General features: G+C 38.4%; 1 protein-coding gene across 2 annotated transcripts; it reads left to right on the top strand.

Moving 5' to 3' along the window:
• Positions 1 to 32,361: 32,361 nt before the first annotated feature.
• On the top strand, positions 32,362 to 61,051 carry SPTSSB (serine palmitoyltransferase small subunit B). 2 transcript variants are annotated; one of them, XM_047785813.1, is made up of 3 exons: positions 32,363 to 33,261; positions 42,701 to 42,794; positions 59,509 to 61,051. In XM_047785813.1, the coding sequence occupies exon 3, from the start codon at positions 59,540 to 59,542 to the stop codon at positions 59,768 to 59,770; it is 231 nt and encodes a 76-aa protein (XP_047641769.1). In that variant the 5' UTR covers positions 32,363 to 33,261; positions 42,701 to 42,794; positions 59,509 to 59,539; the 3' UTR covers positions 59,771 to 61,051. The 2 variants fall into 2 exon arrangements, with proteins under 2 accessions (XP_047641777.1, XP_047641769.1); XM_047785821.1 differs by lacking the exon at positions 42,701 to 42,794 and having other exon boundaries at positions 32,362 to 33,261.
• The last annotated feature ends 11,038 nt before the right edge of the window (positions 61,052 to 72,089 follow it).

The following is a 72,089-nucleotide window of genomic DNA, read 5'->3' as shown; positions in this document are numbered from 1 at the left end:
CAAATCATTAAACCTTGCAGAACCTCACTGGCAGTTTTCTCACTTGTCAAACCACAATAAAATCACTTTGCTTTGTTGTAAAAATCAGCAAGGATGTTTGAAAAGTGTCAGGAGTAGGATACATTCTCAGTACACAGAAATTAAAATGCTTATAGACAACATTATTGCTGTTATTTCTGCAAAGATTAAAATTCTTTGAGCAAAAACAGAAGATATGCTTCTTGATTTTAAAACTTTCACTTTTACCATCTTATTAAAGATTTCATCACGTTTACTTTAACTGCCAGTTACTTATTTTAATCTGCGAGAACAGCCATAGAAAATAGCAAGCAGTTTAAAGTTCAGGGTCAAATGTAGGTCTGATAATCACCTGACTATTAAATTTTACCTACTTCTCACATCAGCTTCTGACAAATATTTTGTGTACATATTTATCTGTAAGAATACACTTACATCAGCTGGCATATGCAAAATCTAACAGCTCTTGAGAGTTTAATAATATGACTGTAAAAGAGGGATGTTCTCACCAGCACCACATATGCAGCCTTCCCTTCAGAAACAATAGAAATGCCCCACTGATGCTCTGCATCCTTTGCCTCTTTGCCTCCTAATCACTCCAGTGATTCTCCCCCCTCTCTCCTGAATTTTCAGTTGCTCTCTCACTACTAGACTATTCCCTTGAGCCTGAAACGTATTTTTAAAAAAATAACAGTCACCTATTTTTTAAAAAAAATCTCTGCATGGACTTTATGTCCCCATTCAGCTTTTACCCCATCCCTCAGCTTCTCTTTACAGCAAAACTCCAAGCCTCACTTTCCATTCTCTCACCAACCACTCTAATCATCTTCTGTCCCCACTGAGCCCATGAAACAACTGTTAGCAAGAACTTCAGCCACGTCACACCCAATGGTCAGATCTTTGTCCTCATCTAACTGCATTTTGACTCAGCTGTCCATTCCCATCTTTCCAAGTCACTTCCTTCTCTTGGCATCCGTGGCTCCTTATGCATAGGTCTCCCTTTCCACCTCACTTTTTCTTCTTCTATTCCCCGCTGCTAACTAGAGAGGCCCAGGACTGTCTTCACTCCCCCTCCCCCCCAACTTCCCCTCCCCCCTCACTCCCCACTGCAACATAGATCTGGTCTAGACTCAAGATTTTAAATGTCACTTATTCACTAAAGACAACCACATTTTCATCTCCTGCCCTGACTTCTCCCCTAAACTCTGGCTATTATTTAACCAGCATTCACATGTGGGTGTGTAATTGGCATCTCAGAGCTAACATTTCCAAGCAGGATTCCAAATTTTCCCTTAACAATCTCCACTTCTTGATTATGTTCATGGTGGGGAAAAAAGATCTAAGGATACCAGTTCTGTTGCAAAAGTCCCTTTAAAGATGTTTGGGTTCTGTAAATCATTCAACAAATGTTATAGGCAGTGAGCTGAATGCTGAAGATATCCAAAGGAACTCCTGCCATGAAGAAGTTCAATATAAAGCCATCAATAAATGCTCTGGGAGTTCCCGTCGTGGCGCAGTGGTTAACAAATCCGACTAGGAACCATGAGGTTGCGGGTTCGGTCCCTGCCCTTGCTCAGTGGGTTAAGGATCCGGCGTTGCCGTGAGCTGTGGTGTAGGTTGCAGACGCTGCTCAGATCCCAGCGTTGCTGTGGCTCTGGCGTAGGCCGGGGGCTACAGCTCCAATTCAACCCCTAGCCTGGGAACCTCCATATGCCGCGGGAGCGGCCCAAGAAATAGCAGAAAAACAAAAAAAATTAAAAAATAAAAAAAATAAATGCTCTGGCTTTGACACCTGCTCAATTAAAATTAAAATTGCCTAAACTTGGCAACTTGCCTTCTTGCCTTTGGTTTCTTCACCTCTAACATGATAAAAAAAATAATAATAATTATAATTTTCTTATGTGATTATCGTAAGAATCAAATAGAGCAATGCATTAAAAGTGATTATTTCTGTGCCTGGCACATAAAAAAAGCACTCAATAAATGTTACCTTTTAAATAAGTGGCTAAAATGGTGCATCCTATAATCACCTGAAATTCGAAGTCTTTTCTTTATGCCTAGAGGGGAGGCAGTTATATAAATAAATATGGTAATTATGGAACACACTTGAAAGTAACACATAAAATAATGTAAATTCTGAAAGAAAATGTTCTCCCACAAAAAGCCCAAACCAAACAATGGCCACATCAACATCCACTGCATGTCTTTTTTTCTACCCATGTTTACACCTTTTACCTAATTTCATCTTTGTCCTATGGTTATCTCTTTCCTCTCAAGTATTCTTCACTAAAAAAAGCACCCCACTTCTTGAGACATATTCATTCTTTCTTCCTCCTACACACAAGGATCTGTAACATAAAGCTGAGCCAGCAGAATGACTGTTTAAATGCCAATTATGGAAAGCCATAAATGAAGCATATCATTCAGTTTCCTGCATAAATATTTTGCAAGTGCTCTGATTTTTGCATTGTTAGGATTGGTTTACTTCCTCAAGTATAAGCACCAAGTCTTTAGAAGGGTGTTCTTTCCTTGGGAACATGGAGGGAAACATTAAAGTTAAGCACTGGGAAGCAAGGCTTGTCTATAGAGAAGCAAGTCCTCATTGAATCACTTGAGATTGGTTTTTTTCAATCTTGGTTGGAAACAAGTTCAGTAATGTCATAAACTGTGAAATTCCTTTCAGAGGCTCTTACTAACCAAACTATCTAACCCTAGGTTCTTCTAAGACTTTTCCCAATTTTTTTTTCTTTTCTTTTTTTTTTTTTTGTCTTTTTGCCTTTTCTAGGGCCGCTTCCTGAGGCATATGGAGGTTCCCAGGCTAGGGGTCCAATCAGAGCCACAGCTACCAGCCTACACCAGAGCCACAGCAACTCAGGATCCCAGCCGCGTCTGAAACCCACAACACAGCTCACAGCAACGCCAGATCCTCAACCCACTGAGGAAGGGCAAGGATCAAACCCAGGACCTCATGGTTCCCAGTCGGATTCGTTAACCACTGCGCCACGACGAAAACTCCCACTTTTCCCAATTTTATGTCCAGAGTTTAATGAATCCTACTGTGAAGTCATCACATAACAAATCTTCTCAATTATTGTAAGCTTTGTTGGATGACACACTTAGCCTCCAATTACGTAGCATACAGATTTTTTTTTTTAATGAAAATCTGCCTCCAAGTAAAGTATTAGAAAACCAAACACATTAAAGGTCACAGCAGTCCTGAGGTGTGTGACAGAGTTCTAGTTAAGGGTCCCAGGTGGTGGAGTTCCCGTCGTGGTGCAGTGGAAACAAATCCAACTAGGAACCATGAGGTTGCAGGTCCCTGGCCTCGATCAGTGGGTTAAGGATCGGCCGTTGCGGTGAGCTGTGGTGTAGTTTGCAGATGTGGCTCAGATCTGGCTTTCTGTGGCTCTGGTGTAGGCCAGTGGCTACAGCTCTGATTGGACCCCTAACCTGGGAACCTCCATATGCCAAGGGTGCAAACCTAAAAGGACAATAGACAAAAAATGGGGGGTCCCAGGTGGAGAGACTGAGCCCCAGAGACATTACTGAACCCATAGCAGGACTGGAATCAGTGATGGAACCTGATGGTAGAATATAGTCTCCTTTTGCTTTTCCTATAGGCATTCTTTATTCATGAAGCCTAGTGAGCATTTGGAGAAGGGGCATCCTTCTGAAGAGATCCACATTCTTCTTGAGTAGGGATGAGAAAAGAATGCCTTCAGAGAACATATTTAGCTGGAATCATTTCCCCAGCAATCTGAAAGCAAACGAAGCCTTTTGTGCCCCTCCCTTGCTTTGTTTTCTGTGAGGACTTTATTGACAAGCAAGCTTTCCTGTCTCTATTCAGTCTATAAATTACAAATTAGTCTCTTTGGAAACAAAGGGAAGGATTCGTTCTCCCATCCAGTGCAAACCCCACAGCAAGTGCAACAGCACATTGTAATGCTCACTTAAGCCCACCCTTAATACAGCACAGAAGGAGCAGGCTCTGTGTTCCAAACTTCCTCACTGGGAATCAAGAGGGAAGCACTAAAGGGCCTCTTTCCAGATGGAGAAACAGACTTGGAGAAACTTTACAGATGGAGTTGCCTGAGCTCCCGCAGCTGTTGTATGGCAGAGCTGGGATTTAACAGCAGTCTGTCCTACCCCATGCCCATCTTTTTTCTCTTTTGGACTCTGCAAGCCAAATTTTCCATCCTCTAGAGCATCTTTAGAATATCTGAACAGATCTGATGATGTCCAATCTGACCAATGCCATCCAGATCCCCTGCTCTGGTCCAACTCTTAGGCCAGCCTCAGAATCCATTTGTTCCACCTGAGAAACTAGGGCTTTGCTAAGGGCTACCTCAGAAAAGGGCTGAATCCCTACATTTTGATATTCTGAGTCTTTTTTAAGGATGAGGGAGAGTCAGATAGAATCCTGGAGTCAGATAGGGAAGAATTCCTGGTAAAGGCTAGGAAAAAAATGGCCTTGGAAAATGAAAGGAAAACAGAGACCCTAGAACCAGAAGACCAGATTCTCCTCCTGGATCATGGATCCATCACTTGCCAGCAGTGGGACCTTGTATTGCCTCATTTCTCTGAGTCCCAGCTTCCTACTCTGGAAAATGCAGATTTTAGGACCTTCTGCTTATTCAGTATCCTTACACTGATGATGAAAAGAAGTAGTGGAAGCAGCCTTAGTGTTCCTCAACAGGAAAATGGATAATCACACAATAGATTATTACTCAGTAACAAAAAAGAACAAATTATTGATTCAGGCAATAGCACACATGACTCTCAAAAACATTATACTAAGGGGAAAAAAACACAGACATAAAAGACTGCTTGATTCAATTTATGTGAAAATTTATCAGGAAGAAAAGCTAACCAATAATGATAGAACTTAGGATAGTGGTTGCATAGGGAATTGACACATAAGGAAATTTTTTGGGTGATGGAAATGTTCTATACCTTGATATAAGCATATGCATTTGTCAAGAATGATTGCACACTTAAGATCTACACCTTTCACCATATGTAAATTGTACCTCAATAGAAAGGATGATACAATTCTAAAACCTTGTAAATAGGTTGTACAAATGTACATTGTACAAATGTAAAATGTCACAATTGCTTACTAAAATATTTGTCTTTTTCAAGTCACTGCTTGGTCAGACAACCTCATGTGAGTGACTTGCGTTGGCTCCAAAAAATGCACTAAACTGAGGTTACTTTCTTTTATTATCCAAAGTTTATGATTAGATCTGAACATAGGGATTTCTGAGAAGAGCAAATAGCATACAAATAAAGCAACACTATGTTTAGAAATAATGAGTCATATTCTAATAGCAAAGCGGCATATGGGCCATTCCACAGCATATACACATTTCTTCTAAATCAGACTCTCTAGATTTCCATAGGAAAGGGAAGTTGCTATTTAAAATTTAGTTTGAGAAAAGCAAGCAGCAATAAAAAGAGTAATACCATTTGTATTGAGTACACCAGCCTCTTCCAAAATGTTCTTGTTTCTGTTCACAACTGCCCTGCAAAGCAGAAAGCAGGATCTCCATTTCCCAGATAAGAGAATCAAGGCTCAAGGGTGGCTACATTTCTTGCCAGAGGATGTATCCCAAGAAATCAAACTCTGTGATTGAATTTGACTGAATCTATAGCTTAGCTTCTTTATCCTGACAGATTTTATGTATACCTCCTTGTCTCATGAACTGTTCTAATTAGTTATCTTAGGTAATTTCTCATTACACAACAATCATAATGGTAATATCTAATGTTTAGTGGGTATTTATCAAGTATCAGGAATTTAACATGAATTAACTCATTAAATGCTCAAAACTAGGAGTTTCCATTGTAGTTTATAAGGTTAAGAATCCAACTAGTATCTATGAAGACCCAGGTTCGATCCCTGGCCTTGCTTAGTGGATTAAGGATCTGATGTTGCTGCAAGCTATGGTGCAGGTTGAAGATGTGCCTCAGATCCAGTGTTGCTGTGGCTGTGGTGTAGGCCTGCAGCTGCAGCTCTGATTCGACCCCTAGCCTGGGAACTTCTGTATGCTGCAGGTACTGCCCTAAAAAGAAAAAAAATGCTCAAAACTTAATAAAAGGTAGACATTATTACTAGCCTGACTTACAAATGAAGAAAATGACCAAAAGGAGTAAAAGGACTTTCCCAAGGTCACACATGGAACAAGTAACAGAGCCATCATTTATGGCCAGGCAGCCTGGATTCAAAGGCCACGTGATCATCCCAACCATTGTACTTTTTTCTCAATGCCAGTCAGTGGGTGGTTTACCTTTGAGAAACCCAAAGTTCAAGGCATTACACAATAGGACCAAAACCTTTATTTCAGAAAAGAGTAGAGCATTTTCAACTTGGACTAGAAGCTAGTCCAAGACTATAAAACAATGTACATCTTTTCCTATTTCTGTCTAACTCACAGTAGCAGTTGGGGTTATCTGCTATATCTATAGTAAATGCAAAGGTTACAGAAATTTAAAAATCCTAAAAAGACCACAAGGTCAGGACATGACTCCATAATGACTGACCATCTCCTAGAAAATTTCATTTATCTAGAACTATGATTCATCCTAATACCTCCAAGGATGTGTCAGATTCAGAGTAACAGCTCACTGTGCAGCAACAGGAGTAGAAGGGACAAAGGAAGAGAGACCGTGAGTTTGAGAAGAAAAGAAACCCAAGTGCCTCTGACACTCTCCTTGTGCTTCTTCCTCCTACAGAATGACTGACATAGGCTTATATTCCTATTACAGGTTCTCAAATGTTAGCCTTCATCAGAACTACTGGGAGCAGTGGGAATGTCTAACAAGTCACCAGGTGAGGCTAATGCTCCTGGTCTAAAGTCCACTTTGCAAACCACTGACCTATAATATTAATCCCTCCCAAGCCTCTGCTGAAATATCTCCAACCACAAAAGACACCAAAGTGAAATGAACACTGCCCACTCAATAAAGCAGGAAGTTACACCTTTACTCACTGTCCATGAGGAGATGCTGCCAAACGTTAAGTAGAAAAACACTTTGTAATAATAAATTCTAAACCTATTTATTTCTTAAATACAAACAAATGTTACTATATTTCACTAAAAAAAAGAGTCATACTTTATTTTATTTTAAATAATTACCAGAAAGCCCAGGTCAAAACTGTCCATGTGCCATATTTTTGCCTGGTCAGAAGAAAACCCCTGCATACCCAGAGGCTAATGCACAAATTCTGCATAAACGTTGACAGCCAGAGTCTCAGTTGAGCTCATTTATTTTAACAAGTCTCTAGTTCCAATTCACACTGAGAAGCAGAGATCAATAAAACCTTCATAATGCTTTTCCGTTAGTCTCCAGACTTTCTTTGCTCAAGAGGATAAAGGATGAGCAAGGGTCAATAGTGTGATAGACATAAACCTAGAGCTGGCCACTCATTAGAGCTCACTGCACACAGAATTAGCTGACACTTTTTTACAGGTTTCTATATTTGTCTGGGGTCATTTTGGAGAAATCCCTCTTTCTTGGTTGATCACCAGTCACCAAATCCTAGGCTGAAACGGGCCTTAGAAATCTTTTGGTTTGACTTCTCGACAGCCTATATGGTAAAAATTTTGCCTACAGTACTGTTAGGAGATACAAGTGTGACAGTCCTCAAAAAGGTGAAGACAGATCTTCAAGACTTGTCTCTTTCAGAGCAACTTTACCTGGCTTCAGTGATAAGATTATTGTTTAAAATAAATCCTTCAAAACTACAGTATCTAAAACAGGCTTGGAAGGGAGTCAAAACTGCTCAACTAAAGAATTTACCATCACAAAAATAAAACTCCGTGAAGGGAGGAAATCAGCCTGTGTTTTTCACCACTCTATGCTAGAGTGGGCACAGCTGGGCATAAGTGCCCAATAAATATTAACTGGATAAATTAGGGAGTGAGTGAAACCATCCTGGTATTCATGGCTGTCATAACATTTAGTAACTTTCCAGAATTACCCTAAATGACTTGGTCTATTGCTAAGGATCCCACCAACCTCACTGGGCTTCAGATCGGAAGGGACTGTGTTTTACATCCAAAACACTTGCTAGTGATACTAAAGGGACATTTTAAAATAGTCAGAAGAGATTTCAAGTGTGTTAAGCCTTGGATGCAAATATGAAACATTAAATTAAATTACCGTGGTTAAATTTGAGCTTTTAGTTTTAGTTGGATTCTAACAAGGCTCTCTGTATATTTGAACATGGAATCTATTCAGAAAGAAAAGTGGAGCCTTAATTAACCCATCTAATTTTAGACTGTAATCTTGCCACTTTAAAAAAAAATTTTTAAACTTTCCTTATGAGCTTCTCTGTTAAGGAAGAAAAGAAATAACCACCAAGCACCTGCTCTATACAAGGCAATGGGAAAGACTCTTTCACAAGCATCATCTTACTCACCAAATTATTAGGGACTAACTCTCAGATAGCCAGGTAATCTAGACATCCAGATATCTATTGAAACCAACAGTAAGCCAATCAGGAAACTTATGTGTTAAATTTAAATTAAATGATCCAACAGCTAAGTTGAAAAGTAAAAAAAAAAAAAAAAAAAATTTGCTTCTCAAGGACATGTTACTTTATTTTATTTTAACTCAATGAATTTTATTACATCTATAGTTGTACAATGATCATCACAACCCAATTTTATAGCATTTCCATTCCAAACCCCCAGCCCATGCCCCCCTCCATGCCCCCAACTGGTCTCCTTTGGAAACCATAAAATTTTCAGTCTGTCAGTCTGTTTCTGTTCTGCAAATAAGTTCATTGTATCCTTTTTTTAGATTCCACATATAAGTGATAGCATATGACGTTGGTGTCTCACTGTCTAACTTCACTTAGCATGATAATTTCTAGGTCCATCCATGTTGCTACAAATGCCATTATTTCTTTCCTTTTTATGGCTGAGTAATATTCCATTGTGTCTATGTACCACATCTTCTTTATTCACTCCTCTGTCAAAGGACAATTAGGCTGCTTCCATGTCTTGGCTATTACATATAGTGCTGCAATTAACATTGGAGTACATATATCTTTTGGAGTCATGGTTTTCTCTGGATAGATGCCCAGGAGTGGGATTGCTGGATCAAATGCTAATTCCATTTTTAGTTTTTTGAGGAATCTCCATACTGTTTTCCACAGTGGTTGCACCAATTTACATTCCCGCCAACAGTATAATATGGTTCCCTTTTCTCCACACCCTCTCCAGCATTTATTGTTTGCAGATTTTTTAATGATAGCCATTCTGGCTGGTGTAAGGTGCTACCTCATGGTGGTTTTGATTTGCTTTTCTCTAATAATGAGTGATGTTGAGCATCTTATCTTTTTTTTTCTTTTTCTTTTTTGCTTTTTATGACTACACCTGTGGCAAATGGAAGTTCCCAGGCTATGGGGTCTAATTGGAGCTACAAATGCCAGCCTGCACCACAGTCACAGCAACTTAGGATCTGATCTGCATCTGAGACCTACACCACAGCTCATGGCAATGCTGGATCCTTAACCCACTGAGTGAGGCCAGGGATCAAACCCACAACCTCATGGTTATTAGTTGGGTTTGTTTCCACTGAGCCACAACAGGAACTCCTGCCCTTTTTTGATGAGGTAGTTTGGTTTTTTTGCTATTCAGCTATAGGCGGTGTTTATAAATTTTGAGGATTAATCCCTTGTCAGTTGATTCATTTGTAAATATTTTCTCCCATTCTGTGGGTTGTCTTTTCATTTTGTTTATGGTTTCCATTGCAGTGCAGAAACTTTTAAGTTTAATTAGGTTCCATTTGTTTATTTTTGTTTTTATTGTCATTACTCTAAGAGGTGGATCTGAGAAGATACTGCTATGGTTTATGTCAGAGAGCATTTGGCCTATGTTTTCCTCTAAGAGTTTTATAGTATCCAGTCTTATATTTAGCTCTTTAATCCATTTGGAGTTTATTTTTGTGTTTGATGTTAGGAAGTGTTCTAGTTTCATATTTTTGCATGTAGCTGTCCAGTTTTCCCAGCACTACTTATTGAAGGAACTATCTTTTCTCCTTTTCTCTGTTGTATATTCTTGCCCCCTTGTCACAGATTAGTTGACTGTAGGTGTATGGGTTTAATTCTGGGCTTTCTATCCTGTTCCATTGGCCTATGTTTCTTTTTTTATGCCAGTACCATACAGCTTTGATGACTGTAGCTTTGAAGTATAGTCTGAAGTCCGGGAGCCTGATTCCTCCAGCTCCATTTTTCTTTTTCAGGATGGCTTTGGATATTCTGGATATTTGGTGCTTCCAAACAAATTTTAAAATATTTTTTCAAGTTCTGTGAAAAATGTCCTTGGTAATTGGATAGGGATTGCATTGAATTTGTAGATTGCCTTGGGTAGTATAGTCATTTTGATAATATTGATTCTTCCAATCCAAGAGCATGGTATGTCTTTCCATCTGTTTGTGTCATCTTTGACTTCTTTCATCAGTGTCTTACAATTTTCAGAGTACAGGTCTTTTGTCTCTTTAGGTAGGTTAACTCCTGGGTATTTTATTCTTTTGGATGTGATGGTAAACGGGATTGCTTTCCTAATTTCGCTTTCTGATTTTTTCATTGGTAACATATAGAAATGCAGTCAATTCCTGTGTATTAATTTTGTATCCTGCGACTTTGCCAAATTCATTGATGAGCTCTAACAGTTTTCTGGTAGCATCTCTAGGATTTTCTAGGTATAGTATCATGTCATCTGCAAATAGTGATAGTTTTACTTCTTCCTTTCCAATTTGGATTCCTTTTATTTCTTTTTCTTCTCTGATTGATGTGGCTAGGACTTCCAAAACTATGTTGAATAGCAGTAGCAAGAGCAGACATCCTTGTCTTATTCCTGATCTCAGTGGGAATACTTTCAGCTTTTCACCGTTGAGAATGATGTTATCTGTGGGTCTGTCATATATGGCCTTTATGATGTTGAGGTAGGTTCCCTCTATGCCCACTTTCTGAAGCAGTTTTATCAGAAATGGGTGTTGGATTTTGTCAAAGGCTTTTTCTGCATCCGTTGAGAGGATCATATGGTTTTTATTCTTCAGTTTGTTAATGTGGTGTATCACACTGATTAATTTGTGGATATTGAAGAATACTTGAATCCCTGGGATAAATCCCACTTGATCATGATGTACAATCCTTTTAATGTATTGTTGGATGTTATTTGCTAGTATTTTGTTGAGGATTTTTGCATCTATGTTCATCAGTGATATTGGCCTGTAGTTTTCCTTCTTTTTTTGTGGTATTTTTGTCTGGTTTTGTTATCAGGGTGATGGTGCCCTCGTAGAATGAGTTTGGGAGTGTTCATTCCTCTGCAATTTTTTGGGATAGTTTCAGAAGGAGAGGTGTTAGCTCTTCTCTAAATGTTTGATAGAATTTGCCTGTGACATCATCTGGCCCTGGACTTTTGCTTGTTGGAAGTTTTTTAATCACATTTTCAGTTTCAGTACTCGTGATTGGTCCATTCATCTTTTCTATTTCCTCTTGGTTTAGTCTTGGAAGATTGTACTTTTCTAAGAATCTGTGCATTTCTTCTAGGTGGTCCATTTTATTGGCATATAGTTACTTGTAGTCATCTCTTATGATCCTTTGTATTTCTGTGATGTCTGCTGTAACTTCTCCTTTTTCATTTCTAATTTTATTGATTTGAGTCTTCTCTTTTTCTTGATGAGTCTGACTAAGGGTTCATCAAGTTTATTGATCTTTTCAAAGCACCAGCTTTTAGTTTCACTGATCTTTTCTATGGTTTTCTTCATTTCTATTTCATATATTTCTGCTCTTTATGATTTCTTTCCTTCTGCTAACTTTAGATTTTGTCTGTTCTCTCTCTAGTTGCTTTAGGTGTAAAGATGTGAGCTTTTTCTTGTTTCTTGATGTAGGCTTGTATTCCTATAAACTTTTCTGTTAGAACAGCTTTTGCTGCATCCCATAGGTTTTGGAGTGTTGTGTCTTTGTTGTCATTTGCTTCTAGGTATTTTTTAATTTCCTCTTTGATTTCTTCAGTGATCCATTGGTTGTTTAGTAACATGTTGTTTAGTCTCCATGTGTTTGTGTTTTTTGCAATTTTTATGTTGTTGTTGATTTTCAGTTGTATAATGTTGTGGTCAGAAAAGAGGCTTGATATGATTTCAATTTTCTTAAAGTTACCAAAGCTTGATCTGTAGTCTAGAATGTGATCAATCCTAAAGAATGTTTCGTATGTACTTGAGAAGAATGTGTATTCTGTTGCTTTTGGATGGAATGTTCTATAAATGTCTATTAAGTCCATCTGGTCTAATGCATCACTTAAGTCCTGTGTTTCCTCATTGATTTTCTATCTGGATGATATGTCTATTGCTGTAAGTGGGGTATTAAAGTCCCCCACTATTAATATGTTATTGCCAGTTTTTCCTTTTAAGGTTGTTAGCAGTTGCCGTATATATTGAGCTGATCCTATGTTGGGTGCATAGATATTTAAAATTGTTATATCTTCTTCTTGGATTGATTCTTTGATCATTAGGTAATGTCCTTCTTTGTCTCTTAAAATATTCTTTATTTTAAGGTCTATTTTGTCTAATATGAGTATTGCTACTCCAGCTTTATTTTGATTCTGGTTTGCATGGAATATTTTCTTCCATCCTCTCACTTTCAATTTGTATGTGTCTCTAGAACTGAAGTGGGTCTCTTGAAGACAGCACATATATGGCTCTTGTTTTTGTATCCAATCATCCAGTCTATGTCTTTTGGTTGGGGCATTTAGTCCATTTACATTTAAGGCAATTATTGATATGTATGTTCTTAAGGCCATTTTATTAACTGTTTTTGATTTGTTTTTGTTGGTCTTTTTTCTTCCCTTATCTTATTCTCTTCTCTTGTGGTTTCATTACTGTCTTTAGCATTGTATTTGGATTGCTTTTTTCTTATTTGTGTGTATATCTATCATAGATTTTTGGTTTGCAGTTACCCTGAAGTTTTGATATAGGAGTCTATATATATATGAGATGGTTTTAAGTTGTTGGTCTCTTAATTCCAAGTGCATCTCCAGGGTCCTTCATTTGTACCCTCCTCGTCTCACAATTTCTGGTTTGGGTAGCATATTTGTATGCAGAGGATTTCCTAGCTTTACTATATGTATGCCTATATTGGTGAGCCTTGTCATTTGCAATATTTTTGCTTCTAGTTGCAGCCTTTTCTTTTCGTCTAGAGAAGTTACCTTAGTATTTGTTGTAAAGCTGGTTTAGTGTTGTTGAATTCTCTTAGCATTTGCATATCTGTAAAGCTTTTGTTTTCTCCTTCAAATCTGAATGAGAGCCTTGCTGGGTAGAGTAATCTTGGTTGGAGGTTTTTTTCCTTTCATCTCTTTAAGTATATCATTCATTCCCTTTTGGCCTGCAGGAGTTTTGCTGAAAAATATGCTGATAACCTTATCAGGGTTCCCTTGTATGTTATTTGTTTCTTTTCCCTAGCTGCTTTCAATATTTTCTCTTTGTCTTTAATTTTGGTCAGTTTGATTAATATGTGTCTTGGGATATTCCTCCTTGGATTTATTTTACATGGTACTCATGCTTCCTGGATTTGATTGAGTGATCCCTTCCCATATTAGGGAAGTTTTCAGCTCTTATCTCTTCAATTTTTTTTTTTTTTGGCTTTTCTCTTTCTTCTCCTTCTGGCACACCTGTAATATGGATGTTGGTGCATTTAACATTGTCCCAGAGTTCTCTGAGACTGTCTTCATTTCTTTTCAATCTTTTTTCTCTTTTTTTTTTTTGTCTTTTCTAGGGCCACACCCATGGCATTTGGAGGTTCCCAGGTTAGGGGTCTAATCAGAGCTGTAGCCACCAGCCTACACCAGAGCCAGAGCAACACAGGATCTAAGCCACATCTGCAAACTACACCACAGCTCACGACAAAACTGGATCCTTTAACCCACTGAGCAAGGCCAGGGATTGAACCCACAACCTCATGGTTCCTAGTCAGGTTCATTAACCACTGCTCTACTACAGGAACTCCCTTTTTTCTCTTTTCTGTTTCACATCAGTGATTTCTAACTAGTCTGTCCTGCACCTCAGTTATTCTTTCTTCTGCCTCCTGCTGTTTGTTTCTTCTAATGAAGTTTTTATTTCAGTTATTGTATTTTGCATCTCTGCTTGCTTAATTCTTAAATCTCATATTTCTTTGCTTTATGTCCCTTGTAATTTATCAATCTTCACCTCTAGTTTATTTCTCAGATCTTGAATCATCTTCACTATCATCAAAGTGTTTTTCATAGAGGTTGATAATCTCCCAATCACTTAGCTGTTTTTCTGGTTTTCTGGGTTTTTTTTTTTTTTTCTTGCTCCCTTATCTGAGTCACAATTCTCTGCCTTTTCACTTTGTATAGACTTTTGTTGTGGTCTCCTTTTTGAAGAAAATAGAATTGTAGCCTCTCTTACTTCTGATTTCCACCACCCTTGTCACTGAAGTTGGTACAGGGGCTTACTGTAGGCTTCCTGATGGAAGGGACTGGTGCCTGACCACTGGTAGGCAGAGCTTATTCTCATCCCTCTGGTAGGTGGGGCTTCATCTATGGGTAAGATTAGAGAATGGCTGTGTGCTGGGGGGTGTCTTTAGGCAGCCTGTTTGTTGATGGGTAGGGTTGTGATCCTACCTGGATTATTGTTTGGCCTAGGGCTTCTCAGTCCTGATGGTTGGGGCCAGATTTTTCCAAAATGGCCACCTCTAGAAGAACACACACTGATTACTATTCCCGAGAACTTTGCCTCCAAAGTCCTTCCCCCACAACGAGCCACAGTCACCCCCTGTTTTCCCAGGAGATCCTCCAAGAACTACAGTCAAGTCCGACCCAGATTCCTATGTAATCTCTGTCCTAGGACCCAGTACATGTGGAAGTCTGTGTGTGCCTTTCAAGAATGGGGTCTCTGTTTCACCCAGTCCCATGGAACTCCACTGGCCTTCATTGCCAAATGTTCCAGGGGCTCCTTTTCCCAATGCTAGATCCTCAGGTGTGGGGAACTGACATGGGACTCAGAACTCTCAATCCCATAGGTGAGTCTCTGTAATACAGTTACTTTCCAGTCTGTGGGCTGCCCACCCAGCGGATATGGCATTGCTTATATCGCATAATCACTCCTCCTACCATCTTGATATAACCTTCTCTTTGTTTTCTGGGGTAGGATATCTTTTTTGATAGTTTTCAGTGTATTTGGTTGAAGGTTGGTTGTAATTTTGTTGCTTTTATGAGAGAAGGTGTGAAAAGTAAATTCTGAACACCTAACACACTCCTTGCATATGTGTTAAGTGACCAGAATTAGAGAAAATAAACATTATCTTTAGTAGATAAGAGCAGGAAAAATACTTAATCAAGTGAGGTATCCTATTGGAGATAGCTGGAGATGACAGGCATTTCAAAGGATGTTCATTATTTTCTCATGGAAAAAAAAAAAGGTCAATCAAAAGGGCTGCAAATGATATTTTAAAAGGATACATGGAGGGTAAATATGGTCAGCCCATCCCTCACAAGAGGTACAGAGGTCAAAACCCTCCCTTCATACAGTATGATTTACTAGGATAGTTAAAAATCAGGGTAATTCTTGAGCACATTTGCCACTAAATCCTCCATCCCATCTCTCTCTCTATTCTGTCTCTTTCCCCAGATGAACCATTTTTTATTCTTCTTTTTGTTCAAGGGGAAAACTGCCTGCTTGATTTCTCCCCATCTTTTCATCATCCCCATCCTTGTTTTCCCACTTCCTTCCTTCCTCCCTCTCTCTTTTAATGGCCATAATATAGGATTGAAGTCTTCGGTGGTATAGTCCTTGGTCGAAAATCTTATCATTCTCCCTTAAGAAGTCCTCAAGATTTTTTTTTTTTTGGTCTTTTGTCTTTTTTATTGTTGTTGTTGTTGTTGTTGTTGCTATTTCTTGGGCCGCTCCCACGGCATATGGAGGTTCCCAGGCTAGGGGTCGAATCAGAGCTGTAGCCACCGGCCTACACCAGAGCCAAGCCACATCTGCAACCTACACCACAGCTCACGGCAAAGCCGGATCCTTAACCCACTGAGCAAGGGCAGGGACCGAACCCGCAACCTCATGGTTCCTAGTCGGATTCGTTAACCACTGCGCCACGACAGGAACTCCCCTCAAGATTTTTTTTTTTAATGAACTTCACTTTTGTTTAAAACTCAAAGTTTTGAAATTGTCTTGAAATATGCTAAGACCGGAAAAACTTGTTCTATGCCTCCATGAAAGATAACTTTTAAATTACCTGTAGTTTTACTGTGATAAATTTTGAAATTTGGAAGTGAGAGAATTGCACTTTTGTTCTTTTCTTTTAAGATTATTTTGACTATGCTGGATCCCTTGCATTTTCATGTGAATTTTAGAATCAGCTTGCCTATCTCTGTAAAAAAAAAAAAGGCAGCTAAAATTTCAATAGGGATTTCTATCCCCCTCTACAGATTGAATCTGTAGATCAATTTGGGGAGTATGCCGTCTTAACAGTATTAAGTCGTCTGGCCCATGAACATAAGATATCTTTCCATGTATTTAGATCTTCAAATCAGGAAAAGAATGACTTTTGCTGACACAAAGAAATACACACTGCAAGAGTGTGTATGTAGCTAGGAATGCCTAACCACTTGTAAAGCCAATCAACAGCTTTAAAAAAAATAAAAAATAAAAGGCAAAATGAAAGAAAAATCCCATTATAGAAGATTTGGGGCAAATAAAATGCACCATTACTGAGATACAGTGACTCAAACTACTACATGGTTTCAGTGTGAGTAATGAAAACCTGAAGCAGAAAAGGGAAAAACTGTTTGTCTTAATATAAGTTATTTTTCAAAGGTAAAGAGAAAGTCCAAATGCTCATTTGGTTTCAGCTATTGATCTACCTCTTAATTGCTCCTTCTTTTGTCATTATTGATTTCAAAATCAGGAGGTCTTCACATTTATTTATTTGTTTATCCCTCAAATGCCTGCAGGGAAGGGGGGCAAATGGGAAAGGATGGTATCCTCTTGCCTCTGCAGCTTCTAAACTTAGAGACAGACTTGGAGCCAAATGCCTCAAAAGGGAGGGCACAGATGCTGATATACTGCTAACTGAAAAGATTCATCCTGCTTATAACCATCAAAGAACAAATATCTGTACTCCAAGACTCTATTCATCTTTAGCACCACCATTAGGTACAAATTCACAGTGCTGTCCTCTGTTCTCCCAAATCAAGTCCTTTCTTGCTAAATTCAATGAGCCCCACTTTGGCTTTACTCTCCAGGGACCTGAAATATCCTTAGTCCTTAGAAGGACTTAGGTTTAGGTTTGAAATTTCCAACATCTTCTCAGAGACCTCCATGAAATTCTGTGACATCCAAAGAATAAAAATCACTTTCACTCTTATAACTTGGAATTGATCATTATTCACACAACACCTTGAGGAAAATGCCTAGAGAACCTATTACTCAAAACTGTATCTCAACTTTCCTTAGCAATGACAATAATCTGATTTTTTTCTTTTCAAGAAATGATGAGCTTACTTGAAACAAAGATTAAAAAAAAAAACTCTTGCAATTTTTAATTTTGATACTGAGTATGGAAGAGCAGCTTCATGTCAAAAGTTTTCCCCTTCCTATTATTCATCATCTCTAAAAACTCCTGAATATAAATGTGGCACCAGAGTTCCCTCTATGGTGCGAAGGGTTAAGAATCCAGCTGAAGCGGCTCCAATTCAGTGTTGCCACAGGTATGGGTAGGTTGAAGCTGTGGCTCAGATTCCATCCCTGGCCTGGGAACTTCCATATGCCACAGATGAGGCCATAAAAGAATGAAAGAAAGAAAGAAAAAGAAAAAGAAATGTGGGAAGACGCCATCTCCTCCAAATAAACGTGGTGATTTAAGTTATAAAGGATAAGGTTAACATGAAATAAAACCCAAGTAATTCAAATATTTCACTGAAAATGTTTATGTTACCCCCTATATATTTTTACCAGAGCTACTGGAAAATTAAAAACGAAAACAAAACAACTTTTAAAGATTACCTCTTATTTATTAGATAAGTCACTTGCTGATTAAGCAACTTGCTCTTTCATTCCAACCTCCAAGTCAGAAGTCAAGCTTGCAGCTCAGCAAAATTACAAATTTCCTGGAGTAAAAGAATGATCTGAATATAGTAGAACTAAAAATCCTACATTCATATATGTCAAGGGTCTATTTCATGGCCTTCATTAAATGTTTGCCTTTCCTTTATATTTATTGGTTTGACTTTTAACAATTAATAGACAACATGTATGTGGTTAATAGCAATTCATCTCATATCTTCATCTGCAAGTTCTTTTGTGTTTAACTCACATTTTAGAGTCCCCCTGTCTGTCTACTTACATTTTCCTACGAAAAGACATATCCTATTCTTTTTACCTGGCTTCCTAAGGAAATACTTCCTAGACTATAAAGTCATTTCTTTTTTAACCATTTATAATTAAAATATCTTTGTCTTGGGTCCAGACACCCGTCATTATCCATCCAGTTCAGACTGAAAGTCATCAATCAATCACAGTGGTTTCTGCTAGTTCACAATGTCTAATACACTTGATAACAACTATTTCTCCCCCCCCCCCCCATTTTCTAGAGTTCTATTGAAATATAGTTGATTTACAATGTTATGATAATTTCTGCAATACAACAGTGATTCAGTTATACATATGCACATCTGCTCTTTTTCAGATTATTTTCCCATATAGATTATCACAGACTATTAGGTAGAGTTCCCTGTGCTGTACAGCAGGTCCCTGTTGGCAAGTAATTCCATATACCACAGTGTGCATAGGAATAGGCATTTCTCTTAATGTACCTGTTTCCATCATCAAGAAACAATGGGGCTTCTTTCTTCTTTCTAGTGAGAGTTACACAATCAGTAGCCAAGTCTACCACTCTTCTGTTGGTCCCTTCAGTTTCCTGACTTTGACAATGTCGTCCTGGTTGGTAAGTGTTCCCAGTAAAGGCTAAATACCCATATGTGGCTCTCCTTTCCATTGCAGTAATTTAATACCCATTTCATCCCAAGCTTCTTTATCAGATACTAAACCAAATGTTCCACTGGATGCTCAATTCTAAATCCTGAGTCAGAAACCATTCTAAAAGGTGTTAACTCATAAAAGAGATCTTTGAAATACAAGTAGAGGAGAGAGTCTACAAGGTTTGCCACATCTTTTAACTCCATTTCTGGTAACTAGACTTTAACTTTCATTTAGTCAAATTTCTTGTATTTTCATATCAGTGAGTCGCTGAAATGTGGCATGGAAATAACTGTAAGCCTTTTTGCAAACACTTTCCTAATTTAAAAGCTCAAGAAAGAAATATATCCCCAAAGCGAAACCCTTATTTTTGCCCTGAAGAAGCTGGATGATAGGACAATATACATTTTTAGTATAATTCAATAAAAATCACTCAGTGCCATACCCCATTTCCACCTGATCTTCTCAATGTGCTCCTTGGCTTAAAAGCTTTCAGAATTAATACAATGTCAGGGGAAATGTTGAATTGTCCTCTTTCTATTTGACATGAACTGAGTACCTTTTTCTGTTCCAGTGAATCTTCTTGGCTTTATATATTATCCATCAGTTAAATTTCTTATTAAGTGGGGTTAATATTTGGTCTGTGTTCTTAAAGGGATGCTACAATAAAAAGAAAAAGATATCATGAATTTTATATAATTATAAAAGGCATTTTCTCAATTTACTTCAATAGGCACAGGAATTGCTAACCACAGTTCAAGATACTAAGCCAGGTAGGAAGGATGCTGGGTTAACGAAGACATGATTCCTGGACATTGCCAAGCTTTATTTATATTTTTGGTTTAGAATAAGAGTTTAACAAAACTGCAAAACTTATACACTGACAATTATTAGATACTGTTGAAAAAAATTAAAGAATATCTAAATAAATGGGAAGACAGCTCATCATCATGGATCATAAGACTTAATATTGTTCAGATGGCATATTCCCCAAATTGATCTATAGGTATAACATGTAGAAAGGAATAGAAACCCCTATTAAAATTTTACCTGCCTTTTTCACAGAAATTGGCAAGCTGATTCTTGAAATTTCAAAAGTCTTGTCTTTAAAACAATCTTAAGAACAAAACTAGAAAGTCAACACTTCCCAATTTCAAAATGTATTACAGTAAAACTACAGTAGTCAAAACAGTGTGATAGGCATAAGGCTAGATATATTGATCAAAGGAATAGAATTGAAAGTCCAGAAATAATCCCAGCATTTATGGTCGTCAGTTTAGGCTGCTATAACACAAATATCATAAACTAGGTGTTCCCGTTGTGGCTCAGCAGGTTAAGAACCTGACTAGTATCCATGAGGGTGCGGGTTCAATCCCTGGCCTTGCTCAGTGGGTTAAGGATCCAGCTTTGCTGCAAGCTGTGTAGGTCACAGATGTGGCTCAGATTTGTTGTTGCCATGACTGTGGCATAGGCTGGCAGTTGCAGGTCTGATTCGACCTCTAGCACGAGAACCTCTGTATGCCACAGGTACAGACCTAAAAGAAAAAAATATATATCATAAACGAAATGGTTTATAAACAGCAGAAATTTATTTATATTTATTTGACAGTTTTGGAGGCTAGAAGTCCAAGATCAGGGTATCAGTTTGGTCAAGTTCTCAAAAGGACCCTCTTCCAGTTTGCAGAGAGCTGACTTCTTCCTGCATTCTCACAGAATGAAAAGAGAGTTATCTAGCTCTCTAGCCTCTTCCTATATGGGCAGTAATCCCATTCATGTGAGCTCTACCCTCCTGACCTAATCACTTTCTAGAGACCCTATTTCCAAATACCCTCACATTGGGGATTAGATTTCAAAGTATGAATGTTGGAGGACACAAGCCTTCAGTCCATAACAATAGTCAATTGATTTTGGCAAGTGTGCTAAGACCAGTCAATGGAGAAAAAATAGTCTTTTCAACAAATGATGTTGGGAGAATTTGATATTCATATGCAAAAGAATGAATTTGGATACTTCCCTCACACTATGCACAAAAATTAATTCAAAATGAATCATACACCTAAATGTAAAATCTAAAACTCTAAAAGTCCCAGAAGAGCATATGAGTGAATCTTTATGACCCTGGGTTAGCAATAGTTTCTAACATACAATACCAAAGGAACAAGAGGTCAAAGAAAAAAGATAAATTAGAATTCATCAAATTATTTAAAAACTTTTACACTTCAAAGACCACCATCAAGAAAGTGAAAAGACCCCACAGGATAGGAGAAAATGTTTTCAAATCACATACTGACAAATAACTTGTATCAAAATATTTAAAGAACTCTTACAACAACAATAAAAACATCCAATTATATAACCAAATTTAAAAGATGGACAAAAAACTGAATATACACCTATCTAAAGATAAATACAAATAAGGAACAAATTTATGAAAAATTGCTTAATGTCATGATTCTTTAAGGAAATGCAAATGAAAGCCACAGTGAGATACCATGTCACACCCAGAAGAATGGTTAAAATTACAAAGACAAACAATAGCAAGAGGTGGCCAGGTGTGAAAAAACTGGAACCATCATACATTTACTGGTGGGAATATAAAATTGTGCACCCACCCTAGAAAATAGTTTTGCATTACTTCAAAAAGTTGAACAGGGCTTTCTTATCATCCAGTCATTTCACTATTAGGTTTATATCCAAAAGAAATAAAAACAACTGTCCACAAATGTTCACAGCAATGTTATTTGTAATAGCCCAAAGTAGGAAGAACTCAAATACCCATCAAATGCCCATGATAAATAAAATGTGGTATAGCCACATAATAGAATATTATTCAGCAATAAAAATGAATGGATAACTGATATATCTACAACATGAAAGAATCTTAAAAATAAAATGTTATGCTAAATAAAGGAAACCGGGCATAAAAGACCACATATTGTATGATTCCATTTATATAAAGTATCTAGAATAGGCAAATTTATAGAGACAGAAATTTGGGTAGTGGTTTTGCCTAGGGCTGGAATTGGAGGTGAAGAAATGAGAGGTGACTGCTAATAAACACGAAATTTTGGAGTTCCCGTCGTGGCCCAGTGGTTAACAAATCTGACTAGGAACCATGAGGTTGCAGGTTCCATCCCTGGCCTCGCGCAGTGGGTTGAGGATCTGCCTTGCCGTGAGCTGTGGTTTAGGTCGCAGACGTGGCCTGGATCTGGTGTTGCTGTGGCTCTGGCATAGGCCGGCAGCTGCAGCTCTGACTAGACTCCTGGCCTGGGAACCTCCGGATGCTGCAGGTGAGGCGCTAGAAAAAGACGAAAAGACCAAAAAAAAAAAATTAAATTTCTCCTTGAGGTCATAAAAATATTCTAGAATTAAATAGTGGTGATGGTTGCACAACTCTGATTTAGCAAACACACTAAAACCAACTGAACTGTACCTTAAAATGAATGAATTAAATGGTATGTGAATTATATCTCAATAATGCTGTTTTTAAAAATAATAGGTAAAAGAAAATGGTAGCCATTTAAGAAATAAAAAGATGAAGATCAATATAAACTTTTGGTGCCTAGTTGTGTGATAATCTGTTTTAATTTACACAGATAATGATAAGTTGTGACCTGCCTGATATTTAAAGTCTAGTTCTACTGGAAAGAATTTCTTACGTGATTAATAAATGGTTTGTGAGAAGCTTCACCAAATTACCTTTTGCCTTCCATAAAGCTGTCATATATATTTCAAATACAGGTCACTAGATCAGATTTTAAACACTGGGACAGACTACCTAAAAAGACCATGGCTTCATTTCCAGTTGCCATTGGTGTTTTCATGAGCTTCTTTTCCTGTTGTTTACTCTTAATGTCAGCATTTTCTCTTGTTGCCGTATTTTCTTATGTCTTATTTTCACTCAAGGTTTATTCTTTTTATCTCTAATTCAATCCTGGCCCAAAAGTTTAATTTGACAATATTTAAAAATATTTTACAACAAATGCCATATCCTCCACAGAAAAGATGTCACAACACTAGAGAAGCTAAAAATTTCCATAGTGCATAAGAGTGAGAGAAAGAGGCTTTGTTGAAGATGAGGGAACAACTCACCCAGTGGGGAACAGGCAACAGTGGGGCTGGAGTCCTCTCTTTCTCATCACACAGCTATTCAATATAGCTGACCAGTCTTACTCCAACTAATTAAGGAAAAGAAGCCAGAGAAGATTGTTGCTAAAGCAAAAGCCTTAAATGAAGCAATAAATCCCTCAGCAAAGTACAAGCAAACTAAATTTGTTCTGGGAGAGATGCAATCACATGTCAAAACCTACAGCTAAATGGCTGGATCAAGCAAAATTTTGGGTCACCGTGATGATGAATTTTATGAATTGACTTGACTGGGCCATAGGGTGCCCAGAAATTTGTTCAAACATTATTATGAGCATGTCTGTGAGGGTGTTTCTGGAGGATATTAAACCTTAGAATCTGTTACACTGAGTAAAGCAGATTGCCCTCCCTACTGTGGCTTCCTCTGATGCTACTAAAGACCCAAATAGAAGGAAAAAAAAAAAAACAAAACTAAGTAAGAGGTAACTCCTCCTGTCTGACAGCTTGAGCTGCATGTCAGTCTTTTCCTACCTTCAGACTTGAACTAAAAAATCAACTCTTTTCAGAGTTCCCAATTTGTCTCAGTGGGTTAAAAGCCTGACATAACATCCGTGAGGATGTGGGTTTGATCCCTAGCCTCACACAGTGGGTTAAGGATCTGGCGTTGCAGCAAGCTGCGATGTAGGTCACAGATGCAGCTCAAATCTGGCATTGACATGGCGGTGGCACAGGCCTCATCCACAGCTCTGATTCAATCCCTAGTGTGGGAACTTCCATATGCCACAGGTGTGGCTATAAAAAAAAGGAAAAAATACATAAAAATAAAAAATCAACTTTTTTGAGTCTCAGGCCTGCCAGGTTTTGGACTAGAATTTATGCCATCAGCTTTCCTGGGTCTCCAGCTTGCCAATTGCAGATTTGGTGACTCCTCAGGCTGCGTAGGCATGAATGAACCAATTTCTTTTAATAAATATCAATAGATGGATAGATGATATAGAGATAGATGATATAGAGATAGATGATAGATAGGTAAATTGGTTCTTTTTCTTGGAGAACCCCAACTAATACAACCACTGTAGACCAATCTGTATTTCAGATATTGATAGTTCTGTCATCATTATCCTTATTCAATCAATCTTTCTTTCATAAAATAGGAAGTTTTTATCTTTGAGCTAATTTCTACTCTCAAAACCAGAGCATTCTTTTTTTTTTTTTTTTTCCCTGCACCCTTGGCATATGAAAGTTCTCAGGCTAGGGATCAAATCCCAGAGGCAACACCAGATCCTTAACCTGCTGTGTCATAGCAGAACTCCTGATCATTCTCTCTCTCTTTTTTTTTTAATAAACTTCTGTTTCAGCAAAAATCTCTCAAAAAGATAGTAGTAAAGAGTTCTTTCCCTGAATATGTGATAATGAATTAAAGTATGTTTTATGTTGCTCTGGAACATTAGGATAAACCAAGCATCTCCCTGAAAAAAAAAATGGTTCATAGACAACAATACAGTTGAGTAAGTCATTATTGGGACAAAAAGTGAGGAAGGAGAGAAGTTAGGAATGGATGGAGGGAAAGAGAGAGGAATAAATCATATTCCTGAAAGACTATTTTAAAACTGTGTATGTTCTCTGAACACATCACATGGAGCAGGATGGGAAATGATGCTCTATCATTGTAAAATATCAGCACATCTTCACCTCCATTTATCAACTGAAATGATAACAAGAGAGTCTCCATAGCAGTCCAAATATTCATCCTTAATAGTTCTTGCCAAGGCTCGGTCTTTCTAGAAACACACGCAGCTCTTTGTAAAAACATAGATAACACTGCAAAAGCAGAACTACACCCAGGTGGGAGGATAAAAAGTTTCTAGTCATGTGTCAAGTGATTAGTTATGAATGCTATCAACAGCAGTTGGGGATATATGGGAGAGATGGATGAGGGCAAGAATAAATGACACAGATGACAGTAAACTGTTCAGTGAGTTACCCACTGACATGAAACCTGCAAAATACTCCAATAAAGTTACTTCCTTCTACTTTAAATGGAAGATTCCATTACCAAAGTATGAGAATCTCAAAAGTCTAATTTTACTAAAGAATAAAAATATCCTCACCCCCTTCATTGGTGCCAGGGTAAGTAAGCAAGTATATTGAACCAAATGCAACAATGCTATAAGAATTTGGAGATTCCTGTGTCATGGATATTGGTAGAGAATGGAGGTAAAAGCAGAGACAGGAGAAATAAAGAGAAAAAGACAACTCTAAAAAAAAGAGAGAGAGACGACTAAGTAAGTAGGGGCTTTTAGAGCATACATTTTCCTTCCTGTTTTGTTTACATAACTTGAGTGGAGAATTCCAGCAGGTAGTAATTTTATTACTCCATCTCAGTAATGGCTTATTATCTACTTTTCCTTTGGAAACCGTATTTTTATTTTATTAAAGAATCTATTTCCATGACTGTCACAAAGCCCAGGCTGAGGTAACAGGGATGGGTTCTGGAAGTCACTACACCCTGGTCCGAACTATCTGGGTTTACAACCACTGTCTTCTCTCTCTACCTCAACTAAAGACCCAGACTCATGACACCCCAATCCCTGCCCTCCCATTCCTGGAAGATGCCAAGGCCAATTATGTAAGAGGCTTTTTCAGGGGAGAAGACAGCTTTTGCCTTCCCAGAAGACAAACCCTCTACTTTGCTCTATGAGGCAGATAGCAACCCCAAACCATAGACAAGTGGGGGCCTGCGCAGGCTTCAATTCTCACTGTCAATTACAGCACCAATCTTTTTACCCCAATGCAAAATATTTTAGTTACACAGTTTATATCATTTTTTTCTCTATTTCATTTGAATTGGTAACATATTTAAGTTGATAAGGCAGTTAACCAGCTTACACTGAAAGTTTTGTTGAAAGAGAACATATATGGGTGAAAAATATGTGTTATATATTAACAAAATATCATAAATGCAATAGAAACACTTTACAATAGAAACACTTCGCCTAATAAATGTCATATTCTTAAAAATAAAAAATTGAAATAAATAAATAAAACTGTGTATGTTGGATTTCCTGTCGTGGCTTGGCAGTTAATGAACCTGACTAGCATCCACGAAGACACGGGTTCGATCCCTGGCATTGCCGTGAGCTTCGGTGTAGGTCTGGCTCTGATTAGAACTCTAGGCTGGGAACTTCCATATGCCACGGGTGCAGCCCTAAAAAAAAAACGAAAAAACAAAACAAAACAAAAAACCCGTATATGTTACAAAAATAAACATTTTTAAAAGTGAAATCATTTATTAAGCATTTTCTAAGGGCCAGACACTGAATTAATTTACATGAATTATAATCTTACCGAACTATCCAAACAATAGTAGTGAATAATTATGGGACATTTACTCAATGTCAGGCAGGCTTCTACATGCTTTTTGTATATTAAACATACAATAGGCAATTCAATATGCAATTCAATATACAATCCAATATGGTTATTATCCTTTACGATAGGTAAGGAAATTGAGGCGTTAGAATTAGCTGTCCTCATTCACAAGATTTAAGTGGTCGAGGTAGGATTTAAAATACGGGACATTAGGCTCCAACACCTGTTCTCTTAACCAGCACAACTCAGTCACCTTCTCTGAGAAAAACATCAGGAAAAAAGATATGTGAGCAGTCATGGAGAAACTGTTTAAAGTGAGCCAACAGAGCATAGGGTAAAAGACAAGCTTTGGTATCCAGCTGTTAAAATTATGTCATCTTCAAAGAGTTATGACCCCTCTGATCCTTGGTTTACTCTCTATAAAAATAAAATAAAAGCTCCTACTTTGCAAACTTGGGGCAATAAAAAGAGATGATTTTGGAAACTTTGGTGGGAGCAACAATGATAATCATCATTGTTATTATCATCATCATCATTATTATTATTATTGTTATTATTATTATTATTCTTTTGACATTTGGCAGAGCTCTAAGACCCCAGCCATACAACTTTCCTGTTTTGTTTCTTCTTTTGTTTTTAACCTAATAGGCCTAATTAATGCAGAAAATAAAATTCTATGTCAGTAGTGGAAAACTGAAACAAAAGGACTGATAGTAATGGAGGATATCAGTTATATCTTGATTGTTTTTTTGTTTTTTAATTTTTAGGGCTGCACCTGCAGCATATGGAAGTCCCCAGGCTAGGGGTGGAATAGGAACTAGAGTTGCCGACCTACACCACAGCCACAGCAACGCAGGAGCTGAGCCTCATCTGCAACCTACACCACAGCTCATGGCAATGCCAGATCTCTGACCCACTGAGCGAGGTCAGGGATGGAATCTGCATCCTCATGTATACTAGTCAGATTCGTTTCCACTGTACCACAACGGGAACTCCCAAGGTGCAGCTTTATAATAATGCATCCAGGAGAGGAGAAAATGTTTTGAATTCTAGTTTGAAAAAAATAAGAATAAATATAAATTATTAGAGGGACTTTATACTAGCGAGCAGGAAACTGGAGGTTGGTTTCTTTAATTGATTAAAATATTCCATTAATCTCTTCAAGCACCTGAGTTTAACAATGATATAGTTCTGGAGAGGTTAGCTGGTTTGGTCAAAGGTGTATAGAGGTAGTTGGTGACTCACTGAAGACTAAAATATGTAAGTTTCATTCACTTATGACAATATATTCAAATACCTTTAGAAATCTATTGAGGATTATGCAGAGTTCTACTCTGGGAGAATAATAACATTTTATGCCACTGTCTACTGAAAAAATAAAAGTCACACCCTAAAAGATGAACATTATGTTATATTTGGCAATTTTACTAAGGACTGCAGCTCAGGAAGGCAGCCTCTCAGATAGTTCCAAGGAACTCTTCCAAAGAGGTAAAGGAGGAGTCAGGATATATAGGAGTTTTTGCCAGGGGTGGGGAATGAGGGGGACAAGTAGTGGAACATCAGAAGATTACTGCTAATTACAAAAAAATCAGACATCTCAAGTTAATGATTCTAATGCTTTTCTATGTATGGGACGATGCAAGATTCTGGGCTCATTGAAATTATTACTTTAATACGCATCTTAACTATCTAGGGTCAGTATCCTCTTTTTCTCCATCCTAAATTCCCCTCAGGGTTCACCAGTGGGGCAGCTCCAGTGACTGATGGCTTGATGGAGGGCAACATTGTTTACTGGAATGGCAGGCAACATTCTTTGCCTAATGAAATAAGTGGCAGGCAACCTTTTGGTCACACCCACCATTAAAGTAAGTAGTATTTATTTGTGGCACAATGGGTTAAGGATCTGACATTGTCACTGCAGCAGCTTGGTTTGCTGCTGTTGCACAGGTTTGATCCCTGGCCTGGGAACTTCCATATACCACAGGTGTGGCCAGGGGAATAAAAAAGTAGTGCTAATCTAACAAGGTTTAAAAAATAAGTAAGAGTTAATATGTACATTGTGAAAGCAAACCAGAAAGCAGTAAAATTTACCTTAAATTTCTGTTCTTGCTTTTAAATACTCACATCTATTTCTGATTTTCTTTTTCCCCTCCTGATAATAAGACCAATAAAAGAGAGTTAAGAGTTAACACACGAAGGGAGATATTGCTGATATAGTTATTTGGGGGCTTATTTTTTTCTCTTGATTCTTTTGGTTTTCATTGTCTTCTCTCTCTTGCACAAACAGATGTGAATACACATTGAACATTGTATGTAAAGACAATGTTTGAGGCTGCATAGAATAGATACTTCAGAAACACCTTTTGTTAAACTGGTCTTACTGCTGCTCTGGGAGTTTCTATATTGTTCTCTTGGGGTCTCTATGGTTAAGAATAGCATTTTAAGGGCAAGAATTATACCTATCATGATACCTCTCATGTGTTTAATGATTATAGGACAGACACATTAGTCCCTTAATGAAATCCTGTTTTTCCAATCTTTAGAACAGACTACTAACTCATTATTATTATCTTATTCTAATAGTAAAATCAAGACTGCTTAAAGATTAGAGTTTTTCCATGGAAGGCTTCAGCCTAAGCATATGCATCTCCATTAAATTGTAATCGGTGAATTGGAGCAATGACCCTCATGATGCTAGCTAGAGCAGAGCCACACAGGAACTCAAAAAATATATTAATTAAGAAGGAAGGAGAAAAGAACGAGGGAGGGAAGGAGAGAAGGAACCAATGAATGTACTAACAGAGGGAGAGAGAATTGTGGTGTGTATGATTTCTACCATTTAAAATGTGTCCACCTTTTTTTTTTTTTTTTTTTTTTTTTTTTTTTTTTTTTTTTTTTTTTAGTGTTGATCTTTATTTTGTGATCTAGGTAAGTTTTGAGAATGTTCTGGGTTTGTATTTAGCTGGGTCTCCAAAAGGAAGGGAAGGAAAATAGAGTCCTACTGACAAAATAGGAGAAATGTAAATGGACAGAAGAAAAGATCCTGAAAGATGGTGTTTAGAAAAGGAGGAATGGGAGGAGGGGAAGGAGTAGGGAGTGGGGGAGATAGAGAACTATGGAAGTACTTTATAAATGCTGGTTCTGTTAATATTGCAGAAGAACCCTACAAAGGCAATATTATTTCCACTTCACAGATGAGAAAACTAAGGTATAGAAATACTAGACAATTTGTCTCAGACTACAGTTTGTTAGTAGAAAAGGGATTTGAACCCAGACTTTGCACCAGAGGGCATACTCTTTCCACCATGCCACTTGGGTCAGGTTTGGAGGTTTAAATCTGACAGAAACCCACATTTCAGGCTGTTAATTTTGGTCCTCTGGAGGAAAGGCCATCAGCAGCAGAGGCATACAAGATTGGGAACCTGACTGCTGGTCATTTTCAGTGGATTTTTGCATCATGTCCTTTCTCCTTCCTGGTGTTCTGAACTCCAGAGATATCCCAGCCTTTCTGGGTCATAAATACAGCTTTTACAAAATGATCCTATTCCCTGCCCTGTAATATCTTTCCCGCAAACTCCCAGGTTAGCTTGAGAGCATATAGTCTTTTATTACTTTAACTTTTTATTACTTTATAAAGTTTTCTACTCCAGCAAGCATGTATTCTTTAGTTATTCAACAGCTTTATGATAATGGTGATGAAAGGCCTGGTTCAAAATGTTCTATAGATACAATTAGAAATACTTTATATTCTTATACTATTACATGCTAAACAATTTTGTCTGGTTCTTCAAATCTTATTTCTCTTCCCAAAAGCTGTGGTGGGTTTTAACCATTTGTTATCTTATAATTTCTAGTTATTATCACAAAGGAATTATGTTATCTCATGATTTCTATTATTATAAGCATGCCTCTTCATGCTGTTTTTTTGTTGTTGTTTTTCTGCTTTGTTTTGTTTTTAATAACCTAGTCATCTGTGGTTATATACCACTTTTCTTCCTAATGTTACTTGTATCTTTGTTTCTTGTTTTTTTCCTTGATCTTTTTAAAAAGTAAGTTTTTCTTTTATTGATCAATTATCCTTGTTTTTTACCTTTCTGTTTCATTAATTTCTGCTTTTATCTTTAGCATTAGTTAACATAATTATTTAGCAATTTCTTCTAAGTTTCTTGGTTTGTACACTGTTTTGCAATAAATACATTTAACATTGTATGGCTTTTTTATACTCTCCTGATATCTCCTGATAGATTGCTATGTAGGATTTTTGTTTTTCTTCTGTTTCTAAACAGTGGTTTCTCATTTGTGCTTCCCTTTAATCTACATATAAAGCATTTTATAATCTTCAATTGTACTACATCTATCAGGGGGAAATGTGGTGTATATGATTACTACCATTTAAAATGTGTCCATCTTTTTTTTTTTAAGTGTTGATCTTTATTTTGTGAACTAGTTAAGTTTTGAGAATGTTCTAGGTTTGTATTTAAAAAAAAAAAGTCTTCTCCATTTGGGGGCGCAAAGATATAAAAAGGTATATCTGTGTGTAGTTATATTACATACATCATTTAAGATTATTTTTAATGTTCTAGATGTTTCTGCCAGCTATAGCAGCTTCTCCCCACCTTCAGCTGGAATTACTGTAAGGTCTCATATCTATTTCACAAACCTTTGGCAGAAAGAAGAGAAACTTGTTTCTGTACTTTCACGAATGTACGATCCCAGGGAGTAGGGGGAAGGTACATCATGATCTGGTAAGAAAACTAGATAATCAATAATGAGACCTAAAAGCTAATTTAAATAGTATTGGCCCCACCACAAAACTGGCTTAGTGACCCTGGGTAGGTCATCTCTCAGGGTTTCTATTTCCTCATCTCTCAATAGGGGTAGTCATACTTCCCCTACCTACATGACAAGGTTTGTCAGGATAAGCCAGGAGATAATGAATATCAACAAAATAAAGTGATAAATAAAAATACTAGTAGGGGTTGCTAATATATAGGTCCAAAATAACGAAAATATAACAACGTAAAACTGCCACTACGGGTTCCAAGGCGTTCAGTTTCTATTGGTTCCCTTCCCTGGCCCCAACCACCGTCAGCTTCCTCTGGGACACCTCCTTCCTGCTTGGAGAAACCTCCACCCAATTATATGAATCTCTGTCTTCGCAGCACCAGCAGTGTGGAACCTGCTGGAAGCGCTTTGTGAAATGTGCAGAAACCTGCCCGCAGCTAAAATTCGCGCTTCAGCACAATCAAGCCGAGCATGTGCAGTACAGCCTCCTTAGGCGGTTGGGGGCTGACTGGCAGACGTTGCCCAAATGCTCATTAATCAAAAGAGGCTTTAGCCCCGGACGCCCCTGGGTCTTTGGCAGAGTCTCAGCTACGTAGGTATCAGGTCTGAGAGCCTCAAGGGCCTCTGCGCTTTGAGCAAGCAGCCGCGGCGTTAAATCTGAGCACTCGGTTTTCGGTAGAGAAGGAGCGATGGTGATCTGGATGCGGGTTTTCAGGAAAACTGCTCTTCTCCGTCTCGCGCCTACTCGGAAGATAATTGGGTGCCGAGCCGGAGCGCTGGGTTTTCGGGCCCCCAAGCCGCAGCAGCCCGCGGGGCGTGTGTGGACACCGAGCCTCCTCCAAGTCCTCTTTACCCAGTTTGCCTTCCTGCCGCAGTCTGGGCCCAAATTAATTGTCTTCACTTGTGAGTGAGCACACGCAAGTTCCCCGGGCACGATCCTTCCATCTGTTTCCCCGAGGGGGTCCAGCTTTTCAAATATTAACCTCCCAGCCACAGGGAAAAGGAAGGCATTGGATGGAGGAAGTGGGGCTGGGAGAGGCATTTTGCACGTTCAAAGGCACCAAAATTAACTGCCAAAGCTAAAGGGATTTGCTTTCTTCCGTTTTTGACAGACGAATGAAGTGGGATGCCTGCTAGGCCAACTGCTGCCCCGGCCGGGAGCCCTGGGCTCACTTCGCAGCCTGCTGCTGCTGAGTTTCAGACCGCAGTCCTCAGCATCTGCCCGGCTTTGCCTCCCTGCCGGAGTCTGCGAATCGATGGATGTTGGGCGCAGGCTTTCCTTGGGTGGGTTAACGTTGGCTTAGGCTAAAGCCCCACAGCTCCCACCTTGTGCCTCCTGTTTATCTGCCCACCCGCACCACTACCACCGAAGTACGTGCCCCTTTGGTAGGGTCGGGGCTCCCACCCGAGCAAGGGGGAGGGCGCCTCCCCATCCCCTCCTCCGCATCCCCGCCGCGACTCGGGGTTTTACTGCAGCAGCCGGAGGTGACAGCGACGCCTTAGCCTCCTCCAGCTCTCAAAGCCCCGGCTTCTCCTGCATCCAGCGCCCCCTCCGGAGAGGTTTGTCCCCGGAGAAGTGCTAACGAGCTTCAGGAAACCAAATTTTAAAATGTAGAAGTCGCTGGGCCGCATTCCTCCGAGGACGAGCCCGATCGCCCAGGACCGAGAGTGGCAGCGTGTGGGAAGTTGGGACCATAGAGCAAGTGGGGGAGGGGAGTGGTGCAGCCGGCATTCTCTTCTGGAAGGAGTCGCTGGGAACAGTGCGGTTGGACACAAGTTTGCCTGGGAGTGTTTTCCTTTTGTCAATAATTAATCACCGGAATCAGTCTGGCAGAATTGGAGTTTTAGCAGTAGTGCAGAGGGCGGGGCCGAACACCTAACTCCCGGAGGCTGGAGGCACCCCGCACAGTGGGAAGCTCGCAGCAGCTGGGGAGGAGCCAAAACCTTGGTGCTCGCTCACCTAAGCCGCAGGGAGATACACCCAACCGGGAGGTAAGCATCTTCCAAAATATCTGCTTGAACCATAAAGTAGCTTTAGAAGGATAGAATTCCTGTCTTTATAAGGAAAAAAAAAAAATACTGAGCTATAATGCAGTGTTATCCGCTTATTATTTAACTGCATTAAAAAAATTAAGAATTGAATGGGTTTTTCCATTTGCCTTTATGTTAGAAACTAAAATGCTTCACTCAACAAAAGCCAAACTTTATTACTGAAACTTTTCCAGCCAAAAGAAGAGAAAATTACTTGCTAACTACTTTAATTATTTATCTTTTGTGTAGTTCAGTAATAACTATTCAGAGAAATACCTTTGGGAGATGCTTGATTTCATCCTTAAAATTCATCTTTATCTAGTTTCATGCTCTTATACAATACTTTTTTGCTCATAAGGGCTACTTGAGGCATTAACACACACAAATCAACTGCCCCGAAAGTGCAGAATTTCCAACAAGGACTACATTTTAACATTTTCTCATGATTATTAGGCAGTATGTATTTTCTCAAAGATGGTTAAGTGATCATTTATAAATAACAAGACTTCTAAACTCAAGGAGAAAAGTACATATAGTCAACTTTGTTGTGGAGGTGGGGATGTGGTACAATGGATAGAGAGGGTTTAGTTATGAGCAGAGTTTCTAGATTTGTTTCAACTAAAGTGACATTCAACTTATTATCAATTAACATATGGGCCTAGCCCTTGATCAAAAAAAGAATCTGAAGAATTGTTAAATGTAAATCTTAGCCTAAAACTACAAAAAAAAAAGAAAGAAAGAAAGAAAAAAGCACCAGGGAAGTTGGGAAAGTTGTTTTCCCACAAGACTTTGTGGCCTTGTGGTTCTTTTGAATAAAGCAAAAATTAAGAAATAAATGTTTATTTTTGCTTGTGAAATTCTTAGATTAGTGCATAAGACTAATGAGGTTTTAATAACTTGATTTTCACATCTGAATGATTCCCATGCTTTTTAAAAGAGGCATCATTTTGATGACTGTTTCAATAGCTGTTATAGCTTTGCACATAGATTACTACAACAACAAACTCATATGAAGTGCACTATCACTCATATTCAAGTATTCTTACACAACTATTTAACAACAATAAATTAACAATGATTTGTCAAACCAAATTCATGGGCATTCTAGAAATTAACCGGATATGAAGTTGAAAGTCAATAGTCCTCAAATTCAATTGGTTTTCTTAATCCACTGTAAATCTGCAAATACTTTTGTAAAAATTGTCCTTTGTAATTCTCTATTCCCTGTAGTACTATATCGGTATAACCTATTTTACCACCAAGTGTACAAGGTACAAAATCTTCATTAAAAACTACCCAAATGGGATTCAACTTCCAGAGTGGTGGTGTGAAGAGCTCTGTAAACCCACCCCTTAGCGAAATAACAATAACTTTAAAATTATTATGGAAAATTGTAGATAAACAAAAGGTCTCTGGAAACTGTCAAGAGAAAATAAAGATAAGTTTGTTCTAGACAATCTACTAAATTTTAGTACAAACAGCAAGAGTTTGGATTTTGAGCCACAACCCAATTCCCACTCTAGGTGATGGTGCCCCACTCTAAGGAAGAGGGGTAGGCCAAAAACACAAGGCTCCCTCTCAAATTAGACTTCAGTCCAGGGTTATGATATATCCCCTGGGAAAGCAGGCCACCAGAATCTCATCCATCCAGCTTTGTGCTATAAGAGTCGTAAAAAATCTGAGGCTCTCTTTTTCTAACCATCCCCCTTTCCTAAGGCAAAAGAGGAAAAACTCAACAACTACAAGTTAATAACCCATTTGAAAATGGGCAAGGAATTTTAGACATTTCTCTGAAGACAAACAAATGGCCAATCATCACATAAAGATGTGTTTGTTATCATTAGTCATTTGGGAAATGAAGATCAAAAACACAAGATAACACTTCAAACCAACCAAAATGGCTATAATCAAAAAGAAAGAGAATAACAATGGTTGGAGAGGAGATGGAGAAATTAGAATCATCATAAATTTACTGGTGGGAATGTAAAATGGTGAGTTGATGTGGAAGATAGGTTGGTAGTTCCTCAAAAATTAAACATAGAGTTACCATGTAACCCATATAATTCCACTCCTAGTATTATCCAAGAGAATTAAAAATCTATGTCCAGGTAAGAACTTGTGCACAGATGTTCACAGCAGCATTACTCATAATAGCCAAAAAGTGAAAATAATCCAAGTATCCACTGACTGAGAAATTGATAGATAAAATGTGATATGGAATGGAACAACAGAATATTATTTAATAATAAGAAAGAATAAAGTACTAATACATGCTACAACATGGACATTGAAAAGACTATGCAAAGTGAAAGACTATATGTTGTGTGATTCCATTTATATAACATATTTACAATAAGCAAACCTATAGAGACAGCAAGTACATTAGTGGTTGCATATGGCTGGGGTGGGGGCGGGAGGAGTGGAGTTGAGCAGGAATGGGGATTTGCTGCTAAAAGGTATCTTTTTAGAGTGAAAAATAGTCTAAAATTCATTAGTAATCATTGCATAACTGCAAGTATACTAAAAACCATTGAATTGTGGGCTTTAAATTAGGTGAATTGTATGGTACTTGAATTATATCTCAGTAAAGCTAGTGTTAATAAATTATTCACGGTATTAAGAGAATATGTGGGTTTAGAACTTAGAGTACCTGAATTTTCATGTACTACCAGACCAATAGTTTATGTAAAGCTTTTTCCTGAAGGTCACATTGAAATCGATGAAATAATAAAGAGTGCACAGGTGATACACAGTTATGTAATTTGCATCTGTTTACACACCTGCCCAAGCTTTCCTCTCTTTAGAAATGTCCAGTGTCATTAATTCAGTCTTACAGAGAATTTGTTTGTGATGCCCTAACTTTTTGGACTCATCCACTCATATTAATCCAAGTTCAGTGAGGTCACTCGTTCCTCCTCTTTCTAGGTAAAGTCTAGTCCTTTATTGGTTCTTCAGAGCAGTCCTTGAGAGAGGCCACAATGAGTAAGAGAAGGAGGGTACTTGATTTCAGCAAAAATGTACTGGTCTGCCACTCAGAACCATGGGATTGGATCATAATGCTTTGTATAGAAATAGGAATATAAAATTAGTGAATCTGAGTTTCATGGGGGTGGTAAGCAACACCTGAACTTGTTGCCAGGAACAGGTATGAATACACTGAGCCAAACCATACCCTTAACTTTAGGGATTCAATTAAGTCTACTTGCATCAGAAAACCTCAAGATTCTCCATTCTCACTAGGCCAAGCTTATCTTTCCAGGTATATGTTTAGAAGAGCATACCATGTACATGAAAATGAGTTCTATGCAGGTTTTGACCACCAAAGCTTTTGTAGAGATCCTACTGTCATATTTTGTCAGATTTCTACAAAGTCATTTTAAAAGTCCAACAAGTTGTGTATAAATTAAATACATATGGGGAAAACTTGATCATAGTTAAAATATTGCTTTGATCAGTATTAATTATTCTTTTATTCAACATATTTATTGTGCATCTACATTGTGCCATGACAATTCTAGGACCAGAATGAGTAATAAAGAAAACAGACAAAAATTCCAATCCTTGAGGAGCTTAAGTTTTAGAGAGGCAGTCAGATACATATATGTGTGTGTGTGTATACATATATATATATGTATATATTAAGTGAATTATATAGTGTATGAGTAGGAGGTAATGGCTTTGGAGAAAAATTAAGCAGGGAAGGAAATGAGGTACGATTTTACACTGTGGCATCAAGCTAGCAAGTAAAATTACAGAAACAGATAATGTAAAGATCTTGTATGAGATGGGCCATAAAGATTACCTGTTCCACATTAACTTTTCCCCTTGAGAGCTTTGGTTTCCCCTTCCCATCAGCGTTGTTTTACTACTTTGGATTTATTGCTGTTTCACCAAGGAAAATATTATATTTGTCCCAACACATTCCAAGCAAGCACAAGGAAGACATAACTCCATACCTTTTCTAAAGAACCACAACCTAAATAAAACACCGCCTTATAACAACAAAAATTCTTGTTAAGGGAAATCATTAGCCTGGGCTTTCAGTTTTCTTCTGGCCTTTCTCTCTTGCTTTGCCCTGGATTCTTGTAGTCTGCCAGAGAACTGTATGGTAAATAATTAAGAACCACTTTCTCAAAGTGAACACCTTTTGAAAGAGTGAAGAGGGTAGGGGAAAGGTTAAAGGGAAGAAAAATTTCCAGGCCACTCTGGAAAGGTGAAAGGAGAACACATCTTTCAGAACTGTAGAACAGAGATGGACCCCCACAGATCAACTGGAAAAAAAAGGGAGAAAGCAATGAGAGAGCCTCTGCCTTCCCAGACTGTCCCAGAATCTCTACTCTGGGGCACCTGGCTTAAAAGACACCTGAGGACACATTGCTCCTGTAAAATATAATAGGTGTGGCAGCTCTCCTGAAATAGAACTTTTAGAAAATGGCTTAAAAGGGAGCAAGGGCTTGACTTTTTTAAGTCAAAAGGGAACGTTTATTTTAGGCTTAGAGGAGAAGCGTTGAAGAGTGTTCAGTGTCAAGTTAGAAATAAGTCAAAAGCCTCCCTGCAATAATGGTGTTATTATGGAACACAGAATTCTCATTCATTTATTCAACAGATTTTAGTTGAGCAGCCACTATGCGCCAGGTATTCAGGGAGCAATACAGACCTTGCTTCAAAGATCTCTCTTTCTGGAGGTTACATCATATGCCTCTTGCTACAAAGTAGTCAAAGCACATAGTGATGGGGAAAAGAACTTTTTGACCTGCCTGTCCTGAGACCCCCTTCTAAACTGGGTTAGAGCCCCCTTTCTAATACTACATGTCCCTGTCATAGCACTCACCACACTATGTGGGATGCTTGAGTGACTGTCTCTCCTCCTCTCTAGAAAGTAGGCTGAGGAAAATAAGTATGTCAGTCTTATTTCCTAGTTTATATCCCTAGTATATGCTTACTGAATATTTGATTGGATTGATGGATGGATGGATGATTTGCCAGGTTGTGACCAGAGGTCTCTGCATAAAGAGACAGACTGCCAGAGTAGTTAAGAGTGTGTGCTCTACATTAGCTGTGAGACTTTGGATCAATATTTAAATTTCCCAATGCCTCAGTCTCCTTATTTGCATAATGACTATAGAAATAGTGCTCTAGGAGTTCCTGCTATGGCACAACAGGGTGGGTGGCATCTTGGGAGCACTGGACACAGGTTCAATCCCTAACCTGGCACAATGGGTAAAGGATCTGGTGTTGCCACAGCTGCGACTTAGGTCACCAACTGCAGCTCAGATCTGATCCCTCGCCCGGGAACACCATATGCCACAAGGTGGCCAAAAAAGAAAAAAAAAAAATAGTACCTATATTACAGTGTTATTAAGTGAACTGCCTAAAGTAATACATGTAAAGTGGTTAGCAAAGTTCTGAGACTTAAGTTGCTCAATAAATATCCACTATTATTACCAATACAGAATGGCAGTTTCCTGGGTGACAGTTTGCTATTCAAATATTACATCCCTGCCCTTTCAGCTCAATTATAAGATCAAAGGATGTCCATTAGGAATTCCAAGCTAAAGTTGTCACTTTGGGTTCAAGGTCTCTGAAAAAATTAAAAAGAGAATTTGAGAATGAATGTAAGTAGGATATTGAACAAGAAAATTACAAGGACTAGAAAAAGAAAGAAGGAAAAAAGTGCAAGATGGCACGTCCAAAGCAGTTTTTCTGGGGCAATAATATTCCTGCTCTCACACTCATCAGCCAAAGTGCCAGCTTATCTCTGTTCTGAAATATACTTGTGCCTCACAGAATGTCATGCCCAGTAAACATCAGTAACTGTTCACTGATGCAGAAGAAAGAAAAGTGGAAAAAAAATTTTATTTGAAGTCGTCTTATCTAAACCTAAGAGTCTTATACTATATTTTTGTTTCTTTTAAAAACTTAATAATCCTCTTTTTGTGTAAAACCTTTAGTCAGAATTATCACAATGCCTCTGCACATGCAGTTGAGTATTACCTTCTGAAGAAGATGAAATGCCAGCCTGTGACCAGCATATGAAAACCTAGTAACTTTAATGCTTCCCTCTATTGCTCTTAAAGAGAATATCCCCCTTCAATGGGATATTGAATTCTGTTGTAGAAATGGTATCTTAGATTCTTCCCCAACCAAGGGGGAAATCTCCTGATTTTTATCTTCTCCTAAGAATCGTAAATTGCTTCACCTTTATTAACTCATCCACTTAAGATTCATTTTTAAGTAAACTTAGCTTAGAGTCACTTTATGGGTAGAAAAAAATTAGGCAAAGGAAGAATATGTGGCCGATACTGATATTTCAGTCACCAACTCTTTTTATTCTTTGAGGCTGCAGATACTTTACTCCACAAGGGAGAGCTTGGTCCTTAAATTTTTAATAGCATATTTTATTGTCTAAAACTTTAAACAAAGAAAAAAATCAATCAGGTCAACCTAGTTTTGGCTTTGATGGGCAAGAAAATCAGGTTATAATTCAGGACGAAAAAGTTGTTCCACAGGTTTCCTCCACTTAGAAAACAAACCCTGATACAAACACAAAACGGTTGTTATGGTCATTCCTCCCAACTCCCAACCCCGCCTCCCGCCCCGTGACCACGTTACCCACTTACAGCATTTGTATCTGACAGGTTCAACAGAGTCACCTGAAATGAATCTCTTTAGAGAAGGAAGAAAATGCATGTAGAAAATAAGAGGAAGAAATAATTGTGATAAAAGTTATCATCTGTGAGCCATTATTAATATCAGGCACCATTAAGCATCTTTTATCAATGTCGTGTAACCTTCACAACAACACAGAAATAATCAACCATCTCTGTGTCACCATGTAACTGCTGTTTACAGAGGTTAAACAATATCCTGAATATCATATAATGGCAAAGTCCAGTTTGTCAATTTCAAACTCCACTCTTTCATTATGGAAAAAAATTTAATGATGTAAATCATTCTCCAATGAGATATTGAATTCTGTTGTAGAAATAGCATCTTAGGTTTGATTAAAGTTTAGTAATCTCTTCTTCAACCCTTCCCACTGATTAATAGCAACCCTCAGAAGGTGTTGTCCAGGACTCTGTTTGAACAGTGTTCCTAATGGAATCCTCACAACTTCAGTCAGCCAACCCCTTCCCCCTTAAATTGCTCTCATTGTTAAATGTTTTTTCCCTGAGGAGTTCCTGTCTTGGCTCAGTGGAAATGAATCTGATTAGTATCTCTGAGGATGCATGTTCAAATTCAATCCCTGGCCTTGCTCAGTGAGTTAAGGATCCAATGTTGCCCTGAGCTGTGATGTAGGTCACAGATGTGGCTCAGATCTGGCGTTGCTGTGGCTGTGGTGTAGGTCCACAGCTATAGTTCCAATTAGACCCCTGTTGGACCCTTAAAAAAAAAAGTTTTCCCTGAGATTAACCTCTGAAAACAATAAAAACAATTCTAAACCTTCCCCTCCATAATAGCTTGTAACACTGTTTAAAATCTTTTAGATCTTTTAAAATCTCCATGATGCATTCCTTCCCCAGAATCTTCTCATACCATTTCCCATTGAAAACCTAGATTTTCTCTATCTAGCTTCCTGTGGATGTGCTCAACTTACCGGACTGAATGTTTTTGTTTGTTTGTTTTTGTTTTGTTTTGTTTTGTTTTGTTTTGTTTTTGTCTTTTTGCCATTTCTTGGGCTGCTCCCGCAGCATATGGAGTTTCCCAGGCTAGCGGTCTAATCATAGCTGTAGCCACCAGCCTATGCCAGAGCAATGTGGGATCTGAGCCGCATCTGCAACCTACACCACAGCTCACAGCAACGCTGGATCCTTAACCCACTGAGCAAGGCCAGGGATCGAACCCGCAACCTCATGGTTCCTAGTCGGATTCGTTAACCACTGAGCCACGACAGGAACTCCCTGGAATGAATGCTTTTAACAGCAGGAAGAAGATGTTCACAAAGCCAAGAGCTGTGGCTCCCTTTCCTTATCTGTGGCACAGTACATCTATAAATACTTAAGCATATTGGTGCAAGGGTCTTATTGTCCCCCCCATAATTCATATGTTGAATCCTAACCCCCAAAGGAGATGGTATTAGGAGATGGCCCTTTGGGAGGTTCTTAGGTTGTGACAACAGAACCTTCATGGTGAGATTAGTTTTCTTATACAAGAGGCTCCAGAGAGATCCCTTGTCCCCTACACCACATGAGGACACAGCAAGAAGGTGGCAGCTAGGAATAGGAGGAGAGCCTTCACCAGAGCACAGCCATGTGGTACCTGGATCTTAAACTTGTCAGTCTCCAGAATGGTGAGAAATGAATTTCTCTTCTTATAAGCCACCCAGTCTGTGGTGTTTTGTTGTAACAGTCCGAATAGACTAAGACAATTAATTGGATCGCTTATTTGTCAACCACTTCACAACACTATTGGCTCATTTTGAAGTCAAGTAAAATTCCTTAGTCTTTTTTTATTTGAACTGATTGGGGGCCCCATTTTCCCATTTTATCCTTGGACAATTGACTTTTCAAACTGAAGAACAAGACTTTATACTTTGCCCAAAATTTTACCCTCAATTGTTCTTAGAACTCTGTAATCTGCTAAGTTTTTTATAACGCCACCCCATAACTTTGGTTCATCTGCAAATTTGATCACCTATACTTTCTCTGACATAATTCAGATGGTCAGGAGAAAATACAGAGTCCTGGGGCTCACCACTAAAGACCTGCTCACCATCTTTATGATGCTTCATCAATTACAAAACAGTTTCACAAACATTATTTTGTCTAATTCTCACTACCCTGTGAAAAAAGAGATTATCACCATTCTAGATGTGAGGACAAAAATTCAGAAAGACTGACTTGCCTGAAGTGATACAGCCAATAAATGACAAAATACAAAACAAGCCTTAGGGCTTCTGACTCTGTTTCCAGTGCTTTTTCAAAGCCAGATATTTACAGTGATTAACCTAATCTCTCCAACCTCCCCCACATAGATACCAACAGAGACTAATTAAAATCAAGAAGCATTTTCTACAAACAAAGGAAACCCAGTTTTGCACCTAGAAACCCAGTGTATAAAGCAGATTAAAAGCCAGCTACTCTGATAGAAGTGAGATGGGAGGCTCTTAGCTTCTGTCTCTCTGTCCCACCTGGGGCCTCCCCTGCCATAGATGGTGATGTGTCATCTTCTGGTCCTTAGAGTACACTGGGAAGTCACTAGCCAATGACATGTGCTCAAACTGTAACCTGTAAATAAATTTTAAAATAAGGCTAGCTTGTCATGTCTTGTTTTTACAATGTATTCTAGAGTTTTGTGGAAGATTATACCTCTAAAGGTTTAATAATCTTTTACACAGAATAGAATTGTATTAAGGTTTGAAGGTATCTTGATTTATTAAATTCAAATCTTAATTTCACAGATGAGGAAACTGCAACACAGAGAGAAGTAACACACACAGAATCATTCCTCAGAGGAGCAAGAACAAGAACCCAGACCTGGACCCTCCTAGGCAGGTAGATTCTTCTGATTATATCATGGAGTCTCACCTTTAGATATCTGCCCCTGTTTGCTAATAAGATGACATCTTTAACCAGATGGAGCTTCTGGCTCTCACTTAAGCAACCAAGAGACATTGATGATATACTTGATATTATAATGGCACTTAAGATGATACAAAGAAGTAAAATGTAGCAATAAGCTTTAGTAAAAAAAAAAAAAAAAAAAAAAGGCCTTGGAACAGTGGTTCTTAGCTTACAGACATTAAATGCAAATAGTACATGCCCAAAACTGTTAAATCAAAATTTGCAAATATTTCAAGGGTTTCACAGATTCTACCCCCACCCACCACCACCAAGTTTTTGGCCTCCTGGTTAAAAAACTCTGGCCAATTCCAGTACAAGTGCCAGGGTCAGTATTACATAGCACCAGCTACTATCTTATTTATGGGTTTGCTGGTTAGAGCTGCTTCTGTTTTGGCATCCTTAATCTTTTATTTAAACGGAACAATATCATATCCTGGAAGCCCCTTGATACAAAAGAGGAGTATGTTTCAATAAGTACTTAGTTAACCAGAGGGGACAAATTAAGAGAGAAATACATTAAAATGAAAACACCTTTTAAAAAAATGTTAATGAAAGTAAGGCTGGTTAGTGTTCATATGGGACATTCATTTTCTTTCTGTTTATTTTATTTTTAAGAAAGAAAAGTAGAATGGGAAAAAAACCTAGATCTACCCACTTTTACTAAATCTGTAGTAAATGGGAAAAAAAAGAGTAGAGGGTGTGAGCAAAAAGAACCTGATTTCTCTTCTGAATGATTGTTTCCTACTCCATCCTGTTTTTTGCTGTAATGTTTTAAAAGATTTACGGTTCTGAAACAATCGGCATCTGTTCCACATTTCAAAATAGTTTGGGATGTCCCACTATTAAAGTTATTGATAACAAGGCTTGATTTTGCTTATTCAAAACTAGTTGTTGGACACAGCCTTTGCAAAGCATTTGTAAAGGCAGTTGGTGCCATAGAAAGACCACTTTGGAGTGAGGGTATCCTAAGACTGAATCCCAGTGTTTCCTCCTTGGCTTCTGACAGTAGGTGAGGTACAAAACCTTAATGAGTATCAGTTTCCTCATCTGTGCAATGAGGTAATAATATATTTTTTTGTCTCCTTTGTGACAAGCACACCAGAACTGAATAAACATTTTGGAGAATAATCTCTAAAAGTGGCTTCTAGCTTAATAAGTGATAAAGTTCACACATTCTCCCTTAAAAATGATCCCATTGTTGTACTCTTTTTTTTTTTTCAGGGCCACACCCACAGCATATGGAAATTCCCAGGCCAGGAATCAAATCAGCTGCAGCTGCCAGCCTATGCCACAGCCATAGCAACATGGGATCTGAGCCACGTCTTCAACTTACACCACAGCTCAAGGCCATGCTGGATCCCTAACCCACTGAATGGGGCCAGGGATCTAACCCATATCCTCATGGACATTAGTCAGGTTCATAACCCGCTGAGCCACAATGGGAACTCCCCATTCTTTTTTATTCTTTGCCTGGTATTCATAGCCTTAGCTATGAAGTATATTAGTATAGTGTAATAATCATAAGAGCTAACATTCTCTTAGGCTATGTCCTATGTATTATACTAAATACTTTATAACTTTTAATCATCCCAGAAATTATATGAATGAAATTCTACAATCATTTCTTTTTCTTTTCTTTTCTTTTTTTTTTTTTTTTTTTTGCAGTAGAGGAAATTGAGTCAAAGTTGAGCAACTTAACCAGGGTCAAACCCAGGCAGGATCCAGAGCCAGACTTCATAACAACTTATCACACTGCCTCTAAACAGGATTATTGCCCAGCTCCCCATGTGGTCACAGTGAGACTTTGGGCATCCATTGCTTCATTTTTTTTCCCTGACTTTTTAGGGCCCCACCGGACACATGGAAGTTCCCAGGCTAGGGGTCAAATTGGAGCTGGAGCTGCCAACCTACACCATAGCCACAGCAATGCAGGATCCAAGCCATGTCTGCTACCTACATCACAGCTCATGGAAAAGCTAGATCCTTAACCCACTGACCAAGGCCAAGGATTGAACTCATGTCCCCATGGATACTAGTCAGGTTTGTTAACCACTGAGCCACAGTGGGAACTCCCATTGCTTCATCTTTAAAGTAGGAATCATTTGAGTGAAGCCTCTAGCCACAGCCTACCACGGTGATACTTAAAATATATTTCTGTTAATTGAAAAGGAGTCCACATTATAAGATTCTAGTGTTTTTACGGAATAGATCTGAATTCACTTTGTAGGGCTTCTGTAGCCACATACTCCAACGTTGGTGGCTTGAAACAAGAGAAAAATATTCTCTAATAGAGACATCTGAAATCAAGATGTCAGCAGGGCTGCACTCCTTCCAAAGACTCTCAAGGGGAACTCTTCTTTCCTTCTTGTGGCTTCTGATGGCTTCCTGATTTATGGCTTCATTAACTCCAATCCTTGACTCAGTCTTCCCCAGCCTTCTACTTTCTTTTCTGAGGACACTTGTCATTGGATTTTGGGTAATTCAGGATGAGCTTTTGCAGGATGAGCTTTAGCTAATTCCTGCTACAAAGACACTTTTCCCAAATAAGGTCACATGCACAGATTCCAGGATGTGTACATATCTTTTAGAAGGCCACCATTTAACCTACTATAATATCTGAACCCAAATATTTTTCTGTCTTAGTAGATTTCCTCTGGTATTCTTGACAAACATGTCCATGTTCATTCCAAGAGGGAAAAGAACATTTAATCTCACCCAGATTAAGTTTATAGTTAAGTTGGTTTCAAAATCTACTGGTTGAAAATATTTTTTCTAATATGCCCAGCCTTCTCCACATTTACTTGAGAATCAACAAAGTTCTTAGGAAACGAACAATTGTTATCTCATTTAAAAGAATAATCTTGGAGCTCAGCCCTTTTCTACTTTTTACCAGAAGCATGCAGGTACCCATGCACTTGGGAGCAGGTGAAAAAGAATGAAGTCAGTGTAATATGTCTATACCGATTTGCTCAGGAGAATGAGAAATCCAACAGGCCCAATTGTTGTTGAGACTTTTTTCTTTCAGTATATCACTGAAGCACAAGATTACAAAATCTAATTAATTTAATTGCCTGAAAGCAACATGTCTTGACATAACTTTATAAACTCCTACCTTTGCTTTCTCACCTCTTCTTGCCCCACCCCAGAAACTAGCTTATCTGGATTGCTAACCAACTCAGTAGGGAAATGTCCACTGATCTGGGGGTTGGCAGAGAGAACACCTCAACAATACTGTGTCTATTTCCAAGATCCTTGGATCCAGCCTAGCTCTCTCCGCTCATTTTCCTAAAAGCAGAGATAAAGAAGCAGATCAGTCAAGGGCAGTAAAAGAGCAACAGACTAGATCACTATTGTCACACCAAAAAAATCACACCTATTAAAGTTCAGTGTTGCTGTTCACCAAAATAAGAAAAACACTGAGCTCATCACCAGAAGATTTTTAGACAATGAAATAAGAAATAAAGAATAAGCCAGAAGAATGAGAAGGAGGAAGAAGGACAGAAAAATAAACAAAAACGACAAAAAGTTTTATGAACAATGTCATCCCCAAAATGTCTATTCAATATTATCCCCACAATTGCAAGAAAAACAGAAAAGTAGTATTAGAAAATATTATTAGAAGAGTCTTGGTTGACCAGTTGCCTATGCAACCAGATTTCCTTTGGCAGAACACTGAAAACAAATGCTTAGCAGGTATACTTTTGACAAATCAGTATTGCAGTAACTCACTTTCTTTGCCCTCAAAATATTCCCTGGTGGGGGGGGGTAGTATTCTATTTCTGAAGACATAGAAAATATAATGATAATAGACAGAGATGAAACAAAGGCTTGATTTTTCATGCTAAAGATTCTAGCTCCTAAGAAAATTGAGTCCTTAGAAGCAGAGTAAGCAGGTATTTCCTTTACCAAAATGTTGGTTTGATGGCTGGGGAAGCTAGAAGAGCTGGGAAAGAAAAGAGACAGGCAACTTTGTTATGATATGCATGGCACATTGTTGCCAAGAAAGGGGTTTGTAATGACAGTAGAAAAGTAGCCACTTTTCCACTTTTACTCCTTTGTAAATACTCTGGGTTTGGGGATCCCAAGAGCCCTTTGTTTCACATCCTTGTCAAAAACAGGTAAGCATATCACAGAATTTATAATTCTCACAAGTACCATAGGAAACTAAGCTACTAGAATTTTGCTGATGCCAAGAATAAACTTAAATAGGTGTACCCTCCTCTCAGAAGGTTCTTTGTAGTTCAGCAGTTTCCAATTTTCCTCTTACATCCTGAAAGCCAAGAAGGGAACCCCAGTTAGGATCTAACAATTATTATTTGAAGACCTTTTGAGGTTATTAATTTACTTAGCTTTGGATGGTACCGCTATGCAATTTTGCCAGACTAGTAATGCCCCACTACAAATTGAGACTCTCAGTGACGTTTTAAAAATATTGTTCAGACTATTTTAAAGTGTATTTAAAATTTCAGTCCTTCTGAATTTTTAGAGTTATTCATGGATGTTCAAAATGCTTAAATTGCAACAAAATGCACATAACATAAAAATTCACCCCCTTAGCCATGTTTAAATGTAAGCTTAGTAGTGTTAGGTATATTCACATAGTTGTCCAACCAGTCTCCAGAGCGTTTTCATCTTGCAAAGCTGAAACTTCCTATCTATTGAACACCTCCCAATTTCTCACTGTCTCCGGCCCCTAGTAACCCCTGTTCTACTGTTTTATGAGTTTGACTATTCCAGATCTCTCAGATAAGTGAAATCAAACAGCATTTGTCTTTTTGTGACTGGCTTATTTCACTTGGCATAATGTCCTCAAGGTTCAACCATATTGTAGCATGTGTCATAATTTCCTTTCCCTTTAGAGATAAGTAATATCCTATTGCATGTATTGACTACGTTTTGTTTATCCATCCATCTGCCAATGGACATGTGGGTTGTTTTTGGCTATCGTGAATAATGTACCTTAACACGTGTGTGCATTTAATGACTTAAAAAATGACTGTAAATGTGTTTTCAGGCCACTGTTAGTGTTGCAGCTCTATTCATTTTTTACTTCTAAAAACAAATTGACAGCCCTTGGGGACAATACCTTCAGAAGGAATAAGCCACCTCGAAGCTATACTCTTTCCTCTTTTCCTTCTTTATAGGATAACAGGGTTTCTTTTTCTTTTTTAAAAAAATAAAACAGTAACAAAGAGGTTCATCCTGGAAAATGGCACAACGGTTGAAAACTTGACCTAGGAAGCCTACTCTCCACTCAAAAATTGGGAGAAATAAAGAAGGACGCTTAAAATAAAGAATATATACCTCCTATAGGAGTCATTGAAAAGACACCAGGAACAAGGCAAGACATATCATCCCCAGTTACAAGTTTCTCTTCCTATTCATAACATCTGCTCAGCCTTAGTATACATGCTGCTCTTCTTTAGTTTCATTCTATGTATCTCCTTACGATAGCTAGAGAACATTGAAATTGGTATAATCCGTACTTGGTATCTCCTAAATTATTATTTATAAATTTCTGCTAAAGTCAAATTCCACATTTTCTTTCCCAGCCCTAAGTATTTCATTCATAAATTCCTCTGGAGTCTATCATAAGATGCCAATCAACACGGGCTGCTTTGAAATTACAGTATTCAACACACACCATGTTGCCCAGTGGCCTCAGTTGATAGTTAGAATAGAAGTACCTGTTTTCTATTGCTCTGCTTTTGTTGGTGTTAATGAAAACTGGAGGTAATAAGATTGGTTCAGATAGCCACCAAAAAAACCACTCTACTCTTGTGTATATTTCAAATCCACACCATACCAATAATAACGTGGCTAAACTGTTGGTCAGTCTTTTTCCTTTCAGTATACTCTTTCAGTAACTCACTTCAAATGTACAATATTATAAAACTTAGAGTAACTTGGTTGCCTAAATGCAGAAACAAGCTTTGACTTACAATTGTGTGCTTCTTTCTCTCTGAGGAGTCTATAAAACTTTCCAGCCAATTCATGAATGCATAAAGAAATTGCCCTATGGCTGTTTGATTCTCTTCTCTGGCTTTGATTTATCACAAGCTTTTAAGTTGGTTTTTTTAGCTCCCTTTAAAAACTTGAACTTCAAATCCATCACTTCTGGTCCGACTTCCAATATTGTACCTCAGTAGCAGCATGAGGAATTGCTTGCCAGAGGGTGACTCGAGAGTATTCTAGGATGAAAAGAAACTGGGAGAAAACGTTAAATAAGAATATTACCTTGTATGGGACACAGAAAACACTGGAGTTGCCCACAGAAAACTTAGAGCAAGATGTCTGGAAATTGGGAACCATCTTGTATCTGACTCTTACATAGACAAAATATAAGGTTCACCTTCAATCATACAAACTTTTATCTTTGTGAATCAAATTGTGTTCATGTCAAGAAGCATGATATGACATCTTTGTGACTAGGTCCCCAAGATAACAACCATGGCATAAAGTTATGCAGTGCATACAATGGTGTGTGGTAGCCCTGCCCAATGTACATTGTTAAAAATGTATAAAGATTGCTGTGCCTTTCAAATAGTGGTTTGTGGTAATAACTATATACGTACATTATTTTATTACTATATTTCAATGTTCTGGGCAGTTATCTAGCAAACATAAATAAGGGCTGAGGTTTTTTGTTTTGGGGGGGGTTTTACTGTAAAATATACAAGGCCCTCCATTGTTGAGGTAACCATTATAGAATATTCCATGAAGACTCTTCAACTCTATAATTTAATAAAATCTTACAAATAAGGTTGCACCAATCCACAAGGAACAACAATAAATACTACTATTACTATCACTCTGACTCTTAAAATTATTTCTAAAGTTCTCACAAACTATCCCTACATTCCTTACCACATCACTAGACAGACTTAGAGGTATTAACTATTATCTTCATTTGAGAAAGAAAAGCTGTAACACAAAAAGAGTTTGGAACTTCTCCAAGGACACAAAGTAAAATGAATGAATGAGTGAATGAAGAGAAATAAAGAGAAAAGAGAATAAATAAAATAAAATAGAAGGGACAAGAAAAGAAAAAAAGCTGTAAGAGAATTCAGGTCTCCAGATGTTCTCATCCTGGGATTTTTTTTTTTTTCCATTAGAGCCACTTTTCTGCCTACCAGTCTTAAATTATTCTTCACCTAGAGTAAGCCCTTGTAAAAAGCCATTTTAATGGGATTTAAAACCACATTAGAAGTTTTTTATTCCCCCAGAGATTCCATGAGCTTTTAACAGTATGGGGAAATTAAAAATCATTTGTCACAATAAAAAAAAAAAATTAGTACCAACTCCCTTCCATCCTACAAAAAGACATATTGTACTGAATTTGACAGTACTTAGAAAACAATCTGTATAATACTTATTGCCTGAAAGCAGACAGTGAGAATTTATAGGTACTTTTTATGTGCCCCACATTGTGCTATGAAAATATTAAATAAGTACAAGTGTGGTCCCTGCCCTCCACATCTTTAAAATTCAATCAGTCAATCAGCTAATCAGCCAACCAATTCACCAGCCGGTATATACGTACCTTACATTCCAGGCACTGGGGATAAAGAGATGACCGTGACATATTCCCAGTATTCAAAGACCTCATAGTCTAGTGGGGAAACATTGCACATGGCTAATTATGATACAGTATAAGTGCTACAATGGTAACCCTTAAGAGACATCAGTATACTATCCTTGGAAAGAGTGGTCTCCTGAGAATGTTTCATAGAAGAAAGAAGATAAGCACTACATCTTGAAAATAAATAGGTTTTATCTAAAAGAAAAGGGGCACAAAAATATTTCTAGAAAAGAGGATGAACTAAAATGTGGAAGCTTTAAAGTGAATGGCATTTAGCAGAAGAGACCAGAGATGATGCAGGAGGGATGGACAAATCAAACTGTGAAGGGCCTTAAATGAATGTGCCATTTCACAGGACATTGAAGGGTTTCAAGCAGAAAAATAAATCTGTAATTTTAGATAATTCCAGCCACAGCATGGCAGATTGTAAGGTGAAAAGTAGACAAGTTGGACACTATTTCATTAGTCCCAAGCAAGATATGAACAGAGTCTACAGCACTGCCTAATGAAATTTTCTGCAGTGCTGGAAACATTCTCTATCTATGCCATCCAGTATGGTAGCCATGGGCCACATGTGGCTACTGAGCACTAAAAATTTAAATTGCCACACATTGGCTGGTGTCTGTCAAATGGGACAATGCAGAAAATCTTGGAGATGCTGGCACTTGAGTTAAGCCTTAAGGGGGTGGATTTCCAACTGCAGGTTGTAACTGGTAGGTTGAAAAACCATTGTGGTAGCTCACAATTGGGGTGTTTTGTAATGAATAAAGACGATAACATAGAACACAGCAGAATCAAATGGAATAGAATAGAAAATAAAATATGAGTTCACACTGCAGAGTATTATTTTGAGAGATATTTATTTCAGTTATATGGCTATGTATATGTATGTTTCCGTGGATCACAATGTGAAATGTATTTTTCCTCTCTACCGTGTTTGAAAATGTTTGAAAATCAATCCTGTATGGAAGGCTATTGTTTAACTATGTTCAGAGTTACAAGGAAGAGTTTTCTAGAAGGATAGAAGAGCATAAGCAAAGTCATTGGAGTTTGGAATAGGATAACTCCGGCCCTTTTAAGTTTTTTCTAATTATTGTTTGCCTTCAGAAAATTTTAACAGATTTTATTGTTTAGAATATTTTTAGACTTACAGAAAAATTGAGGTGATAATACAAAGAATTTCCATATACTTTGCACCTAGTTTCCACTATTAACCTCTTTCATTAGTATGAAACATTACAATTAATGAGCCAATGTTGATATCCTATTATTAAAGCCAACATATTAATCTAATTTACTCAGTTTTTACCTAAAATCCTTTTTCTGTTTCAGGAGTCCATCCAGGCTAACACATTATATTTAGTTGTAATGTTTCCTTAGGCTCTTTTGGGCTGCGACAGTTTTTCACACTTTGTTTGTTTCTGATGATCTTGAGAGTTTTAAGGAGTACTAAGAATTTTTTTTTGTCTTTTTAGGGGCACACTTGCAGCATATAGAGGTTCCTAGGCTAGGGGTCACATCTGAGCTATATCTGCCGACCTACACCACAGCCACAGCAACACCAGATTTGAGCTGCATCTGCAACCTACACCACAGCTCATGGCAATGCCAGATCCTTAACCCACTGAGCGAGGCCAGGGATTGAACCCACAACCTCATGGTTCCTAGTCAGATTCCTTTCTCCTGTGCCACGATGGGAACTCCGAGGGGTACTAAGAATTTTAAGGTCAGGTATTTGGCGAGATGCTGCTCTGTTGAAATTTCCCAGATGTTTTCGTTTTTCCTCATGATTAGGCTGAGACTGTGAGTTTGGGGGAGGAAGACCACAGCAGTAAACTGTGGATTTCATGCCATAATATCATGAATACATACTATCAACATGACTTATCACTGTTGATGTTGGCCTTGATCAGCTGACAGAGGTATCGGTTATCAGTCCCCCCCACTGTAAATTTACTCATTCTTATCACCCTTTTTTGTACTCTTTGGAAGGAGATCATTCTGCTCCTTTAAATGAATCACTTAATTAAAGGAAGGCTTGAATCTGAGTAAGCCATATTGAGTTCTTTCCAAAGAAAGCTGCTTCCGAGGACAGACAGAGTCTCTTTTTAGATACGGCATCTCTCTTTAGCAGCAGGCAGGATACTTTTTCCACTTCTCAGATTTTCAGGTTCCAAATATGAAGCCCAAAAAAAGCTGAGTGACTGACGTAGAATTCCAAAATAAGTTGGGAAGGAGTTCACCCAAAATCGATTGTAGGTCCTTTTGACTTTTCTTTTCAGCCCTAGATTCTGATATTTTAAAAGTAAATGTAACCCAAAATATGTTAGGGTTTTTTTTTTCCCCCTCTCAGGAGGGAAGATTCACCATTAGCTAATGTTTAGAAAGGAAAATCCCTTACTTAGAAAATCCAATAATTTGGAGCACTTCCTTTAGGCAAAGGAGAGCTGCAAGATGAAGTCATTTGCAGTATTCCCAAGGCAAGTGCCACTCTAACAAATCACTTGCCATTCATCTTTAATTGCAGTTGCCTGTTTACCACTCCCATTCCCATAGACAGAAACCAAAAACATGGAACCTCCTGAGCAAGACTAACCTCTGCTTTTTCACTGCCCTGCACATTTCCCTTACAGTGCTCTCCTTTCATGACTCATACACGCGGGTTCATCCAAACACGTTGGGATTTCATTGCTCTATTCATTCTAAGTTTTTTCTCTGTTCAGACCCCTGTGTAATGTGGATCACAAGTCCCAGGACTTTTCCCTCTCATTGCAGAAAAAGAGATGAAACTTTATCTTTCCCCACTGTACACAAATCTAGTGAGAGAGAAAAAAAACATTCAGTGACATTCAGAAATAAAAAATAGCCACTTACTTTCCAATCAATTATGAGATAACTTCTTAGGGGAATTCCAAGTCCTTACTATTTTCTACTGTCACAGTGTCCCCATTTATTCTCTAGGTTCCCTTTAGGAACCAGTCTCTCTCTGGTTCCCAAGACTCTCACTCTCATTATCCTTCTCTAATACTGTCTCCCTTCTCCCTCTTTCTCCCCTCAACCTTACAAAACTCTTCTTTGAGTCTTTGATCCATGTTAAGTTGTACACTACTAATAAGAACCTTGATTTTTGCCAGTTCCCCATAGTATCTGCAATAAATAGGCATTCAGACTCTCCTTTGACTAGAGGAGAATCCTAACTGGGATTTCAGCAAAGAATCTTGAGTAAGAGCAGAGGAGAATCTGGGGACACAGAGAAGCTGGCTGAGGTCTTCCAGAAAGCTACACACTGAATTCCAGCATTCTTGCTCAACTTAGAGTCTTTGAAGACTACAGAAAACCTCCATTGGAATTTCTACTTATTTCATCCAATGCCGAAATATGGGATAGTCAAAACCTAGAATAATCTGGTCACTTTAGTTCACCTTGAAAACCAAATTTAATGTCAACCAATATAACTTAAGTTTAATGTTAGCCCCATAGCCTTGGTCTTTTCCTTAAAATGATTGACTAGGGAGTTCCCTGGTGGCCTAGCATTTAAGGATTCCATGTTATCACTGCTGTGGCTTGGATTCTATCCCTTATGCATGCCATGGGAGCAGCCAAAAAGGATATTTTTAATAAAATAAAATGAGTGATTAGGTCTAGGGATTCTACAGTCCATCCAGCTACTAACATTCTAGAATTCCACCTTAGCTGCCTAACACATGTGGTAAATATTGTCTAAAATGTGTATTTGTGGAATATACTCAACTAAATTACAATCCTTTGGGACAATGGTCATGCCTGTCTCAGTCACCATGGAATCTCAAGTTTCTGGTGCAATTACCAGCATGTTAATAATTATTTTCAAAAAATAAAAGGGAGGGTAAAGATTTCTCCAGTTAGATTCCATCTTCCTATCTATGTACTTCCTCCATACACAAATCCCTTTAATTGATGCTTTGCTTGCATTTCTGCTAATCCTCACAGCAACCTTAAACAGAAGGATTGTTATATCCATTAACAGGTGAGGGACTTGAGGCCCAGGACAACTAAGTAACTGGGCCAAGGTCACATACCCGGCAAGTGGAGGAGTCAGAACTTGAACCCATACCTATCCTTATTCCCAAACCCATTATGCAAATGAAATAAAAGCACGTTCTGAAATACATATAATCCTATAAAAATAGAAATTGTTTTGTTATTATTACTAGAGAAGTTCTTATAAACCAAATCCATTAGGTATCTTAGAAAATGGTACCACGTGGATTCTTCTGAAGGAGATGTTATCCTGTTTTTAAAACAATGGCCCAGAGGAAGACTTTGTTCAGGCCTCATAATTCATTCCTCCAGGGAACAGTGCTGACCTTTGCCCCACTCCCACTTCTTACAGCGCCTTTCACCTGCTTTGGTTCCACAGGGCTCCCAGGCCTCCCCACTCACCTGAGGGTATCACCACAAAGCTTCCACTGTTAGAGGCAAACCCACTGTACCATTATACCACGAAGACCAACCGCAACGTACCTAGGGAGGGAGTGCCACTTTTGAATGCACAACCTCATTAAGATTTAAGAGGATTCTAAAAATCAAGTTTAGAGGAAACATTAAAAGGAGAAGAAACAGACTTCTTCCCTCCTCTTTTCCATATACAGGAAATCATCTATTAAAAAACACAATTACAAACAAGGAGATTCATGCTGTGTTTGAATACAGTAACCATTTTAAGTTCTTTGTTTAGCGCTACTGGGATATGCCATCAAGTCTTTAAGGGCAAATTGATTTCACATTTCATTGTGAAAAACGAAGAGTTAAGACGTTTGCTGTCTTCTAGTTCTAGGTTACCGATGGGCAATTAATTTCATGGCCTTTCTGGCATCATATTTCCCAAATTCAGTTTCTTTTCCTAGCTTCCTTCTTAGCATTTTTCCATGCCCTTTCCTCCCATTTAGCACTCATTCCTGGCCCTTCATCACTGAGTGTTACATGGTCCAGTTTGCTGCTGCCTAGAAGAGCATCTCCTGCCTGCAATGCCATTTTGGAACAGATTCCTTCTAAAGCTGTTACTACTCAGAAGAAACCACATAGTAGTACTCAAAATGCATTTGTTTAATGAATGAATGAATACTCCTTCCCACATTACTCATTTTAAATTGTCTAAAGTGGTTTTCTTAAATCTTGCATGTTATCCCATAGGAGATTTTAAAACAGACTCAAAAGGAAGTAAAAATATATTACCTAAACAAATCCAGAACCTAAATACAGTGCATAGTCTAACAACAGGTTGAAGCAGATGGTTTATCAACAATAACTCTCTTCTCTTCTCACCTTTGCATAAGCAACAATGAAGAAATAATCTTTAAAATTACTTTTCATTAATAAGGGGAAAAAGAATCAAAGAAAAGGGGGAAAATCAATGCTTTTGTTGACTCTTAGTCTTCCTGAGACTACGCTGAAATGTAACAATAAAAGCACTTTTCGCATGCCAGAGCTCACTACTGAGAGGGCTTGGAAATGACACAGGGCACTGACACAGGGCACTGTAGAGACTGGCAAAATTTTTTAAAATCTTAATTCTTTAAATTGTTAGCAATATGTGACCAATGTCTTACCAGGTATCCAGCTTTGGTGTAACACATGTTGGTATTCTTTAAATCTCTCATTTCCTTGATTGATTGATTGATTTTATGGCTTAAAACAATGAATACTGACTATCTTAGTTTCTATGGTTCAGAAATCTGAGCACAGCTTAGCTTTATGCCTCTGGCTCAGGGTCCCTCACAAGGCTGTGATCAAGGTGTCTACTGGGGCTGCTTGAGAAAGAAATTTAATTTTTGAAGAGAAAGTAATGGCCAGGCAATTAATTTATACAATTTTAAAAGCTAAAATGTAGAGAGAAAAAGTCAATGTTATTTCTAAATGAGTAATCTGCCTCATTTATAAGAGTAGCAAGAGAAGTAAGAATATTTTTAAACTGATTTTCAGTACAAGGTTGATTTTGAATGAGTTAACGCCCATGGGAGAGCAGAGGCATAGATTTACTGAAACGACTGGTATTCAAACTCATTTCAGCTTGGCTTCAGAATGCAGGGAATGCAACATGTACATATGAGCTTAAAGCCTCATCCTGTCAAACCCACCACAGCACCCCCCTATTTAAAAACTCTGGAGCCCCCTTACTCATAGCATAAAGACAAAATAATTATCCTACCCAAATAGGCCCTAGAGTGCTTTGCCTCACAGTGGTTGTTCCTTCCTCTTAAGTTTTCTCATACTCCGAGCCTCCCTTCCCAGATCTCTACTCCTTTCCCTGCTCCCCTCAATCACCTAACAAGCTCCTTCCCACCTCTAACCTCTGCACAAACACAAGTTGACCCCTCTGTCTTGGCCATTCTCCCCACCTGACAACCTATTTTATCTGATTCACAGTCATTTCTTGGATTTCATCTCAAATATCTCTTCCTCAGAGACCTACTCAGACTAAGCTAGTTTCCCACAGCCCTTTATATATTATTCTTGTCCTTTGGGGCACAATGTGTAGCTGATAATTATATATTTGTAAATATTATTTGATTGCTACCTATCTTCCCAACTGGACCAAGCTTCCTAAGGGGAGGGTCTGTGCCTGTCTGAGCCATTATTCTCCCACCTTCTTCCTGCACAGTCTTGAACTTCATACCTGATGAGTGGACTTTCACATTCCTGATCAGTTACTTGGCACCACCCCAAACTCTACCTAGATAATGAAGAGGGAGCAAGTGTGGGTATCCATGAATGAGATTTTTTAAATTAAATTTAGTTTGAAATATATAGTCATCTAGTGGGACAACCTAAAAACTCAAATAGATACCTCCTAATTTTCCCTCTTTTGGCCTACTAGTGGAAATTCCTGGTTGCTTGTTCACTGAAATTCTCCTTCTGTCACTCATTTTCTCCAAGACCTAACCCTACTGGCTTTCACTATTCCTCTGCAACCAAAGCTAGGAATGAAAAAGAACATTGGTGGTAACTTCTCACTGAAGTCCACCTGCCAGAGCAAGGTATTTATTTATTTATTTATTCATTTATTTATTTTTGCCTTTTCTAGGGCCACTTCCCTCAGCATATGGAGGTTCCCAGGCTAGGGGTCCAAGCAGGGCTATAGCTGCCAGCCTACACCAGAGCCACAGCAACTCAGGATCCGAGCCATGTCTGCGGCCTACACCACAGCTCACAGCAACGCTGGATCCAACCCACTGAGCAAGGCCAGGGATCGAACGCACAACCTCCTGGTTCCTAGTCAGATTCGTTAACCACTGCGCCATGACGGGAACTCCAGAGCAAGGTATTTAAATCCAATTACTTCCTCCCCACTCTGGCTTCTAAGAAAGATGGGAGTCTCACTTTTCATAGGAAAGTAAAACGACTTCAATTTGTATCATTTATTTATTTGGACTATCCTAGCTATTATTACAAATAATCATAATTTGTAGCACAAAGACTTTCTCATTTTAAGCTTATGTGGAAAGGATTACTTATTATCAAAGCCAAGCCCTTGAAAGTCAGCAAAAACCAATCGTATCCCACTTATGTTGGAACTATGAATCATCCATAGTTATTTTAATTTGGTTACTTGTCATTCATTCATTTACTCATTTGTTCAGCAGTTAATTTACTGATGGCTGTCTCTGTGCCAGGCATGAGGATCATGAGAGTCTCTCTATAGCCTGAGTGTCCATGGTCTTATGGAGCAAAAATATTTTGCTTTTACTCAAGAGAGAATCAAAGGAAAGAGAGATATTTTCAAGTCAGAACATAGAAATGATCTTCAAAAAAATATAGTTGTGATTTGAATAGCAAAAGCCATCAAAGTGGATTCAGATGATGTGGCACCACTATATTCTTAGGAATAAGCAAACAGGCACAAGTGAGTGTATCCCCAAGGACACTCACCGTATCTATGAAAGTCTTCAAAATCTTCCCAGGAATCTTTAAGAAATGATAGATGCCCTTCTGTCTAGGAGGTTTTATATATGGTTTTAACTGTGATCCTATGTGAGGGCCAACAAAACATTTTTATGTGTTTTTTCTAAGTTCTCTACCAGAAAACCAAATGACCACGCAAAGGTACACTTTGGGTTCCCCTTTGCTTCAGAGGTGCCAAGACCACCCACATGTCCAGTGCTTCACCAGAAAGACTCACAGGATTCAACATATATAAGTACTCACAGCCTTGGTTTATCACAGCCAAAAAAACTTACAACAGGATTGGCAAGGAAGAAGGACACAGGTGGAGTCTGAAGAGTTCCGTTCACAGGCTTCCAATGCTCCCTCGCTCCCATGAGTAGATACACCGAATGTGCTTCTTTATCAACAAAAAGTGGTGATGCATGTCCAATGTTTCTGCCTAGCAAGGCTCATTAGAGACTCAGCATCAAGGTTTTTCAGGGGGCTGTCACATAGACACTCTTTGCCTGGCAATTACAAAAATTCCAGACTCCCAGAATAAAGCAGGTGTTCACCATAAATTACAGTATTTGCACAGTCTAGGCATAGTGAATCATCCTGATCCATTAGGGAATGGAGAGAACATTCCAAAAGCCAAGTTCCCAGATACCAGCCAAGGGCCCTTCTAAAGATAGCCTCAGGCTTGCTACATTAACACTTTTCTGCACACCATTCTTTAATCTTCTTCCAGAATATATGTTGCAGGAAATAGAAAATTCACATTTATCTCTCTAGATATATAGAGCTAAAGAAAATGTGGTTAGCCTAAACTTATAGATAATTATTAGTAGGGTTATAATAATCTATAAATTATTATAGCAATAATAATAGAGTTATGACTAGCAATATTATTTTTAAATATAATTGTTATTAATAATATTATTGCTATCAATTCTAGTAGTAATGGTGATGGGTAATGGAAATATTATTAATTCCCATGTTTAATATACTGTGTGTTATTTCCACATAATATTCCTATTAATAATTCACTCAATGATCACTAACATACTTTGAAAAATTTTAACATGCTGAGATCTAAGGAGATTCTGTGTTTGGTGCCTTATTTTGTTTTTCTTCTAATCTGTTACCTTTTTTTAACAGGGAAGACTTTCTGCAGCTTGAAGAAGCCAATATGGATTTCAAGGGCGTGAAGGACTATTTCTCCTGGCTCTACTATCAATACCAAATCATTAGCTGCTGTGCTGTCTTAGAGCCCTGGGAGCAATCCATGTTCAATACCATCTTACTAACCATTTTTGCTATGGTCGTGTATACCGCTTATGTTTTTATCCCAATCCACATTCGCCTGGCCTGGGAATTTTTCTCCAAAATATGTGGCTATCAAGGTATAGTTTCTAATTGATATTGTTTGTATTCTATGAATGGGCATCGCATATGTATATGTTGCTTACACTGTATTGATTTAGGTGGATACAGTGGGTTCTTTCACTATCTGACCTGAAAAGCTCTCTCCTCTATGCATTTGTATATCCTGCCTGAGATTTGACATAGATTTCTCTTTACCTGCTACATTGTGCGTCAGACCATTGATAATACAGTGACCTTACCTCACCTATCAGATTCTCTCAACTTAAATCTAGGACTTTAGAATTTGTTTTTAATCAGGAACTTTCATATAAACTCTTTCTGGAAAGTAGGCTCATAAGAAACCTATCAGATTCATACTGAAAATGCTCCCTGGATACCTACTCTATAGTGAAGGATATATTTTTAAAAAATTTGTTCACAGACTACTGTCAAAGGTATCCTATCCTTGTTTACAATATACAAAAATATCTGAATAAATTATATAGATCCCCCAAGTCTTTTTTTCTAGTAACCTGTTGATACCTAAAATTCTTTTACTTCGTATAAAACGATGGGTTGAAGGCAATTATCTCCTTTCATACATGGTTCATGAATTGTTTCAAATGCCTCTAAAAATTTGGCTTTATAACAGTTTAAAATCTAAAATGTTGATTTTTAGATAATCCAGTAAGTATTATGATACAAAATAATTTTAAATATAAGAAGCAAGATATAATCAAAGTAAATTGAGATATTGTGACTTGTGAGGCTGCCTTACCTTGCGTGATGCTGGGGGAAAAGAGACAAGAAATTGCTTCTTTTCTGTGCTTTCACTCAGTGGAAGGGGAGAAAAATCATATATTGGGCTACAGGAAGAAAAGCTAATAAATAGACTGGAAGTAATATTCTGCCAGCAGGAACTCGACAGCTCCAGTTAAATGCTTTGATATAGTGGCTCCTTTGCAGAGCAAAACCAAGATTTATTAAATTTCCTTCAAAGTGTTTATCTTAAAAGAAATTAAATACAAGGTTTTTAATTATACTGCTGAATCAAATGTGAATGCCAAAGACCAAATCTTGTAGCTTTTCTTTCCTCAATAAATATTAATGTTGGTAATTCTGGAGGGTAAAAATATAAATGGGTTTTGGACAATGTTTTCACACTCGTTTGCGTTCTGAAAAAAAAATTCCAAGGACAGCTAGAGAGAAAGATGTTTGGCATGCCGAATTAGCTTGCATGTTTGTTAAAAGACAAAGACACGTGTTTTGAAGATAAACCAGATCTGAACATGTATTTGTTGATTTTTGCAAAATAAAATTAGGTTTAATTTTATAAATAAAACGTCCACCTCCAGATTTGCTTTTTCCTCATATTGCGCTAAATATCTAGGGGCTTTCATCCATATTTCTCCCCAAACTTACCATTTCTAACTAATTCAATGTGGTAACTGACCTTAAGACAGTAGGGTAAGGCTTACATTTATCAAAGGTTTTCTCCAAGGTAGACACGTTTTACACGTTGAAGTAGGTATTAAGGTCTCCCAGTTATAGTTAAGGAAGCTAAAAATTGGAAAGGGTACATTTCTTTCTCAAGGTCCTTTAACTACTAGTGGCAAAGCCAGGAAGTAAATCCAGGTCAGGACCACATGGGCCCTGAAATATTTGCCACATGGAAGTCCATGGGAGGACAATGTGAGCAAATGAAAGCTAATGGGTTGGGGTCACCAACATGATGGAAAACAGAACACCATCAATAAAAGGGGTAGGAGACTGAGAATACAGCTAAGATTAGAGGAATAAGAAGCCCAGGCCCCAGCTCTGCCTTTGCTGTTTACGTGGTACTGCATTCACCCATTTCAATGCTGTCCAGGCCCATATGCCTGTTTTGAAAGACTGCTTTCTCTTCTAAATATTTAACAGAAGATTCTCAGTTAAGCATGAACTTGGATGCATTCCCAGTTCACAATGATTCAACACCCTTAAATACATGGACCCCTGCTAAGAACTCTTGGAATTTAATCACAAAGATACTACCTTGACCTTCTTAAAATCCTCCTTCTAAAAATAAGAATTAAGGGAGTTCCCGTCGTGGCGCAGTGGTTAACGAATCCGACTAGGAACCATGAGGTTGCGGGTTCGGTCCCTGCCCTTGCTCAGTGGGTTAACGATCCGGCGTTGCCGTGAGCTGTGGTGCAGGTTGCAGACGCGGCTCAGATCCCGCGTTGCTGTGGCTCTGGCGTAGGCCGGTGGCTACAGCTCCGATTCAACCCCTGGCCTGGGAACCTCCATATGCTGCGGGAGCGGCCCAAGAAATAGAACAACAACAACAACAACAACAACAAAGACAAAAGACAAAAAAAATAATAATAGTAAAAAATAAAAAAATAAAAATAAGAATTAAAATAAATGTGAATAGACACAGAAAAGCTTGATAAAGGATATTGCAAAGCACTACCCCAGGATGTCACTTCAAAGGTAAGCATTTCCTCTGTGTAATCAAAATAATACATACAAGGTCCAAAAAATGTAATCAAACATAGCTTGAACAAAAATCTACACGCAGAAGGGAAGAAAGCTCCACCAGCCCTGCCTACTCTGTCAGTTTTTCTAGACTAGGCAGAGATGCTCTTTACCTTGACCATAGTTAGCCTAGATTAGGAACACTTTTTATTTGCTTTTGCTTTGCTTCTATTATTTGTATATTTTAATAGTATGTATAGAACTTAAAAAAAAAAGCTAAGGGTTTTATGAGTCAAATGGGCTTGCATTTTTCACTCACTAAACTAGGCGTCATAAGATACTTCTTCACTGGTATTGACCAAGTCAACAATTACTTTTATCTACTTGTGCAACAAAAAACACAAAATGCCAAGAAATCAGGCAGTTTTAACATTGAGTTAGCATAGCCCTGTCTTTAATAACTCATGTGAGAAAAAAAAATCACTAGTCCACATTTTCTACTTTTCCTTTCTATCATTAACATATCTGGGTCTTCCCACTAGTAGAGCATGTGTCCCTGAAAGGCAGGAAATTTATCCTTATTTCTGCATTCCCAGTTTCTAGCCCAGTGCTTAGTATAGAGCTGAGCAGATACACATCCTAAGGAACATGACATAGTTCCCATACCCTTTGTCCACAATGAAACAAGGAAGCTCTGTATTTGTGTTGGGCCAACCTGAGAATGGACAACTTCTGGATATTGACCAAAAGAGCAACATTGATTTGTTTATTTATTCAATAAATGTATTAAAAGTCAACTATGTGTTGATGGGTAAATACAGGAATGGCAAGAGGACTAGATATGTGAGGAAGAAAGTAGAGTAGAAACTATGGGGTAGGTATTCAGGTGTTTGTTAAAAAAAATTCTCCTAACTTTATGTATGCTTGAAATTTTTTTAAAATATTTATTTATTTATTTATTGGCCATGCCCATGGCATATGGAGGTTCCAGGGCCAGGGATCAGACCCAAGCCACAGCAGTGACCAGAGCCATAGCACTGACAACACTGGTTCCTTAACCTGCTATGCAATCAGGGAACTCCTGAAAATTTTTATTAAAAAATGCTAGGGGATGGAGTTCCCTGGTAGCACAGAGGGTTACAAATCCAGCATTGTCACTGCAGCAGCCTGGGTTGCTGTTGTGGCATAGGTTTGATCCCTGGCCCAGGAACTTCTATATTCCTGGGCCAAAAAAAAAAAAAAAAAAAGCTGGAGAAAAAGTTCACCAGGTACTAGTCATTAAGCTGACTACTAGGAAACAAAGATTAACAAGATAGAGAATCATCCCTGTATTTACAAACAATGCAATCTGGTAGGCAAAATGACAGAAGAAAAATATAAGCAAATGAACTATCTACAAACTGCGAAAAGGTCTTATGAAAGAAAAACCGGAGTGCTGGAGAGAAAGCAACAGGGGGGTTGGGGACAGTGTGGGACGGGGTGAAGGGGATTGTATCAGGGGAAAATTCAAATTTCTTTCATTGCATCAGAGAAGTAAAAGAAATAAAAGGAATCCAAGTTGGAAAGGAAGAAGTAAAACTATCACTATTTGCAGATGACATGATACTATACCTAGAGAATCCTAAAGACTCTACCACAAAACTGCTAGAGCTCATCAATGAATTGGGCAAAGTCACAGGATACAAAATTAATACACAGAAATCAACGGCATTTCTATATACTAACAATGAAAGATCAGAAAGAGAAATTAGGGCAGCTATCCTGTTTACCATCACATCCAAAAGAATAAAATACCTAGGAGCAAACCTACCTAAAGAGACAAAAGATCCATACTCTGAAACTGTAAGACGCTGATGAAAAAATCAAAGATGAAACAAAGAGATGGAAAGACACACCATGCTCTTGGATTGGAAAAGTCAATATTATCAAAATGACTATACTACCTAAGGCAATATACAGATTCAATGTAATCTCTATCAAATTACCAAGGACATTTTTCACAGAACTCAAACAAAATATTTTAAAATTTGTTTGTCATAGACACAGCTTGGATCCTCTGTGGCTGTGGCTGTGGTGTAAGCCAGCAGCTACAGCTCTGATTAGACCCCTAGCCTGGGAACCTCCATATGCCACGGGAGTGGCTCTAGAAAAGGCAAAAATAAATAAATAAATAAACAAACAAACAAATAAATAAATAAATAAATAAAATTTGTTCAGAAGCACAAAAGACTCAGAATAGACAAAGTCATCCTGAAAAAGAAAAATGGAGCTGGAGGAATCAGGATCCCTGACTTGAGACTTTACTACAAAGCTACTGTCATCAAAACAGTATGGTATGGGCACAAAGACAGACATATAGATCAGCGGAACAGGATAGAAAGCCCAGAATTAAACCCACGCACCTACAGCCAACTCATCTATGACAAAGGAGGCAAGGATATACAATGGAGATAGGACAGCTTGTTCAATAAGTGGTGCTGGGAAAACTGGACAGCCACATGGAAAAGAATGAAATTAGAACACTCCCTAACACCATACACAAAAATAAACTCAAAATGCACTAAAGACCTAGACATAAGACCAGACACTATAGAACACTTAGAGGAAAACATAGGCCAAACACTCTCTGACCTCAACAACAGCAACATCTTCTCAGATCCACCTCTCAGAGTAATGACATTAAAAACAAAAATAAACAAATGGGACCTAATCAAACTGAAATGTTTCTGCACAGCAAAGGGAACCCTAAACAACACGAAAAGACAACCCACAGAATGGGAAAAAAATCTTTGCAAATGAATCAACTGACAAGGGATTCATCTCCAAAATTTATAAGCACCTCCCACAGCTCAATACCAAAAAAACAAACAACCCCATCAAAAAATGGGCAGAAGTTCTCAACAGACAATTCTCCAAAGAAGACATATGGATGGCCGAAAACGCATGAAAAGATGCTCAATATCACTCATTATTGGAGAAATGCAAGTTGAAATCACCATGAGGTACCAGCTTACACCAGCCAGAATGGCCATCATCAAAAAGTCTACAAACAATAAGTGCTAGAGAGGGTGTGGAGAAAAAGGAACCCTAGTACACTGTTGGTGGGATTGTAATTTGGTGCAACCACTGTGGAAAACAGTATGGAGATGCCTCAGAAAACTAAACATAGAACTACCATTTGATCCAGCAATCCCACTCCTGGGCATCTATCCAGAGAAAACCATGACCCGAAAAGACACATGTACTCCAATGCTCATTGCAACACTATTTGCAATAGCCAAGACATGGAAACAACCTAAATGTCCATCAACAAAGGAGTGGATCCAGAAGATGTGGTACATATACACAATGGAATATTACTTGGCCATTAAAAGGAACAAAATAACGACATTTTTAGCAACACGGATGGACCTAGAAATTATCATGCTAAGTGAAGTCAGTCATACAATGAGACACCAACATCAAATGCTATCACTTACCTGTGGAATCTAAAAAAAGGACACAATGAACTTCTTTGCAGAAAACATACTGACTTACAGACTTTGAAAAATTTATGGTTTCCAAAGGAGACAAGTTGGAGGATGGGGGGATGCACTGAGGGTTTGGGATGGAAATGCTTTAAAATTTAGTTGTGATGATTGTTGTACAAAAATAAATGTAATAAAATTTATTGAGTAATTTAAAAAAAACTTCTCTCATTACAGGTCTTTAAGCAGTGGGGCAACGTGAGAGTGGGATGATGCCATTTACACTGAAAGATAAAGATACTGGCTGCTGTGTGAGAGTGGATGGGATGAGGACCCAACACAGATGAGATCCCAATGGAGGTGGAACATCAGAGCCAGAGACTCACAGTCTGATATGACATATATTTTGGAGCTAGAAAGTCAATACACCTTGCTTATGGGTTGGATCAAATGGGTAATTCTATTAAATACATAAACCCTTTAAAAGAAAAATCTAACCCACCTAAAGGAAATTTCTTCCTTATTTTGGGAAAGTTACTTCTAGAGCTGATTTGATCAGTTGCCCATAAGAAAGGATAGAATGTTTTCAAGAAGTCAGAGGAAACAAACTTTATATAGTTCTACCACTTTTTCCAGCTTTTAAGCTTCACTGTATCTTTTCAAGAGTCCTAATATTATGATTGGAATAAAGGACTCCAGTTTCCACAATAAAACAGAATGTTATTCTTTAGGTGCTTTGCATCATCAAAGTTGACTAACCCAAACATTAGTAGCGTGGTTGTTCCTAGGGATTAAATTAGCCCAACACTAATTCTAGAATTTGAAAAGGTTTTGAGAACAAATTTCAGGGTTTGGGTTCTCTCTGATTCATTCTTGAATTATTATGTTGACAATAATGAATATAATAGTCCTGAGAATGTTTAATGGTGGTGTTAGCAGGGCAGAGCTGACCAATTTTTCATTTCATTACTTGCTTGGAAATTAGGAGTTCCAAAATAAAATTACAGTTGCTTCTATTGTAATGACAAAGCCTATTTCTGTATCAACGATGACGGATTCCACTGACAATATTCACACCTTTAATAACTTCCATATGAAATTCAAATTGTTCCTTTTTATTACTGTATTTTTATTTCTAACAGAAGTAACACTTAACCCAGATGTCTGACTATATGGGGCAGAGGGAGACTGCAAAATAGAAGAGAGAGCTCCCTACGCCTCACCCTCCTGCTTCTGCCTGGAAAAGCTGTACCCACACACAGCAGGTGAATGTGGATACCTGTCTGGATGGCATGGTCTTGATCACTAGGGAAGCACTAAGTGAGGAAAGCCTCATGTCACACTCAGCCTGGATTCCCACTCAGTATATAGCACCAGACTGGAGAAAGGGGGAAGAGGAGGGAGAGAGACTGGGGGAGAGTAGCGAAGAGGAAAAAAGGAAAAGGAAGAAGTGTTATCTTTTGGTTTTCTAAGTTTACACTTCCAAAGAACTTGCAATGCTTCTCTTTATCCCTCAAAGAACTTCCCCAATCTCATTTTTTTTTCCCTAGCATGAGCCATATCTAAATGGGTTTTTTTGTTTGTTTGCTTGCTTTTTAGGGCCGCACCCATGACATATGCAGGTTCCCAGGCTAGGGGTCCAATCGGAGCTACAGCTGCCAGCCTACACCACAGCCACACCAATATCAGATCCAAGCCACGTCTTCGACCTACACCACAGCTCATGGCAATGCCAGATCCTTTAACCCACGGAGTGAGGCCAGGGATATAACCCGAAACCTCATGGTTCCTAGTCAGATTCATTTCTGCTGTGCCAGGACGAGAACTCCCATATCTAAATGTTTTACATCTTGCTCAGATTGATATTTCAATTTCTTTGGCCCAAGGCTATGTTGACTTAAAAAATGAATGCACGGCCTGAAAGTTGAGAGTTAAGTTTTATTTGGGGGCAAAATTAGGACTTAAACCCGGAAGACAGAATCTCAGGTAACCCTGAGAAACTACTCCAAGGAGGTGAGGAGGGAGCTAAGATATGTGAGCTTTTGCAACAAAGGGAAGGCAATAGGAACAAAAGACTTACAGAAAACCAGATTTACAGAAGAATATTTGCAGAAAACCAGTTTCTATGGGAAGATGTAAAGGTCTGGGCTTACTGGAATCTTTCCTTTGATAGGAACCTCAGCTGTTTCTTTCCTGAGTTCCCTCAGGGCTCACCAGCCCATCCTTGGAAGTGACTGCATTGACTGATGACTGTGACATCTCTTGTTTGTCCACTTAACTATAGCCCAAGAGGCAGTATTTCAGAACAGTATCTGAAATACTGCCCCAAAGAGAAAAGGGGAAATATCAAGATACAAGTGATAAAGGTGAAGGGGGAGGTGTGTGCAGCCATGCACATATTTTACAAAGTTTGCTGCTGGTTTCATGAAGGTTACTACTAGTCACAAGGAGCAGACATCACCATGAAGAGTTTTAGTGTTTTTTCAGATATGAGGAGATGAAAGAAGTGGGCTCACAAAATCTCCTAAGAATATCTACATATCTGAAGACCTGTTCTTCCAGTTTTCCCACAGCACAGAGTGCCTCATTCCTCATCTACACCCTGAGCTCTGCTCAGGGGGTGCTGTGGGTCGGCAGCAGCAGTGACTCATGATTTAATCCATGTAGAGGTAGATGGCAAGTGACAAACTCCAGTTCACAGTTAAAATAACCAGGTAGCTGATCTCTCCATCCTTGGGTGAGTGTTTTGTCTTCCCTCCACTTACAAACTGGCTTATAAGATTCCCCCTGCCCCTATCCCATCCCCAGTCCCTCATGATTTCTCCACTTCATTAGAAAATTAGGGATTGAAGTCTCTCCAGTGATTTTTCCAATTAAAAAGTCTACTATCTACGAAATTCTAGTGACTCTGCATTTCAGCTCCCTGAAGCTTTGGTTATTGATAGGAACCTGACCTTTCTCTGAAATGCTAGGGCCGTTATAATGCCAGTACCAACCATCATTGTTGTATGAGAAAGGTAATACAGTCCGTAAATAAAAACAAATGAGCAAATATTCAAAAATCCCAAAGAGCAATCAATCAGTCTTTTACCTGAGATTAAGGTGAGAAAATCTATTCATTGAGTGGGTGGTGGATTTATAGGAGCGGTCCCCTGGGGGCTTCAGCTTGCAATTCATTAGCCACCCTTACTCTACACCCCTCCTCCCCACAGCCCCTCAGTCCTTTTAATCTCCTCATGGCCCTCACGCTGTCTCCTCTGATATTCAGCCCCAGGAAGGGTTTACTGTCATTCCCTGCAACATCAATTTTCACTACTGAATGGGAGGAAGAGGAGAGATGGAGGGTTGGGAGGAGTAAAGCTCACAGGGAAGCAGTTCATGTCCTGGTCGAGCTAATATGCAAGGCAGCCAAAAAGTCAGCTGTCAAATGTGACCTTCTGGTAGCTTATCTCTTCCACCTTATTATGCAAAGGCAACACCAACCTCCCAGCCCTGAGTTATGTTTTCCTGAACCAGAAAAGTACTGGGCTCCAGAAAAGGGGAAGGAGAAAAGTCCATTGCTCATAGGTGCATATTCTGTGCCTCTCGTATGTCAGTTCCCACAAGGTTATGCAGGTGTTGCTTCTGGAGAGCACAGTCTCCGCTTTTCTGGCCTGTGTATTCTTGTAAAAGCTCATTAAGTTAACAGATTGATGAATAAAAGTCCTTTTTATAATTTCAGGTTAGGAGACATAGAGTCCTATTCCAGACACGATTTGCCATTAGAAATTGTTTTGAGTGATTCACCTATGAGAAGAGTTTTAAAACTTTAAACAAGTGAAGGTTTTGAGAAACTGCTGCATTCCTTTGTATTCTCCAATCTGCTGCTCCTTCTCTTTGTGCCTATGTTTACTCTCATAGCAATCCCTATGTGAGCATTGGTAAAAAAGAAGGATCAAAAAAAAAAAAAAAGAAAAGAAAAGGCTAATTGATGTATTTGCTGCTCAAGGACCACAGCATTGGACCACAGCATTGGTGTGCATCTGTGGCTATACATTAGAATCATCTGGGAGCTTTAAAAACCACCTATGCCTGCCCCCACCCAGAGAATTAAATCACAGTCTTTGCAGGTGTTCCCCAGACTAGGAGTTTTAAAAGCTCCCCAGTTGATTCTAATATTCAGCCAAAATTGAGAACCACTTTACTAGAGTTTCAGCAGTGCCAATTAAGTCACTCAGATCCACCTTAGAGCTGGACACTCCACTTACTCTCTTCCACTTGCCAGGTTCCCTGAACGTGTTGATGATATGGTCAAGCCTCTGCTGTTTGTCTGGATACAGTCTTAATTGCAACAAACACCTCTTCCCTACAGTTCTTCAGGAAAAGTACTTAACACTCCCATAAGAACTCGAAGTGCTAAATCATTAAGAACATCACACTCCCTGCTGGATATTGTTCCACCTAATGATGTCTTCAATCATTTAATCATGCATCATTTAAAAGCAGTAAAATATCACAATTTATGCTTACAGGCACGAAGCTATAAGTACACTCAGTCTGCTGTTGATGAGCCTGGTGGTGCTTTTTCATTTGCAACCATGAGTACAAGATCATGTCACAATAATTTGGTTAAGACAGATAGATAGTGCCATCAGCAGTGCTGCAGAGCAAGGAAGGCTTATGAATTTCACTATAATGTTGTAGGGCATCTCATGGATAAATGATTGTACCTTGCTTGCTTTTGTTTTTAATTATTGCAGCTATACATCTTTAATGTAATATATATGATATGATATTGTTAAAATAAAAAACAAATGGAGACCAGCCTGGAAATTCCCTGAGCAGACAAAACCAGTTTAATCACACAAGCAAAGTTTAATTTAGCTTATTTTGCAAGACTAATTTACCTGGGTCATTTCTTGCTTCTGCCTCTGAGAAGTATAAGCAAAACTTAAAACCATTTCTTAAAATGGTTATGCGGTAGCCACTAACCAATTCTCTATCATTTAAGAAAATTCTATTATTATAAACGATCATGGTGAAGAATAAACTGTCACTGTCTTCCCATTATGTAAACTGCTTTATAACAAGATACCCTGAGCCCTACTCCATGTTTTAATCTGAGAGCTCCTGGTTCATAAACTGTCTTTGTGGTGTGCGCACAATGAACTTTTATTACTTAAATGATTCATTAGTTTTACTTCTGTTATTTATGAACTTTTGACAATATATACACACACATACATACACATATATGTTTATTTAACCATCTAAAGCTACATCAATGTAATTGTTGGCAGAAGCCATTCTAACTAGAAACTCAGCTAATCAAGTGATCTCTTAGGAAAATAAATACCAGTCATATATAATGGAAAGAAAAATACCAACCAGAGAGTAGAAAACCCCAAGTTCCAGTTCTTGCCCTGGTTGGCTGGGTGGTATCTGGGCAGTCACTTCACTTCTCTAGGCTCCTTGTTTCTCTGCTATGAAAGGGGGGACTCACCTGGGAATGACATGTGTGCTTTTGTCTTTTTGGTTCCTCCAGTCACTGGCAGGGCCTCCCTGGAGGGCCGTGTTGAGAAACATTCTGAGGCTGCGTCCGCTCACTGGGACAAATACCATTATCAACATATTAGTGTCTGTCATGAGCTCAGGAGAAGGGAAGTGGAGTTCAAGTTCCACTTGGCCAAACACTAGAGACTCACTTTCCCAAACCAATGCAGTGAATGGAGACCAGTAGAAATAAAATGAAAACAATTATTTATACCACCTTAACTGCTGGTCTTTACAGCCTTATGAAAGTGTGTCCCCGCATACTGGTAAAAAATTGTCTTTACCCAGGACACTTATCCTTCAGCTCCATTTCAAATTCTACTTCTTCTACTAGACCAAGCACATGTCATAACAATAATTGGTAATATTTAGGGACCAGGTACTAAGTGTCAGACACTGTTCTAAGCATTTTGCATATGTGATCCATTTAATCCTCACAGCAACACTGTTACGTAGATATCATTATTATCCCTATTCCACAAATGGGGAAAGCTGAGGCACAGATTAAGTTACTTGTTCAAGATTACAGTCAGTGAGAGAGCTGGCATTTGAACCGAGGCAGTCTGTTCTAGAAAAATATGTCTAACAACTGGATAAAATGGTACCTTCTTCTAAATATCTAAATCAATCATCCCCTACACTATACCCTTTTTTTTTTTTTTTGCATTCTGTCATTTACTGATTTTGTGATTATAGCAGATCATTCAGTATGGTAAGCACTTTGAGATTTAGACAAACTTTTTAGAGGGTGAACATATATCCTGTTTGCTGACTCAGTTTCTTTGGATAGAGGTGGGAAAATTCAGAGTTTTCCCTACATAAAGTGATGTCTGAGTTACTGAGTTATTAAATGATAAATACCAGTTAGCTACATTAAAATCAGTGACTAGGATCGGCTTGTTCTCTAACACACAG

This window comes from Phacochoerus africanus, chromosome 1 (assembly GCF_016906955.1).
Source record: "Phacochoerus africanus isolate WHEZ1 chromosome 1, ROS_Pafr_v1, whole genome shotgun sequence".
NCBI lineage: Eukaryota > Metazoa > Chordata > Mammalia > Artiodactyla > Suidae > Phacochoerus > Phacochoerus africanus.
Note: the sequence above shows the minus strand (reverse complement) of the source record. Positions and strands in the feature narration are given on the sequence as shown.

Bases quoted from the DNA above. Each gene is read 5' to 3' on its own strand.
- SPTSSB (XM_047785821.1), top strand. From the start codon at position 59,540: ATGGATTTCAAGGGCGTGAAGGACTATTTCTCCTGGCTCTACTATCAA.